General features: G+C 44.6%; 8 protein-coding genes across 8 annotated transcripts; 3 read left to right on the top strand and 5 right to left on the bottom strand.

The window, feature by feature from the left end:
- The first annotated feature begins 17147 nt into the window (after positions 1 to 17147).
- Positions 17148 to 18370, top strand: LOC128712320 (uncharacterized). Its single transcript, XM_053807215.1, has 2 exons — positions 17148 to 17877; positions 18090 to 18370. Exons 1-2 carry the CDS (start codon positions 17148 to 17150, stop codon positions 18368 to 18370), a joined length of 1011 nt encoding a protein of 336 aa, XP_053663190.1.
- Positions 18371 to 19396: 1026 nt separating this feature from the next.
- LOC128715178 (uncharacterized) lies at positions 19397 to 20209 on the bottom strand. The gene is made up of 4 exons (XM_053810060.1): positions 20152 to 20209; positions 20032 to 20077; positions 19592 to 19958; positions 19397 to 19525 (listed from the first exon to the last, which is right to left on the bottom strand). The coding sequence occupies exons 1-4, from the start codon at positions 20207 to 20209 to the stop codon at positions 19397 to 19399; spliced, it is 600 nt and encodes a 199-aa protein (XP_053666035.1).
- A 1124-nt stretch (positions 20210 to 21333) lies between these two features.
- Positions 21334 to 24112, bottom strand: LOC128714182 (protein lingerer). The gene is made up of 5 exons (XM_053809058.1): positions 24061 to 24112; positions 23663 to 23702; positions 23510 to 23527; positions 21557 to 23387; positions 21334 to 21489 (listed from the first exon to the last, which is right to left on the bottom strand). Exons 1-5 carry the CDS (start codon positions 24110 to 24112, stop codon positions 21334 to 21336), a joined length of 2097 nt encoding a protein of 698 aa, XP_053665033.1.
- Positions 24113 to 25196: 1084 nt separating this feature from the next.
- LOC128712276 (uncharacterized) lies at positions 25197 to 27927 on the bottom strand. Its single transcript, XM_053807170.1, has 6 exons — positions 27882 to 27927; positions 27531 to 27792; positions 26720 to 26818; positions 25808 to 26072; positions 25649 to 25718; positions 25197 to 25315 (listed from the first exon to the last, which is right to left on the bottom strand). Exons 1-6 carry the CDS (start codon positions 27925 to 27927, stop codon positions 25197 to 25199), a joined length of 861 nt encoding a protein of 286 aa, XP_053663145.1.
- Positions 27928 to 32345: 4418 nt separating this feature from the next.
- LOC128714957 (uncharacterized) lies at positions 32346 to 33134 on the bottom strand. Its single transcript, XM_053809838.1, has 4 exons — positions 33016 to 33134; positions 32874 to 32963; positions 32602 to 32772; positions 32346 to 32523 (listed from the first exon to the last, which is right to left on the bottom strand). Exons 1-4 carry the CDS (start codon positions 33132 to 33134, stop codon positions 32346 to 32348), a joined length of 558 nt encoding a protein of 185 aa, XP_053665813.1.
- A 1471-nt stretch (positions 33135 to 34605) lies between these two features.
- LOC128715119 (lamin Dm0-like) lies at positions 34606 to 36309 on the top strand. The gene has a single exon (XM_053810000.1). It carries the CDS (start codon positions 34606 to 34608, stop codon positions 36307 to 36309), a length of 1704 nt encoding a protein of 567 aa, XP_053665975.1.
- A 1860-nt stretch (positions 36310 to 38169) lies between these two features.
- Positions 38170 to 40545, bottom strand: LOC128711387 (peroxisomal acyl-coenzyme A oxidase 3). Its single transcript, XM_053806257.1, has 5 exons — positions 40411 to 40545; positions 39415 to 40338; positions 38862 to 39336; positions 38622 to 38799; positions 38170 to 38542 (listed from the first exon to the last, which is right to left on the bottom strand). The coding sequence occupies exons 1-5, from the start codon at positions 40543 to 40545 to the stop codon at positions 38170 to 38172; spliced, it is 2085 nt and encodes a 694-aa protein (XP_053662232.1).
- Positions 40546 to 48365: 7820 nt separating this feature from the next.
- On the top strand, positions 48366 to 48791 carry LOC128712319 (uncharacterized). The gene is made up of 2 exons (XM_053807214.1): positions 48366 to 48392; positions 48459 to 48791. The coding sequence occupies exons 1-2, from the start codon at positions 48366 to 48368 to the stop codon at positions 48789 to 48791; spliced, it is 360 nt and encodes a 119-aa protein (XP_053663189.1).
- The last annotated feature ends 21197 nt before the right edge of the window (positions 48792 to 69988 follow it).

Raw genomic sequence — 69988 nt, 5'->3', positions numbered from 1 at the left:
TTAACGTGTCGCCCAACCATCATGCGGACGTGGAACAATGTGCAATTTCAATCTTTCCAAAAGCGGGACAACGGTTTCGAAACCCTTCTTTTGCAACAACAACAACAACAAGCGCCGGATGTCAGGAGGTAAACAAAAATTATGCACAAATGCTCTCCATCGCGTGACGTTTATGCGGTTCCTTGAGTTCGCTTGATCGGTCAGGAAGGATTGGGAAGGAGAGCTTGGAAGGCGCAAGAAAAATGCACTACTAACCTTGTGTCGTTCGCGAAACTGCACAACAAGATTTTCCACGTAGCATCATCAGCACTACCTTGGGTAGCTCCATGCCCTCCCCACGAACCCCACGAAAATGTGTTCTGGGGTTGGATTTCGAATGTCACGGTGCCAGTGGGAGGACACTTTTTTTTAAGGGAAACTGCAACATCATCATAATAACGCAGACACGCGGGACGGGTGCTTCCGGTTGTGTCATCATCAGCATAACGTTCCGTCGGATTATTGGGTCTCGCTGGGAAAATGTCTCACCAAGTAATGACAGCCGCCTGTCGACGCGCGCTCTCTAGCGCTCCCTTCTTTCCCAAACGGTGGGGCACGAACGTGTCAACCCCAAACCGTCCGTACGACAGTGATCGAGGGAAATTAAATTGCGCTAATCACACCGAAACGATGGCGATAATGCATCGCTCCGGTAAAGAATAACGCATATGAATCCTTTCACCGCGACCGTGCGCACACACACACACTCGGGATACTCGGGAAGGTAACGAATCCTTCCGCTCGGTTTCTCGTTAGCGATCATTTTCCTAATCCATTTAGTGCTTCTTTCTCACCACACACATCTCGCCTCCAAGGCAGGGAAAACATGACGATACAATAATTGTCACTGGCATCCTAACACCATCATCAGCCGGTGCGTATAATTATCGTTATCATCGTTATTCTTCCACCGTATTTTTTGTTTAAATACCGCTCCCCTGGGGCATAATATTCGTAATCAACGCCATTGAACTTCAACCACGGCCATGTCTCCCTGTTCTGCATCTGCATGCCAGGATGCTTTTAATTTAAATTTAAAATGTTGCACGCCATCCACAAACACGCACAAACACGCATTTGAGGCTGGGCCGGGTGTATGCGTGCAGCAGGGCAGCTGATGTGAACTTTGCCATTTCCCGATTTACGCTTCTCGTTGGAATGCTAATTGATCATTCATCATATGCAACCACCATCGTCGTGATTTTCTATTCATCCAATGGTGATTGCTTTCCAGGGAAGACATTGCGCTAAGTGTTTGGTGTTGGAAAGATGGAAAATGGGAAAAAGTGTCAAAACTAATTCATTACTATTTGATATCTATCCTTTTACGGAATCCATTTCTTTTCGATTCCTTCATTGATTTGAATGTGTAGTAAGTATAGGTGGCAAAACTGCATTGCATTGGATGGAAGCATCTACCATCGTCATTCCTCGCCGAAAACAATACCAAAAATGATTAAAACTACTCTCGCAATTCAATTACTTTTTGACTCTCTTTTCTCTCTTTCTTTCTCTCACTTTATATCATTTTTCTATTTCTCGTAGTATGTTTTCATTTCCACATTTTCCGCTTTGTTTACAGTTGCAACCTTGAACTGGCACATGCTGTCAGTTGAGCTCATTTATTGAATGCTGTCAGTTTCTAAGGGAGTTTTCCACTGATCAACCCAAACGATGATTAACAGGAAACTGTGATTTTCAGTTTTGTTTTGTGAATTTAAATACAGCATCCTTATTTTACAAGCAGCAAATCTGCTGGCATAATTTTAACTGACCGTTACTGAAATTATTTACTTTCATCATTTATTATTTAAATTGATTTAAAAATGCGATTTACAACAAACGTTCATTAGTTTTTAGAAGATGTAAACTTAATTGAGGAAAACTGCGGCTACAATATTAAAATTGATTCATTAGTACATGTAACTATGTGAAAATTTTTAATGTGGAAATTAGAAAAACGGATTAACGTAATATATTTATTTAAAACTTATGATGAATTCTTATTGAGGGATGACATCCTTTAATTTTTTTTTTCTGTGGTTAAAACATAACTGATTTCGTAGAAAAATAATATATTGATAAATACATTTTAAAACATCTGAAAATGTATGTACTAATTAATTAATATTTAACGGTAAACTTGATATGTGTCCCTCGATATCCCATTTTGATATTAAAATCATTAGTTTTTTATTTTACAGTTGATTATACAAGTTTTTTTATTACAAACTACACATTTGTCATAAAACATCCTTGTATTTTTTTACGACTAATACACACGACCGTAAATCCAAAACATTTCCTTCGTGAATGATGTTCCACGGCACGATGCTTCATTTAGTTCGTTTTGCCACGGCAACTGCTGCCAGGAATTTGCCCGATTGTAGACCGCTTGCCCGAAACAAGTACAGCATTATTTCGTGCTGAATGCCAACACCATTCACCGGAAACTACACGGAAAACTAACGAACCGTGCGAACACATCACAGTCACAATCAGTGGCACCTGCTGTAACATTTGCCACCGCCATGAGCCACCGCCCGACCGTACCGACCGCGTACAGCGTACTAGACGAGACAACACTTCAGCACGCAACCACAACGACCGCACATTCCCAATGATCATCACCATCATCATCAGGCGTCCCCATGCGAACTACCAGCTCTGGTGGTTCCAAGGACGAAAGGTGGAAAAATGAACCGGTGGAAGAAAAGGCGAAAGGTATGGCCTTTCACCTTGCAACTTTCCGTCCTTTCCGGGTGCAGGAACGTATCGATGTCAGTTCATTTTGGTTTGCGTTCAGGAAAAAGCAATTTTCCATCCTTCCTGAGTTCCGTCCGAGTGCCCAGTTTGGGGAATGTTCGATGTCCGTCTCTGGAGGGGCGCTAAACCCAACCCATCCGTTCTGCACGTTCCTCGAAATGAGCTCATTTTCAGTAGCTCACCAGCTCATCAGCTCCGTGTTTCTTCCGTGCTTTACCGTGGTCCGTCGACGCACCGGATACTGAGGAAGGAAATAAAAGTGGAAATTTTCTCCAAATCAATGCGCACTGCCTCGAGCACTTCCTTCACAGTAAGCATTTCCCGCCCAACACTCGGAATCATTTCCACGCTTCAACGCGCTACGCTCGAAGGATGTCAAATGTTTGCCGTTCTGCTTCTTTTTTTCTCTCTGCTACCAGCAAACGCTAACAGTGCAAACAGCAATTCCGTAAATTCCTGTCGTAGCGTCGGTGAAGTCGGTGAGCAAAAGCAATGAAATGCCCCAATGGGAACGTAAGTATCGCGTGCGGGGTGTTGTTTTGTTAGCGTGATGAAGAAAAAAAAACTCTTATCGAACGCGATCCGATAAACGACACTGTAAAGATTGGAGGAAAAACAAACCGAAGCGGCGAAGGAGTGTCACGCGTTGCAATGAAGGATGCTTCTTGTGACTGTGGCTGTTTAGAAGCCCCACCCCAATCCCAGAACTGGCAACCATTTCGGTTTCACACTAAGCAATTTAAACCCCGAGGCAGCAATAGCTTCCCCAGCGGAGGAAACGCTTCTAATCGAAGAATATATTCTCGGTAATCGAAGATCATTAGTTTAGTGGTGCGGAAACGCAACCATTTGACAGTGGATACACCGAGTGTTCCGGCGATAATTGGACCGTGGAAAAATTGTCACCACAAATGACGCTGTACACGTTCGTCGTTGGTCACATTACGAACGAGATTTTTCACTGGAATTAACACGACACCAAACACTATTTTCCACGTCGTTCGGGTTTCTTGGACAAAAAACTCATCGAATTTCCCATTTTCTCTTTGCTCTAACGTATTAAGTAATGTCATCATCAACGTCAACTGCGCTAAGTTGATTGTAGATTTTAATTCGAACTTGTTGTGGAAAAATAAATTGTTTTATTCCAAAACCATTGCTCCTTTAAAAAATTGTCCCAAATACTGCAAAACAAATCGAGAAAAAAATAAACATAATTAACAAAATTTTACCAGTATGTGATTGTTCAAGTTAACAAACCATAAACTAATCTTAAACTGAAGATAAAATTTATGCATAATTCCTAAAACTAGAAACAAACAGGTTTAAAATCACGAAATTAACGAAATGAACTGCTGAACTACTCGCAGTATTGGCAAACGAGATTTACGTTTAGAAAGAAAAGGAGAAGGCCAAACTGCGGAAAATAAATACAAAGAAAACAAAATACGCATAAGACAAAAACTTTGCAGTACAAAAATAAAAAATGAAAGTATGTACAGAAAAGTACAAAAGTATATACAAACAATAAACACACCGAATAAATTACATGCCGGTGAAATCGCAATTTACTTAATATAAAAAAGTAAAGATGAGATGAATAACAAATAAGAAAGGAATATAAAATGTTGACAAAATCAGAGATCAAATCCAAAAATTACTATAGCAAATAAAAGAGCAAATAAAAAATTTAAAATAGGCTGCAAAGTCTACACAGCAGTACAGTCATAACGATGAGTTTGATGCTGCCATGGAACTTACACGTATAACACTAGGAACAACATAAGAAAAAGCAAAAGGAAAAAGGAAATAAGAAAGGGTGATAACAAAGAAGTATAATAAGAAGACGAAAAGAAGAGAAAGAATAAAAATAAGCAGATAAAAGAATAAAACGAAAAAGAAAAAGAAGAAAATTAGTATCTTCCTGAAATTTGATTTAATGGACTAAACTAACTAAAGAATTAAACTTGATTTAATCCCATCCTTGTGCTGTATTAAAAATCCTTTCATTTTCTTATTAAATTTAATTCATGTTACATAATTCTTAACGATATTGCCTCTACTGTCACCGGATTATCAGCTCATAATTCTAAGGGTACTTCTGCAGTGTCCTTTTCACTGACCGTGACAGATGGTATCATTAAACAGTCCATTGGATAGCGGCCATAAAGGGAACCTCAAGAAGACATACCTACCATTATCTTCTCACCACTTCGTTGTATCATTTCATTCACCCGCGCCTAAGATAGAAATGGTGTGGATTGGCGAGCAATGCATCCTCAATACCCATGTGCAACATCACAACAGCGCTATGTTGTGTTCGATTTTCCAACCGTTTATCGATTGCCAACAGTATCGTCCAAGGCTAAATGTTGTGTTAGGACAATAGGGGGAAAAACAAGTAGAAAAAACCCATTTCTAATCAACATCCTGCTATTGTTTCTCTGTATAATTTCTCTCCCTGTTGTCACTATTCATTGGAGGGTGAGATTTGTCCTGGGGTTTAAGGCCAGCCAACCTGCTCGACAAATCGTGCACACCCTTAACGTACGGTGTGACGTAAGGATAATTTATTGAACCAATCGAATTAAAACCCAACTCTCGGCTCTGTCATCCATCGTAAGGTACACCCAATCAAACGTTCCTCCCTTCCGAACGCAAGGGCCTTCATCACTGGATCTCTTTTTGATAAAGATATCAAAATCAGAACTGACCCTCCTTGTTTATTCAACCATTCCTTCCGTGCACTGTCCACCTAAAACGGAGCGGTCGAAAGTGTCCCAAAATATACCAAAACGCCAAACTTCAGGTGCCCTTTCAACACCCGATACGATGATAATAATAACATCACCCCACCAAAACGCACCAACCGCCGTAACACGGGGCGGACACTTCATTTCGGTCCAATTAGTTTTACCTTCAAGCTCGCTCGCTCGAACCTAACCTAGAACGGTCGTGAGTTGCATGACCTCGGGGATGAATTTACCCCGATTGAATGCCCGCAGGACGCACTTTGGAAGGATGAAGGCTAACACATACACAAGGGCCGAGCGCGTTCCTTCCGTACGCCCAAAAGCGTACATCGTCGAGCGGCGCAGAAAGCTGCTCAGTGCAGACGAGAGTCCCATTTTACCACTCAAATTTGTCCCTGCGGCCCTGCGGTGGAGTGACGTGGATGAGGCGAGAAAAGGATATATTTATCTGGCGTATATGTCGCCAACCCTGTCCCCGTCCGATTTGGCGTTCCAAACGCACCAAAGAAATGATGTTTATTCGGGACCACTTCAGGCCACACTGGTCCAGTTGCACTGTTGCCCTTGTTTGGATTACGGTCACGACAAACGGCCAAATGACCGATAAGGACGTGCGTTATATTGTCAACTCGCTTTCTCCCTCACGGAGCACCAGTGCCTTGCGAACATTGGTGCCCGCTTGCATGTTGGACTAGGGCAACTTATAAGGGCTGCTCATTAGAACCCGACTAACGTCTTTCGGCTTCCGGTGCTGGGTGGAGAGGATCTGGACATGACACATTTTCATTGCGACTGCCCCAGCACCGTACGGACATTTGGCCGCTGCTATCTTTGCTGATTCATTATAGCTATTTGTCTAGCATTTATTTTTGGAGTGTCTTCAATATTGCTTCTCGCCTCGGCCTCGAAATGAATAAATGGAGAAGCAATTCCGAATGGAACCGAGGCGCTAGTCGGATGGAAGGGATTTAGTGGATAAGCCATACCAGTAGGAAAATGCAGATCGAATCACACACAGCCACACAAAGGAACAGCCGTTTACGATAGTCTATATGTTTAATTTATCGTACATGCACATCATTTCACCCTCCGCTTCGGGTCCGGGTTTCTTCAGTGACCGTCGGGAAGATGCGATCCTTTTGCGAAGGTCGCAAACAACTCATCCTGAACCGGTGGCAATTCTGTTACGGCTCACTTCCTCCCAGGGAAGCCTCAGCCGTTTATCTCGTGTGACAACGCACTATTATTAGTAGTGTTAATGACTCCTGAAATTTGCTTCAAGGGTGCATCCTTGGAATGGAAATGTCTTGCAAATGTGGGAATGAATGTAGCTTTTGTGTGGCCGATTGCATACCTTCCGGGGTTTATCGTTGTGCATGCAGCTTTGAAATCGGAGTTGGGACACATACAGGTTGACATACCGTGGTAAAGGTGAAACATTAATTTTATTACATTCGCTATTTGTCGGTATGATAAATGGTGGGTGGCCCTTTGCGTATTGGTTACATAGCAAATGAGTTTTAGCCAAATGTTAACCCTACGTAATCTAAATCACAAACATACACTTATCACCTTGTGAGCGATGATTCACACTGCTATGAATAAATCATGGTTTCTCAGGTGCAGTGTCAAAATCCATAAAAAAACCTTTGCATACAAAAAAAATGGTAAAATGTTGAATGAAAAAATAATAATTTAAAAAGGAACGAACCAAACACATTAATCATCAACGCAGTAAATGAAGCGAATCATTTTCGCGCCATCACCCTTATTTCCTTGGTGATGCCAACGTGTGGTTGCTATGTGTACTTTTTCAATCAATGGGGCCTGCTACTATGATTTACGACATGAGCAGAACCGTGAACCGCACAAATGGTGGCCGGGTGATCTGAATGTCTGCCGTACAACAATACTCTAGCAAACGAACGGGCGCGCTCTATCTATGCTGCTGCTGCTGCTTCATGCATGCGTGTATGCACTCAGACAGGAAGTGCATCACGTGAGGATGAGGAAGCTCCGTATAAATTTGTCATTTTTCCGCATTTTGAATATCTTTTCATACATACATTTCCCTCGGGATGCCGGAAAATGGCGCGGAACCAGCAGCACTAGCACTTAGCCACCATCTTTTTAGGGAGCGAGTAAACATCTGACCACAAACGACCATCTATTGGAGATGTGCTACGGGGTTGCATCTAGGGCTGGAGCTATCAGCACTGCAAAAAGGGGATAATGCTCCCCCTGTCGCTGGGCTATCAGTCATCCGAGCGTACCGAGCAAAAAAAGAAAACGCTTGCCGGAAAATGGGAAAAATCTGTCCACCGTCAACCGGATATCAGACTGCGGAGCGCGAAAGAGGAAGTACCCGGTCGTTCATTATGCAGAAACCTCGGGTCTGTGGGGGTAACCGGTCGTAGACTGGTATCGTTAATTTGATGTTGATTTATGATTCGATTCGAAGGACCGTTAATGCTCGCGATGGGTGAAGCGGACAAGGGGACTTTAAGCGACCAGCCCGGTTGATGCAGCACCGCTTTACGGAACTATTCCAGGAGTTGCAAGTGAGAAAACTCGTGTCAATGCACTCCTTGCACTTCTGTGGCAAAGGATTTCAGTAAAAGGATTTATAATTTTCATTCCGTTCTTTCTAGTGCGGTTCATTATCTTTCACCCCCGATGGTGGCCATAATCGTAATGGGCATCGTAATATCCACAAAGCACTGTTCTGCTGCTGTGAAAGACGCCCGCGTCGAGGTTACTGACAGGAATTTGAAATAAAGACAAAACAGCAAACCCAGCATTTAACGGACCGGAGTTTTAATTTCCATTCCCTTAAACCTACGGTCCTGAATGGATTGTGTCCATTGTGTATGCTACAAAAGATTAAGCATAACTTTGGTGCTGTTTTGCAAAGATTGCTTTTGGCGGGGTGGAACGATTGTTGGTTCCGAAAAAAAGTGAACAGATTGGCGCGAGCTTGCACTGCGGCACTAGGAATAACTCATCGTCTAACAGCAGACCATCAGCCTTTCAAACGGGACACCTTCCTCCGCGGTTCAACGTGCTAAAGGTCTCGCATTAAGAGATGTACTTTTTAATTCCGTTTCTTCTCCTGCCCGGCGATACAGCACAGCCGACAGCATTTAACTTCCGTCTGCAAGAGACAGGTTAACGCACACACACACACACAAAAGAGATCCCAAAAGCAAGAAATTTGAATAAAAATGAGAACTCTTTTCTACAACTTATGAATATGCCATCGCCACCTTCAACCACGCTGCTTAAGACTGAAAGAAAAGCTGGCAAAAGGTTGCACAACTATAGGCGCCACTTTACCAGTGCGGTGGTGTATGCATCCTTTCCAAAAAAGGGATACCCCCAACACACGGGATGCTGATGGTCCGAGTACGAACAATGAGATTGTTCGTTAGGAATGTCTTTCAACATAAAAAAAAATCCCTCACCACACCTTCCATTTTACGTTAATACGCTTCGTTTCTACGTTTGCTGTTGCGGGGCCCGCATTCCCCAAGGGTTTTGACTTCGATTGCAAAATGGGTAGCCGATTGCAAAAAACGGGCGCATTGCTCGCACGGGAAATTTTCCCTCCCGTGTTTTTTCCTTGATCAATTTTCCAACCACTTTTCTGCCGTATGCAGCACCGTGGCGGCGGTCTGGTAAGCAGCGAGCAAAGTCATAATTTCAAGAGCCCAAAATAATACGCCTCGTATGGGAAGGATTTCAAAAAGGCGGTAAAGATGGTTTTGCATATGATCGGTGTAAAATAGCGAATGAGGGTGCTTCGTAACGCTCTCTACAGATGAATGCATGAAAGACAAAGAATCGCAGAGCCTTAGAAATCTATTTTAAATATTTTCTTTTTACATCTACTCTACTCATCATCTTTCTTACTTCTACTCAGTTTAATTTTTAGAAAATCAGTAACACAAAAGGAGGAAAACTTATTTTATTATGAAATGTACCCGCAGGAGCACAAGAAAATGCCATTTAATGATTTCTAAAGAGGAAAGCTACCTCAAGAATGAGTGAATATTTGTAAACAAAAGTGATGTAGAATACACCTAAAATTAGTATAAAAACAAGTAAAATATGCGAAAATTTGTGAAATTGCGTATTAAAAATGAGTTCATTCTTCAGAACTAAATCATCATCAACTGTTGATATATTGATTTTAAATTATTATCAGATACTTCTGAGATCTTGAGCTTCAACTACATTAAAGCTAGTGAGACTTATTAGGAAATTGCGTACTCATACATGACTTCATTCGTCGGAACTTTATCATCATTAGCTATCGGTATATTGATTTGAATTTTACATTAGGTATTCCTGTTACCTCGAGCTTCAACTTCCTTGAGAATTTGAGAGAAGCCTTTAGAAAATTCCTATTGTAGATGAGATATTTAATTGAAGCTGATTCTTCAGTACCTCTTAGTATATTCATATGAAATTTGGACCACATATTCCTGACACCTGAAGGTACAAGACAATGTAAAAGTACTTTAATTTCTTTTGAATTTTGTTGACTATATAAAATATGGCAATAAAACCCTTAAGCACAGTCAAATCTCCAGGATTCCTAACCACAATTATGTTAGCCAGCCGAGAGTTTCAACAGCAATGCAACGCCCGCATTGCAATCCGACTCAATAAACGGAAGAAGCAGTACTGTCCCACCACCCAAAACCTTGCATTCCACATGTTGTTCCATGTCATTATTCGTTCAAAATTGAGACGTCACCAAACGGCTGGTATGTTTTTTTGCGTACACGATCGCACTGAAACGGGTTGTCGCTTACCTAGCTACAGTACGTGTAATATCCACTAGCGGACCGGGGGAGGGGTTCAGCCAACCATCGTCTGCTCGTTACAGGGAAAACATATGAATTTTCATAATGTCGGGAATGTCGGTTTGCTGCCGCTTGTGCGACGTGGAGAATTTTGCTGAGGTAGCTTACGTATGATTGAACACGCACATTTGTTGTCCCGGGCACAGATGCCTGCCTGTGTACGGTCCTAGTGTCCTGTACGGCTGTCCTCAACGTCCCTCCCGCGTACGTAACCGTTGGCGTGACGTTATGGCAAAAATGGATAGTCAAACAGGGGAGGACACGAAGGACACCAACAGAGAAAAAAATAAAACATATCGACCATACCGACCCCGATGGATGCCTAACGAGGAAATGAAACCCTGAACGTGACTCTATTCGAATGTCGGGGCTTTTTTGCAACACTGCAACGGATAGCAATGTACCCTGCCCGATTCCTCCCGAAGCGCGAACACAGTGGGAGGGGAAATATATAAATAATATTACGCTTCCGCACGGCGACGATAACCGCTTCCTAGGGGCGGCATAAAAAAAAACGTTCTGTCAACATTTTAATTCAATTCTTCCACCAACCAGCCAGCCAGATTGCGAAGGAATTTTTCGGGTGCTCCTGTGGACTTGGCAATCGTTTTAAATCTCACTGCTCTTTGCGGTCCCGCCGGATTACTGTGCGATTAGAAGTCGCTCCCAGGGCGGAGATTTTCGTACTCCCTTTTTGAAAGCTCCGAGGAAATTGCTTTTTAATGGTGCCGAATTAAATTATGTCACTGTGCGGGGCCGGAACCGGGGCATGATCGACGGGAGTATGTCAAGCAAGCCAAACATGCGACCCATTGATTTGTTGACCAGGACTTCTGGGTTTCGGGTTTGTGTTTGACAAGCTGAAATGAAAATAGTACGTGTGGAAAGCGGTAAAATCGAATTTAAGAATAAAAATTCGTCTGTGGCAAAATCAATTTCACACCGCTACACAAATACTGTCACTTCCTTCGGTGGTTGGGTTATTGAATTGAAGAAAAAAGTACGAAGAAATCGAAGTTTCACCGCTTCCCGTTCCCGGTTTGTGCCTAACTAAACTTGTCACAGTTCATTGGAAACCTTCGTCGCGTACCGGAAAGGAAAAATTAAACGCTCGTTACGAGACTGGCACGACCGAAACAGGGTGATAATGATTGGAAATCGTTTGGTTGGGTGTCGATTTTCTTACTGATACAGTCGTGTGGGTTTTACACGCGTCATTTACTGTGTTTGACAACACCGAAGATTAATTATACCACTCGTAAATGATTGCCCTTGTTCGGCGCAGAGCTCTAGGCGAACAAAACTGGTTTAAAAATCGTTTCTATTTATAAAATCATTATTTGCTTAATATTGTGTATCTATTTCATTTGTTTGAAATATATTGTGAAAAAAATATTTGAAACATAATAAACCCGCACATCTTTTAAAACCATGTTCGAAAAATATTCGAAAACGCCAACAAGTATGCAATCCGCATTACAACCACAGAGTTTCCCCTCGAAACAGTTGCTGATGCGTTTATTAGCTTTTTTGAACATTGTTTTTATTATTCCGAAAAACCATTACAGTGAAAAACAAATCAATTCTTCTATCGTTCATCAACATCCTACAATACTACCCTTATCAGGCATCCCTCGTACACACCACTGCATACAAATAGCGCACATTAGCATCGCTCTCGGTCGCATCGATTTTTCCCCACTTTCACAGCCAACTATTTCCCGGCACGGACCCGGTTCCGGATTCCCAATTAAGCCATCCACCAGCGCAATGTGGCAACTGTTTAATGGGCTTCAAACAATCCCGCGGGAGTGTTAAGGGTAAGATAAAATATGACCAACGACGTACTTGATGTTGCGTTACAATTTCATTCTCCCTATCAAAGTGGACACCTTCGTCTTTGAGTTGATAAAGATGTTGCATTACTGCTACTCACAAACCTTACTGCCAATTGGGTGTCTGGTGCAGAGTTGTTTCTCCTATCTTTGGATTAGTTGTATGTTTCAGTCATTTTTTCTTGCGTTTTTTTAATACAATCTCGCTTTCGGCACCCCCTTGTTGCAATCGAATGCTTTCCCGATGGTGTGGAAAATGTCTGTTATGTCTGGTTTCGCAATCGAAACTGCTTTTTTCTCCCTAAGGGTTAAGAAACGGAAGGGAAACTCGACAGTTGGTACAGTCGTAAAAAAGGTGGTTCTATCCTCTTAAGGACGATTATTTCGATTCCTGCCATCCACCCACCCACTCCCACCCCCCAACCCCCCAAAATGCAGATGGTGACGGTGATAATCCTACTTTTCTTTATATCTGTTTTACGTTCCAGGGGTTTTCCTGGGATTTCCTGGTGTTTTTTCACTTACACCTCAGTCGCATCGGTGACTGGAGCCAGTAACAGGTTTCCAGTCATTATGCAAATGATTGCAGTCACTCCTTTTTATGTGTGCAGCCAGGCCTACCCCCGTGCCCCGGAATACCTTTTGTGTAACATGCTTCCGATAGCTTCGTGTGTCAAATCTTCATAAAGTCAAAACCACTTTAATCCAAACCGGCTGGTTGTTGTAAGATGTAAAAAGTGCACACGGGCCCCACCAAGCATCAAGAGCGCCTTTTTGGGGTGTAAAGCAAGTGTTCGTACGCAAAGTGTATGAATAAATAATTTCCCAGATTAAAAATCATAATCTATGAAAAGCACTTGCAACTTGCTTCGCATCGATGTGGCAAGGACCTTGATTTTCCCTCTAGCGATGGTTCTATTTACGTTCGATCGGGATAGAGTCACGGGGCCCATTTATGGTTCTGAGCCCCACGTACACCACGCAGCCAGCAAAATGTAAACGAAATGCAGAGAACGAACAAGCAACTATCCACATTCCCCCTGAGAAGCATTCGAAGGCGTCAGAGCGTAAATCCACAGCGTCGTGGCCAGTGTGTAGCGAAGGGACTGCGTGGAAATCTGCCCACTCCTCCATATCGCCCCTTTCCGTTCCGTGCCTTCACGTCGTTTAAATCCCTTGTTTCCCAATTGCTCTATTTTCTCCCAAAAAACCCGACACCTTCCCGTGAAGATGGCGGGAACGGATACTTTACAACCTAATGATAAAAACCATTTTCCATGAATTATGTTCCGGGTGTGAATTTGAAGTGCGCAGCAATGCGAATGCATACACAAAATACCCCACAAACACTTACACTGAATCGCATTGGTGGAAAGGGGTTCTACAATAGCACGACGCAATGGGCAATTTTCTCCGTACCCAAGCCGGATAACGCTCCATTCTCCTGGGTTTTGTTTTCCTGCGTTGCTTCCCGGTATTAATCGTGAAAGGGAAAGTGGATAAAAAAAGAAAACCGGAATGGAAAATCTGACCAAAAACCCCGTCCATTGCTAGGATTTTAATAACGTTTCCACTAGCGCTCGGCTATTGCGAGAGGGTGGACTGCTACGTCTGTAAATGGCATCAGGATACGTTTGTTTTGTGAGCACCCCCCCAAGCGATGGACTTCGGTGATGTACTGTCGCACTGTGGCTTTTGTGGTTTGGACATTTCGAGATGGAAACTCCGGAAAATGGGCCTGTGCGTCTATCGCTCCCGGAGCAGTAAGCGCCAGAAAGCAATTCTTATCCATCGTTTATTGTGTTTTGTTGACGCACAAGGAACTTATCTGGCCGACCGACGATGGGTTGCGAAGAACTGAATGGGGCGGGGGGGTAGGGGGGTTCTTTTACGGGGTGGAAGTTTATGTTTGCCGTCCTATCACTTTTGGGTGACCATTTCTTACCATTTCGGGCTTGATTTACTTCGAAATAGAGACGCTTCATTAACGTCGCCCTGAGAGAACCTTTTCAAACTATTAACAAGAACAACCCTCGAAATGAAGGTGATAATTCTTACGCTTAATGTGTTGAGATGTGCATAACTTCCTGTCTAGAATTATTAGAAAGACTCTATCCTTATCCCTTCGATATTTAGAAATAATCCAAGAAGTGTCCAAAGCTGTTGAAGAAATCTCTCTAGTAAAAATCTTATTATTTGCCATTTACTTACAAACTCACACAAGTGTTTAACCTTCAAGGCTACCGCAAACCTTATATAATGCCACTCCCATCCCACCTAGCGCACGATTGGCAAAAATATGGAACACCGTACTGCTGCTAATCTGAAGATCACTGCCTTTAATTAACCAAATTAAAGCACCATTATGATTGAAACCTCCGCCAGCGAAACGGGCTGTCAACTTAAAAAATGAAACCGGTCAAGGTTCACGAAAGGGCGTCGACGAACTCTCACGCGATCGCTGGCCCGGTCGGTGCAGAAATTTTGCCAAAATCTCGCAGTCTAAATGCGAATGAATGATTTTTGGCTGGAACTTTCAAAGCTTGACCACATTCTCACCCCCGGAACGGTAGGGAAAATAGTAAAGCACAAACAAACCGACCCAGCGCAAATTATCCGTTCTGGTTGGATTGCTGCTACACCCTGGACGCCGGTCTACCGGATGTTGTCGGTTTAGTGACTTATTATCCGATTTTTTTGTTTTCTTTGCCAGCTTTATGGGAGAGGGAAATATAAAATGGAAAACGAAATCTTCCCGTGCTTCGTGTCGTTTTTTTGTTTTGTTTGCTTGTGCCCTACCACGAGCGAACAAAGCTGACAATGTGCTGAGCACCTTACGGTAATGACTTCGCAATCGGGCGTTGTTATGATGGATGGGAACAGATCTTTACGTGGATCTGCCACGGTTGAAGCGATTCCATCCGAGCTTATTTGGCACTCGGGGAGCAGGTTTTGCGCCGTGAGTGTGTGTGGTGTTTTTGTTGGTGATTCCGCGTAGGATTGTGATCGCTACACCGGATGTAAGTATAAAGTTAATATTAATGACCAATGAATTAGGTGGTGGTGTAACTCAACTCCACTGATTCATTTCGTTCAAGGTCGTCGTGTGAGATGAGTCTGAAGCTAGGGGGTAGATGAAAGAGTAAACGGGTTAAGATATTCGTGGCCAAAGTTTGAAGCTTTACAACTCTATCATTATCATCGTTACTACACGTAATAGTAATACCTACAAAGACGTATACTAACGAAGCGTCCATCGAGTGGACGAATTATCTTCCAATCTTCGTACAGACTTATTAGACCCACTCACGAAACCATCGGGCATGAGAAAATCAGCATCATTTTCCGAAGCATCTTCCACCTGCGCCGCAACGCGACCCGGTGACGACTTTCGATTGCGCTCGTGGAGTCGTTTGTTAACGGCCGCTACACCGCCGGTTACGCGAAACAATGACAATTGACCATAAATTCCATCACCCCTGACCTTGGCCATCGCTATCGCTATCCGTAAAGGCCGGTGGCCGAACCGCTGACGTGTTTGTGATGCCAAACCGTCAATGCCGCCGGTGTTAGGCTAGACGTTTGAAAGCAATTGAATGTCACCCGTCCGTTCTGGGCGATCGTTGCGATGGTGTGAGACTCCCGCCATCCACCAAAACCGAAAAGCGGTGATTTATTCTCACGTGTTGGCTTGCTTGTCGAGCGAGAATTTCACGCAATTTCCTTCCCGTTCGTGTAGCGCTAGACACAACCACAACCGACCAGGCGGGGGGAGGCTCATCGTTGCGTTGACATCTTAGAATTCGATTGATTTTATCTTTACTCGCGACGCAAAGCGTTCTTTGCCACGGTGCCTCAGTCACTCAGGTGTATCGAATCGAACGGCTACTGCGACTTATTCTCGATGCCTGCCTGCCTGCAAGCCACTTATGCAAACCGTTTTTCGGTTCGTAAATTTACGATGTGTTAAACGCTCGGTGTTTTTGAACAACGGGTGGAAAATTCGTTCACGGGCAAGAAGCCTCTCGTCTGAGCGTCTCTCTGTGGTGCGGGTGCGCTGGGTGGCTGGGAAAGTGACGGCCACTTAGTGTGATTTATGAATACCAATTTGTGTCATTAATAAGATTGCCTGCAAAGTGAGCAACCAAGTGCACAGCCTCCACCCAACATTATCCGAGGCAATGTTTGTGATTTTGTTTGAAAAGCGATAGTGTAGTAGATAAGTAGCTGTAGTAGTAATCATTAGATCTCGAGCTACTCCAACAGGTAGAATCGAAGAGGAGGTATATTATTAATTATTAAACAAACAAATTGATGAATACGTAGACTTTGGTTGTATACAAACGCGATATTTAGATATTCTTAATAAATAAATCCAATAAAATCGTCATTTTTTCTCTTTAAAGTCATGTCCGATCTGCTTCAAATCTAACAGACAATTGAATTAAGAAAATTTTTCAATTGTTTCATTTTATCTTTGAGATGTATAACCGTTTATTTCGGTTCGATAGCACAAAAACAGTAACTGTAGCGAATTTTCTTGGAAAAAGACGCTCAAAATCTCCTTCCCACTCGTTTGTTTATCCCCGTTCTATGCTTTAATTCATCCCCCCACGCCATTCATCAACAATACGCAACAACGGCAGTAACGAACGGCAACAAAAAAGCCACCTATTCGTGGTCAGAGAATGACCGCGGATGTTCTTTGCACGCGAAACTCAACATCAGCCGCAGTCGTGGTTCGTCGCTTACGGCGCGTAGATATCATTAGTTCTGTTGCTCACTGTACGCTACCGTTGCTAAGAAAGTCGCATCGATACTGATCATTCGTGCCGCGGTGATTGAACGCTGGTGGTTAAATTAAAATGACACACTGCAGGAAGATGCACTGCATATGCATCTGTTTCGTGGTTTTGGCGACCGTTGCCCAAAGCCTTGCCGTTACACCCACGGGGAAGGTGGACTTTACTGAGGCGGATGATTTGAACGATGAAACCAACAGTGGGTTCGTGAGTGTGTACAAAAACTTCCCAAAGATCCAGGTGACGGTGGACACGCAAAAGCTTAAGCGCGTTCCCCAGCCGGAAACGAAAAGTGATGAATCGAGCTCGGGTAGCTCGGGAAGCTCCGGTTCGGAATCGGTCGAACGGCCGTCGGTCGGTGTGCGAACGGATATAACGATCGAAATATCGGAAGAGTCGGCTAACGATACGCGAACCGGTGAGCGTGATGGGAAGAAGGATCGTACCGGACCGGGCAGACCAGATGGAACCGGACCTGATGCGGGTAAAAAGGATCGCAATGGCAATGGGAAGACAGCCGATGAGGACGATGATAATGCGAGCATACCGGTTTTCAAGGGTACGGCTGGGGTTTCGACCAAAAAACCCAAACCGAGCCCATCGCGCGGTACACCGCACGGACCGAGACCCGGGGTAACGCTCAGCCAGCGGCCTACTGCGACGAGCTTTTACGGACCTGGAGGTGATGATCGTAACCGTATCAGTGGAGAATATGATGGGTGGAATTCGCATTATCCATCGCGTGACACGGTGACAGCCGTGTGGACCACCGAGAGACCATACCTTCGCCGGGTGGACTATGACTATTCAGGTAATTGGACATCAATATTTGTGCTCTGAAACTTCCTTTAACTCCTAAAAATTGCTCCAACAATCCTGTAAAAGATTCCATTCCACGAATAGTCGTACACGCTATCAGCTCCCATCGTAAAGCTGTCAGTCGTGATAGCGACCTCACGAAACGTGCTTCGTTTCACGTTTGCTTATGTGTTTCTGATTTTCCCTACTCCCTCTTCATCGCAGGGCAACATCGTTCACCTCCGTACTACAAGGGTTACGTTCCCTACAATGTGGGCCACCATCACCCACAGTCGGCGGAACATCACCACACGGGTGACTGGAAACCGTGCTACTGCAGCATCTATCAGCCGTGGGCCGCACGTGCCCCAACCAATCCCGTCCTGCCCTCGACGGGCACGCTGCATCCCACCGCACATCCACCCCCACGCAACACCGTCGACAACAAAGTAGACATTCCAGCCGTCCACTCGCACCAGCAGCACTATCGTTCGATCCGCTCGTAGCCCGCCTGCTTTCGGCGTCTGCGGGGAGATCATCCATCGTTCCACCACCCACCCCCACCTCCACCCGGATCGCTCCAACTAGTCCGTAAGCAGCGAACGATGCATTTCCCGGTCCCTAAACTGAGGGAAAGCAACGCCAAACACCAGTTTTATTTTGTATATGATCAATAAAAGTTGACACACTTTTTTACTACCCATAATTTCCCCTGGGGGTTTTTTTTTTCTACCGCACATACACACACACTACCCTTTTCCCTTTTTCGGGAAGACATCCTCCCTTTTGGCATGATCATCACGAAAACCTGCCGATCCCGTGGCATTATGTCACCTGCATCTTCCCGTATCACTTTCCTGCTCGTTGGTGCAAGTTCCATCACACCAACACACGATCAAGCGTAGGGAAGGGTTTTCTAAGCCGTTGCCCCAACACACACTCACACACACACACACGTACGAATAGTGTACGATTGCCCGACCTCCAATAAATTGATAAGACGCATCACAGCGCGGTTCGAACGACGCAGATGCAAATCACTCCACGTTCGATCTCCAACGCGGGAAGCAACGGTTTGTGCCGGAGTTCGTCAAGAGTAGTTTCGAAAACTTCGTCCACCATGCGACGATCGTTGTGTTTGCTGCTTCTAGCGGTGTGCGTGCTTTGTTGGTCTAACAATTCTGCAAGTGCCGGTAATGTTTAAAAAAAAACGCACTGTTTGTAACAGGCATTTTGGAGCCATAACGATCCTCTCCGTTTACTCCGCAGCACCCGCATCGACCGATATGGATCAGATGGAGGAGATGGAAGTGCTCGGACTTGTTGGATGCAATCACGCAGTCACGGTAACGGCATTACCACTGCCCGGATTCACTGTTAGCCCTGAGCCGCGTCATCAGATCGATTCGAAAAGCTCAACAGCGTCGGACGAAAGCGTCAGTGCATCGAGGGAAAGGCCCAGCGTGCGTGAGATGCGGACCGAAAATCGGTGAATAAAGTGCACGTTTTATTGCGTAATTGTTTGGCTTACACTACGCTACTACTAGCCGGTCGGAAAGATGATCTGGTGATGTTGGAGGACCACCGCCCAAGACAGGGCCAACGTACTCCGTTGAATCTGTGAGTCGCAATTCCGGAGGGATGAAACTGCTTCGAGCAAACTAAAGAAGGAGAAGCGCGTAAGGTTAAGATCAGCTTTGCAATAATCCGTTTCACGATGCACCTACCATGAAAACGTTCGGCAGTTCCAGTTCGTTTGTGTCGGCTACGGTAAACACAAGACGATCATTGTTCGGTGGGGTTCTAACCGGAGCAGAAGTTGTTGAAGAAGATTGTGTCGTGGAGATGATCGAGGCTTGCGTCGTTGTCGTTGTAGCGATGGTGTTGGCATGAGGTTCTTCCGTTGTTTGCCACCACCAGATGCTAGGCGTTTCAGGAACTGGATCGTGCTGCGGTAAACCACTGACCGGTGTTACTTCCGTTGTCGACGATGGCCATGGTGGAATCCAGAGCATCTTTGAAACTTTCTCGTTGACTCCGTTCAAGAACTCTCGTTTCTTTTCGTAAACGGTTTGTTTGATTGTTGCCACTTTGCTTTTTAGAGTAAAAGTGTTCTATTAGCTTTGAATGGATGGAAGAGTGATTTAATGCCGTCTGCTAGACCTACCCAAGCAAGCTATCACCATCTTTTTTTCCCCAATCAAGAAGTGGTGCTGTAATGATTCGAAAAAAAAAGAGTCAAACATTAATATCAGCTGATAGAACCACTCCTATGAAGACAACTTACATCCTGTAACAAAACCGAGTAAAACGGTTACCACCACAACCAACAGCGAACGTCTCATTATCGTCACAACTTCAAGGAATATTTGTAGCCACCGAATACCACTCCGTACCGTATTGTGTTCAATCTACGACTGATCTTCGCTTCTAGCATGATTTGTACTGCCTGTGACCTAGTTATCACGTTGGCAAAGTAAAAGTAAACAATCGCTGCCAGTAATCAGGATTGTATGCATTTTTACAACAAGTCAAGGTTTTAAGAGGCAACGCTTATCAACTGCGCTGGATGGTGGCTGAATACAACTCGTACGTTACTCGAGTAAAGGCTGCCTAAGTTCAGGATCATGGATGGATAGAGCAAGGATGAAATGGAGAGTGCATTGACTGACTGAATTGATAAAAAAACTGGAGTGAGCCTGGAGCGGACACAGTAGTTTAATTCGAAGAATGAAGATCTTACTGTGTCATGACGATGCTGTCACGCCATTCCTTTGTCTGTCATGGTTTAGCTCTCTATATTTGTAAAATTCTGACTACTCCTTCGGTATCTGATACATTGCTGTTGAGCAGCTACGAATTATGTTTCAGATCTCATGCCCAGGAAGCTTTGACATGAGATCATGAGATGAGAGAGGAAGTACTCGATCGAACTTCATTCGGGACTCTTTACTCAAAAACGAGAATCTCTGGAGTATCTGGTTACAGTTGTTTTTACCGTCTTTTCACTCAAAGATATCCCTGTTTTTAGAAGCCCCCGATCTAATCGTACAGAAATATCACAAGTAATAGTGACTAACCCGAATACCCATGCGCCTGGCGGTCTTCTGTAGGCGATCCTATGTCTAGCAGATTTAAAATAGTTTATTAAAAACAATCTGATTCGATATCCCTTATCAATAGATTGTCGCTGATGTCCAGGAATACATTGATCTCTGCACCTCACATCAAATCCATCATTGTATAAATCCTTTGTCACGTCTCGTTCTTCTCAACTTTATGTTACCATTTTGTTAAGTGAATCCGTCCGCCATTATAGATGAGTTCGAGCTTTATTGACCAAATGTCTTATAAACTACATAAGTTAATGCTTAAAGAACACTAATCAACGTAAACATCCCGTACCGTGAACAATGGGAGCTCCTTGAATCGAAACCAGCGAAACGATCGAGTTTCCCGGCGATTTCCTCTACGTGGTGTGCAGACTGTACGTGCTGACCTTTCCATCATCCTCGACGGTCGTGGTGGCCGCCTTGTAACCGGTCGTTTTGCCGTTTACATTATGCTTCTCGCTCTCCGCCGTCGAGAGCATGCTGGACGTTTTCGGCTTACCGTCTTCTCCATACTGCGGAAAAGCAAAATAAGACTATGAGCTACTCTTTATCGACCATAGAGAACACTGTGCTACTTACGCGCTGTTCGGAAGCCCACTTGGAACTGCTGGACCAAGATTTGGAACGCTGGAAGCCACCGGGCATCGTGCCCAAACCTTCCGATTCACCACCGAATCGCGTATCCGCATCGAATGTTCCACTGCCGGACACAGCACCATTGTGCACGTTCTGCGCCTGCATCCGGGCCAGCGATTCCGACTCGCTCATAATGTCCCGAAGATCAGTATCCGCCCCGTACCCACCTGCTCCGCCTACCGCCCCGAACCGACGGCCGAATTCATCGTGCGTGATGGGAAAGTGGATAAAGCTTCCACCACTTCCAGCCTTGTAGCGATTGTTGTGCACAGAGCTGTGGGCAGCGGTATCAGTGGCGTACTGCGAACCGTATGACGAAGCGCCGGCTGGAGCGTAGTAGCCTGGTCCGCCAGCACTTGCGCGATGTTCCTGTTGGGAGGATGCGTACCGACTGGATGAGGACGAAGCACTACCTGCGGGAGCTGGCTGGACTACGAGTGGAACGTTGAGCGAATTTTGGGAATGTCGTTGCTGCTGGTGTTGCGATTCAGAGGCGCTTTCATACTTCGACGTGGAGCCGGCCCCCACCACGGGAACGGCTGCGACGTACGTTGGCGAGGACTGATATGTTTGACGACGCTGAGAGTCAGCTGCTTGGGCTGTACTGTACCGGGTGGAAGAACCGATATTGGGTACGTATGAACCCGTACGAACGTAGGTACTTTGTTGCTCTGCACGACGCTGCGAGGAAGACGATGAGGAGCTCGGAACCGTTGGAGCAATTACTCTCTGGGGGCGCTCACTCGATGCACCATCAACTATGTCCTCATAGTCCTGCTCTTGGTTTACTTTTTCCTGAAAGTCGAAAGACGATCGAACTGGGTAGAGATCTGATTGGCGCTGTACAGTTTGCACCGATTCGGCACGTTGTTGCGTTCTCTGTTCATCGACACGCTCGGAGTGTACCGGTTGAACGACGTTCAAGTTCACCACTCGTCCGGAAGAATCGTACGACGTTGAAGAAGCGCTCTCCTCGGTTCGTGATCGTGACGGTGCGTAGTACTGCACGGAGGAAGTGATCGGTTTCGAGTACATGACGTACGTTTTCGACGGATACTGTCTATACTGATGGTCCTGCTGAGCGATGTATCGTCCGGAATAGTCACTGTTAGCTGTCGGATAGGTGACCGGTTGTACTAGCTGCTGTTCGTTCGAGGCCGCAGAGAAACTGGAGCGTGCATTAAAGCTATTGCTAGATGATCCTCCTGCAGGAACCGAGGTGTAGACTACATTGGCAACCACCGGTCGACTGACTACCGTTCGTTCGTTACTCGATCGCTCGTAACTGCTTTGGGAAGCGTGGGTTTTAGGTGCCGAAACGGTATAAACCAGTGGCTGTGCGAGATGCGCCTGGGTCCGTTCATGGTCGGCACTGTACAGTGCCGCTGCAGCAGGTTGTGCTGATCCCGAGCTATGCCGAGAGGAGGATGAGCTAGAATAGCTAGATCTTACACCTGACGTCGATGCAACAGCTGGATAGACAACCGCACCGTGTACATTTTGTACCGACGATTCAGACATTCGCGATGAAGTAGACGAATATTTCTGTGACGATCCAACGGCACCTGCTGCTGTTCCGGTGGATGTGAAGCCCACAATGCCCTGCCCAACCGTTTCTACATCACTTGCACCATCAGCAATGTACCTGTTGTAGCAGAGCTTATCACATGGTCCAGTAGTACCGCCACTGGCCACCAGAGCCGCAGGCTGTTGCAAACGCTCCGCTGCCGCTTTTCGGGCAGCATTCACCGAAGACTCATGCTGGGAGTAGTGTCTAGTTTGATCAGTATTAGCAAGAAAAGAGATACGATTAGCAAGGGAACGCGGAAATAAACGCTTATAACGCTTTATTGTTGTCTTTGGTTTGGTAAGCTCCAAAGTTTACCAAATACTTACATTCCAGTTACGGCCGCACTTTAGGGAGATAAGAGACAACCAAATGGAACGAAGCCAACCATGCAGGAGCAGAACAGAATGAACAATAAAATATTAAATCTTGGCTGGTCCTCTGCTAAAAGGACGTAACATTCGCAATAACGATACACTTACTTGTTATGCACTGAGATATCCTCGCTCCAAGATGCGATGCCTGTGTGGAAATATTTTTTTAGCAAAATAAAAAAAAAAACGCATCATTAATAGAGTTGATTGATTTCACGGATGTGGAATCGAATTCCAAGAACTTTACTCTATCACTACACAGATTCTAGAACCTGCCATACCAGGAGGTAGGCTGTGGTTCGTAGCTCACTACCATTGAGATAAGACTATAAATATACTATGACGTTCGGCACCATGTTTTCACGGTAGCAACATTCGTCGAGCGCTAACCAACACACGGCACATGAGAAAAAAAATACTGTTTTCCAACAAAAATTTACAACTTTTGTGACACATTTTGAGTAAAGAAGATCATTTCCACGATTTTCTCAGTTTGAACCGTTTACCTGCATAGCTATATCCAAGTAGCAGGGTAATCCACACTACACTCTTCCACATGTTGCTTTGATTTACAAAATGTCTTCTCCTAGCTTACTATTACACTCTTCTCAATATATATAAAGCAAGAACAGGTCTGGCACGATTCCACGCTCCCTACTGTGGAGCTTTAAATTTGAGTTTGAAATTATAGTTATTCCTTCTGTTTGCTCCACTCGGTTGAGCTATTCGACGAGAACTGAAACTTTTATAGAACTGGTGCGTGATGTTATAGGGCACGATGGAGTTCCGAACGGCACGATCTAGTTGCTTCGCATGTTTGCACTCGGTAGCTTCGGCAGGATGACCTCCGCTCCTATCGATTGACATCCGTTATCAGGCTGCCGTAGGACGTGGGCCGCTAGCAGGCAGGCAGGGTATGATGATACAGAGCAGCATTATAATTCCACCACGATCCGGTGCTTTGTAGCCTTACGGTTTCATTGGTAGTGGAATTTCGAGGAAGCTGCGATCGTATTCCTTCCATTATCAGCTCGCCGGGCGGAAGTAGCTCCTAGCAGGAGGCACACACAACCCGATGTCAGTAAACGCAAAGTCGGTCTAGGTCAAGCATTACCATTAATACGATCCGGTACCAAGGTCGGGAGATGAATGGGACAACGCCCTGGCCTGATGGACACTTGCCGTACAACGGGTAATCGGTAGAACGAAACAAAGAAATGGCACCTTTACTTCAGCTTGCTGATATCGCTTCTGCTTTATTCTCAAAACCACCGTACAGCGGTGAATGTATTAAATTATTAAAAAGGTTCCAAAATGTATTAAAAATAAGATTGTTAGCCGTAAGTACGCCTTGTTCGCAACACACGTTTATTGTCCGATGGACTATCGCTACGAGCTTCCTCGCTACTCCTCGCGCACAGCCACAGCACCATTCGCTATACGCTCCGTCCGATCCTGAGAAGGTTGCTTCATCTGTTTGTGATTTTTTTTTTTGCGCACCCCTGCAGGAAGCAGCACACTCAGAGGGTAGTCGTCGATTGTTTACTCTACATCTTCTCCCTGTCCCGTTTCGCAATGTATAGGTGTTTCGTTAGCACGTTGGGCATGTCGCATGTCGGTTGGGTGATGCGCATGACGCAGTTTAGGAGTGGACACGATGGGTCGTCACTTTGCCATTATCGTTCACCGTCGTCACTGCTTCACGGTGCGTCTGGCCATTGATGTTGGAGGAGGACGAGAAGCTGGACACACCGACGAATCCTGCAAGTAGAGACGGACGGATCATAGCATCAGAATGTGTGGGAATGCGCAACCAATCGTTGACTGTTTGGGAATTCCGATCCTCATGAATATAGCGTTATCTATTTCTTGGAAACAAAAAATGCGCATTACTTTCCACGAAGTAAACAAACCAAACTGCAGTGAAATGTTGTTTTTGATCAGCATCAAAACTTGGCTGGGACTATAACCTCTAACCTAGACCACCTGACTTTAGTTACTCAGCACCTAGACAGTCACTCCTGCGTGACGGGGTTTGGTCCGGACTTCTTACATCAGCATACAAAAAGTCCAACTCATTCTGTTTTGCCTTACCTGGTTTGCCATTTTGGAAGCTAGTCGACTGTTCCGATCCTCCGAAGCGAGTGTCCACATTGGGTACAGCCTACAGAAACAGAGATACACCAAAAAGATCCTCATTATATTTGGATACCTTCAAGAACATATTTCCAAAACATCAAACTCCATACACACCGGATTGTTTGGGTAGACCGAAGCCGTCTGGTGGAATCCACCCGGTCCGAACGATGCAGAAGAGCTGGCCACATTCGGTGCACCAAAGTTCCCGGCCGGATAACGAGTGTTCACGTAGTTGCTACCACCGGCAAAGCCGGGTCCGTACACCGGGAAAGCACCAGCACCGGCACCTGCAAACCCGCCAGCCCCAAAGGCACCATTAAAGGCGGCCTGCTGCTGCTGGAACAGAGCCTGCTGCAGAGCAAACTGCTGTTGGTACAAGCTGGAGCGGGAGGAGATGATGGAGAATGGAGATGGGAATAGTTGTTAGCAAAGCTTCCAAAACTAATACGAAGCAAACACCTATCAAAGAGCTAACACGTCACACGTTCTACATAACATTAGTGTGAGTAACACTTGGAAAGATTTCTTTGAATGTGGTTAACCATTGAAACGGGATTGCAAGGGACTATATCGCTAGTGTATATGGAATTGAATCACACAATGGTAGTTACAATGGATTTGAACTGTCCATTAGTCAGGAAAGGTTTTTATATCACTCGATCCAGTATGGATTCGCATTGGAGTTTAGGATGAAACGAATTGTTTTGATAGGTGATGGAGATTCTCAAGAAAAACGATAAATCTGTCCTCAGTTGATTGATATGTATGAAGATGCCAATCTCACGAAACGATGCCATTTCTCACTTTCCTCACTCACGCCCAGGATCGATCGTGTCGATCATACTCGTTCAAATACACCGGGAAGGAAGGGAAAAGGTTAACTCAAGGTGAACAGGGTTCCCAAAATTGATGAGTTGTGCATGCACATGCTGCTCGGTGGTCGGTGCGCAATCTGCTGCTCCCGTATGGACAAACACAAACAAACAACCGCACAGCCACACGGACGTCCGCGTTGCTTCCAATTACTTGTTCTGTTGATGCGTTGGTCTTCCCCAGACGGGGTTCAGCAATGATGCTGACGCTGACGCCATCGCTCCCGGTCCAGAATAGGATTGTGTCATCGTGCTATGGGAGACGGAGAGCCGCACGCGTTCGTATATGCGATGTTTTGTTTTTTACCATTACCGGGCCGTTTAAACACAAATGGAAGCGATTTTTGGGATAAGGTTCAAAAAACAAAAACCATCACTTAAGCGTCGACAGCAAACGAAGCAAAGCTGTAATAAAAGCTGCTGCTACTGATACGCATTACGTTTCGTTGCGATCGTTTCATCGGCAGGGTCAATTAGCGAAGCTTTATAGCTGGTAGTGGTTTTGCGCAAATAAGCGAAACAATCAAACCCACTGTAAAAGCGTTCCAGTCTGCCCGGTTCGGTTCTAGTGCTTCGGTGCCAAAAAGGGTTGTGGGAATTTACTAGCTCAACAGCGACAATAAAACATCAATATTCCTACAGGCAACAATCGGATGTAGGAAACAACTCCATCATCCATTCAACCAGCTTATCGTGTGCAAGATATTCCTACTTTGTGCTTTGCCATTCAACGATCTTTCAAATATGGTGGCCGGATTCTTAACGCAGGTGCAAGCAAGTGCAAAAGATAAGCAGGTGCAAATGTTAATAGGAATGCATATCTGAGAGATCTAACGATAGACTTCCGGGGGATACATATCGGAAAACCCTAACGACAGCTTACAGACCTGACCAATCACCCAACCATCACCTATAAACCTCATACAGTATCTAAAGCGTAAACAATCGTGAACATTTGGTATTACTTGGCAAAGTTCGCCTGAATGCCCTGGAAGAAGTTGTTGAAGTCAACCGTCGGGTTCGGGTATCCGCCGAATCCGGGCCCGAAGGTACCGGTGCCGGTACCGACCGCCACACCAGCCCCGTTCGGCGTAGTAAAGTGTGTCGTGTAGCCGCCGTTATAACCTGTGTTACCATGGGGGAACTTGTCAGCATAATCGGTTCCGACGGAGACTTGATTATAGAGACCTGTCGCTTTTCCGTCCCGATAGTTCGAGCTGGAGTATCCTGGAATGGTTGGAAACGTGGTGTTGCTATTGTTAGTATCGGAAAAATTCTTCATTTGCTTCAATCACATTATGGTGCCGTCTTCTTACCTGCAGCAGCGCCAGCTACTAACGTACACAGTATGAGAAACTTCATTTTGCTTAATTACCTACAAGAATGGACGAATGAGAGGGAACCAAAAAACGAGCGAAATATATTCGCATGTTAAAATCATTAGCTGCGTGAATTTTAAATATCCCAAAAAAAAAAAACAACAACAAAAAAGGACAAGACTGCTTTCATTAGACGTCATCGGTAACAGACCGAAGATCCGGTTACCAAGAAGACTGACCATCATCGAGTGTGTGACCTACGATAGTGCCACAAAACTACTTTCTCCGTCCAAACGTTGACTCCAACTTTACCGCGGGAGTTCCCCCAAAAATGGACAGAACCGATCAAACCCACAATGCACAACAGCACCTTTATCTTCCACACACCATGAAACCAACCTTCGTTGCCTATCGTTGCCACCGGGATTCATCGCACTGAAAGCTTTCGATAGCACTGCACGGATAGTAAACCGTTTTTTGAAAGGTGTCTTAGCTCCGATTACGTATGATATCACCCGGATCAAAAAAACAAACACCCGAATGGTCAACAGCTGAGCAGAAACTGAGCAGAAAGCATTAAAAATAACCTCATGCGCCGAATCGTTTCGCCCGAGCGAACCGGTTAAGGAGAAGGGGAAGAATTAGTCATACGTTGCAAAATAATCAAAAAAAACACGAGTAAAGGAAGTCTAAGCCGCTCAAGGTGCCGAAAATAGGTGGCAGACCGTACGGTCTGACCGCAACCAATAACAGATAAGCGCAAAATGTCAAATAGTTCGTAAATTGTTGGTAATGTAATTTGAATATATCAAACACTTCAACCCAAATAAAGGTCTCAGGCGTTCATGAAGATAGGCATAAAGATTATAGATCATGAAAAAAATGACACAGACAATATAACTACTTTAACCACATAAATAACATTATTTGGATCCTGGTCGCTGGTGACTCACAATCTTGAAGATGCTTTAGTTTTGTTCACTAATTTACATTTCATTCAGATTCATGTCCATTGTTAACCAAATTGCACCAACGAGAGATGGTTGTACACAGTGTCCTATTTACATTGTCCGTTAACACATTAAAACATAGTCACGTTCGTCGCTTCAACTCTTTCAAGTTAGTAACAATAACAAACCAACCAAGCTAATAATTCCTTCCCCACAGACGTTACTGTGTCCAAGAATTTACTCAGCCACACAGATTTCATCCGTCCGCAGTGAAACAGAGACACGTCGCGCCCAGGCCAGGGTATCACAGGCAAACCAGTTTCTGGATAGCATCGTCGTGGTACTTCCCCACCGTTAAAGAAGAAACTCAGGCAGGCTCGGGTGTGTGTTAAGGGCGGTTGCCGAAAAAATGAAACCGGTTCAACAATGTACGGCACTGCTGGAGGAAGTTCTACATCCAACGTGAGGTGTATTTGAATATGAGGTCGCCACGATTCGACTACCGTGTGGAGGTATTAGGAGGTTTGGTAAATATGCCGGCATGAACACACCACGACGCACAACAATCTATCCGATCGTGTCGTTTTCATGGTCAAGACCAGCGGCAGATTCAGCTGGGCCAACACACTAATTGACACCAGCCACAAGGTTTTTCACGTCCACCCATCCGATCAGTCTTCCCGTGCAACATGCGAAAACCTTCGTCGAAACAGTACTGATAAGCGGTGAGCATACAGCATAACAGTTCACTTTAATGAAGTTTGTAACTTCTCGTGCAACAACACTGTTCGACTGATCTGATCGACCATTCCGTTCGCGAATTGAGCGATTATCAAATGCGCTCCTGTGTCGCTTCTGCATGACTGCACTCGCTACGTTGAGGTCAATCGCACCGATTACATCCAGTCCGTGTGTCAACGTATCAGTGTTCTCTCACAGCCATTGCGATAACGTTTCCTTCCATCTACTATCGCTCAATCACATACATCCACTTACACTGCAGCGCACGAATTTAGTACCGATCCAATAAATGCTCTGTTCGAAAAATACCGCACAAATACACACACACACAACACTCAATCAGAAGATTACGCGTACCACGATCTGTTCGGACGTCAAGTGCGAGAATGGAACGCAACCGCGACCGGTGATGTTGTTTTATACGAACGGTGATCGCGAAGAGCGCAAAAGGGGGCGATCGCGAGCACCGGCGGAAGATTCAGCCGGCGCTCGCAGAAACGAGGTAGATAAACGTACACAACGCAACGCTAAACAAAACGCATTTATGAGCAACGATCTCGCACACACGAGAAACAAAAAAGCAAAGCGCTGTATCAGAAACCGGTTCCGGATGGGCCGTCTTCTCATCATTCTGCATAATGCGTCCCTCATATCTGCAAACCGAAATGCGCCGGTACGGTGTTCGGTTTCGGCTGTTATAATTAATGTAAAACCAACCAAAAAAACTAAAAATATTGCTTACAATAGGCAAGATATCGAGCAGTGGAGTAGACCAAAGAAAGTTGATCTTTTTCAGGGGAAATTTTTTATAAAAACTGATCCTTACTTTATAGTGCCGTCACAACACCCAGCTGGTGACATTGAAAATTCTTATACGTACTACGCACAGACGCCCAGCATGATCGAGGCGCTCGTTGGTGCTGTCTGGCGGTCTTTAAGGGCGAAGGACATACCCGGTTTGTTTTTTGAAAAACAACAACAAAACAGTCATTCACCTTCCGACAGGGTGTTTCGGGTGGGTTAGCCGTCGTGCGTGGCATTGAGTTCTTCCTACCGGCTTTTAGACGGCACTCTTTCCAATAAAGTGAGTGTATCAGTACCTTAAGCAAATTAGTGTCAATCTGTTTCAATTCGTGTGGTTCGTGTCCAGTAAAGTATAGTACGAAGTGTATTATACAAATATTGCATTGATCCCGGATGTAGCCAATTCCCTCTTGATCATCGCTTTCACGATTCTTCAATCGTACGGTTCTCCTGATTTCACATTGGGATTTCCCCCGACCAGCCAAACAATGGCTAATTTTGTGGAGACGCGGAAAAGATGAGAATCTTAGATGGGTTGTTTTTTTTGTTTAGTTTAAATTCATGAAAGCAACTCAAGCAACAGAAATCATGGTTATGGGACCACCTTTATGATGGAATTATGATGTAGCCCAAGAACAGTGTGATAGGTGATCAAATCATTTGAAGGGGTCAATCAATTATTACGTAACGCATTTTTTTTCATTAATTTCTCCATTTCTGTCTACATTTCTGTCATTTGCCACTGAAATAGAGTTAATAAAACATTGGTATTCGATAGGAAAAAATACGATTAAGGAAGCTTGATAAGCAATGTGTAACTTGACACGATAAAATTCAACTATTATTAGCTGGTATACTGACTTCAAACACGATAATACAACCGATGATGATGATGCTCGTTCTAATTCATGAAAATTGATCATTGTTCCGAGAATGCGACCAAGCACTGAATGGTACTAAGCGATTGAAAACTGAAGTTCAATGGAAATATCAAATTCTGATTGTTTTTTCTCAAATTACAATTTTTACCAAAGTGTGACAGATGGGGATAAATGGATACCACATTACGAGACGTGGCCGAGCAATCACGTCAGATCAAACGCGATGAAGATTCGGAGATTGTTTAGTGCTCTACAAGCGCAGTTCTTCGTTCAAGGGTCGACATGTGATAGTGGATGTAAACTAGATCCAACGCTACACACCTAAATCCAACAAATCAACATCTTAGTGACCATCAGAACGTATCCAGACCGAAAACTTTGACGATGTAACATCTACAAGTAGATAGATTCCAGTAGATAGTAGACCGTCGATTCTCTGGGACCTGATTACCCGGCGGGCTGATTATCCATGAGCTAAAACATGACGGCTAGTAGAATAGTTTTGTTTTTGAACCGTTTCACCCCGTTTAACTGGTTGGCCTTGAGAAACTTGAGTTTTCTATAAACAGTTTATCTTGTTAACTTCCTTCCTGAAGAATGTTCCATATTGTAAATAAAGAATGACTTTTAATATTAAAAGCATATGAATTCTTTTAACGTTAAATTGACATCTTCATGTTCAATTACTGCTCGTAAGAACCTGATGTTCCTGTTATCCGTAGAAATCGATTAACCAGTTTACAGCCGCTCCGCGTTTCCCCGTATAATCGACCATATAATTTATATGAAAATTTATAAAATTAATTACGTTTTCATAATTGTTCCATAAGCGCGGATCTGTAAAGAATCTAACGAAAATTTAAACCATCCCTTCTCCTCATGTAACAAATCGTAACGGTGGTACTAACCTCCTCCCCAGCGTTACGCAAGAACAGCGTTACGTAATAAATGACTGTGCCCTTATTACTGTTTTATCACACTGAACATCATCACAGAGGGTAATATTTTTCATGAAGACATTATTTATTTGCCATTTTCTCAACAATCGTGCACATGCCAACTGCAGCGGGAGGGGAGGGGCGATTTTAGCCGAGCTTTTTGAAAAACTTGCTCCAGCGCCTGCTCAGCAATAGTGTTTTGGCGTTTCCTGTTTTACGGCTTGTTCCCGAACTGCTTTCGGCGGTCACAGAACCATGCGTTGATCCAGCAGCTGCAGCAGAACCGGCGTCCGTGTTGCCGTTCGTCGAAACCGATCCACTATGGCTACGGATTAGATAAAAACACATTTTATATAATATAAAAAGCACTAAAGCTTCTTTCAACAGCTGATATATCGCACACCTTATAGCGATCGGTCTGTTGTGTACTGACGTGGCGATAGATGTCGAATGGGACACGGAAACTCCCGGCAGTGCTACGCCACCGCCCGTTCCCGGTGGAACAGCACCCGGTATAAGGGAAGGAATGATCGTGCCAAGAATTGGCAGGACGGCTGGCAACACAAGCGACGCTCTGCGATGTTTACCGCAATAAAAAAACCAAAAAAAATCACACACTATAAATCTTTTCAAGCACCGTTTACTACAGTATTTTTTCCCACAGCCACCACTTACCCAGGAAACGTTTTCGGTTCCTCGCGGCTTGCTGCCACTCCCGTCACCACCAGCACACAGCCTATTAATCTTTCGTAACGCATATTGTCGCTATTGAAAGACGGATAAAACTTGCACAAAGCTACCAAGATCCGATGTTCACCGGATGATACACTGACGGCACTTCAAATCACCGCCAAAGCTCGTAATGAAATCAACGATCTGCAACCAAACGCGTCCGAGGTATGCGTCGATCCGAACGAACAACAAGCGGTCATCCATTATCCAGCACCATCCAGGGGTTTAATAAAACTTTTTAACTAACCCAACCCCGCTTTGGCCACTGTATCGTGCAGGGGTGATATTTAAACCGTTTCGGAGGAATACACCGACACGTGGCGGAGGGTTTTGGGACGGCTCAAGGTTAATTAGGTACGTCGCCAAACGTCGGCCACGATCGGCGATGGGAAAATGATCATCAATTGCGTCTGTAAAAGGATTCGCTTATAATTTTGCAACGGTGCAATGATGGTCGATCGTGGTTGTGATTGCGCCCGCCTAGTTGCAACTGATGCAATCGTTCCGTGCATATGCGTTGTTGGTGAACTACTGAATAGGTTCGTGTTGTTCATAAGTAAAAGTAGAATATGAAATATGTGTTGCATGGAATAAGGAATAATGATCGCACCCATGTGGGATTCGATTCAACCAAAACAAGTCAGCAATGCTATTTAAATTATTTTTAAAACTCGCCATGGAAGAATGAAGTCAGAGATGAAGAAATAAGATACAGGTAGTTCCCGAGACCCGCGGTTCCTATTATAATTGCTAATTGTGAAAATTGCTTGAAAATACCTTCCTTTTTCATATAAAACATTGTTTTTTTTATTTCTGTTAACGTTTTCTTTCGAAAAGTTGCCTAAATTGCCGTATAAATAAATTACAAAGAAGGAAGCCGACTCTGAAACTTTGCAGTATAAACGATATTGCACCAGGATTCGAGTTACGCGAATCTTGTTATAGCGGTCCGCAATAGTAGCGCATCTCAGGAACTGCCTGTATTTGATTGGATACGGAGTGATCCGAAGAAGGATCTAATTGTAGTATCTAATCCGGATCCCGATGCCCAACACTAGTTCGAACCCGAACTAAACTAATTTTAGCACAACGAACGCACAGTGGTCGTTCAAGACGATGCTGTCCTAAAAACATCCTTTTTTGTATCGAAAAGAAAACAATCACCGTTGCGAGTTAGAATTGTTATTGGATGTAATTAAATTAATCATTAAATTAATCACTGCATTAAATGCAACAAAACGCTAAAAGAAAGGCAATAGAACAAGCTTCTATTCCGTTGACGATCACAGACGCTCTGGAAATGTTCTAAATAGCACAGGAATCCGCCATTGCACTAAATCTGCTGTAAAGCAAAGAGCGCCATGGTGAACCGTTGTGAAAGAGATACAGACACTAGTCGTCATTGTTCACATAAATTCAGTTCCCGCCGAAGTACCGTGGTGTACCATTTATTCATCGCGCATTCTTCTAAGTCGCAGCCATAAGGGTGTTTAAACGAAAAAAACAATTGTGCAAAAGTGTTTAAAACCTCCATGCGCAGCTAAGTAAGTGTCTATATTCCGTAAAACTTCCGTACGCTATATACGGTGGCCCGTTGAGGTTAATCGCATTGTACGCCTGTGTTCGCCGTTTCCAGGAAGAGAATTTATTGTTTCGTCCAACGGCCAGCTGAAAAATGTCACAAAAAACGAAGAAGCCATCGGCAAAACCGTCCTCCACGACGGCCAACACGCCCAGTGGTGCCCAGTCCGTGTCGTCATCCGCATCGACCGTGTCAAGCGCATCGGAATCGATGGAGACGGCCCTCAGCCCGACGCGCCACAGTCGGCTGCATGAAAAAAACAGTCTCATGAATCTGAACGATCGGTTGGCCTGCTACATCGATCGAGTACGGTTTTTGGAGCAGGAAAACTCCCGTCTATCGCTTGAGCTGTCCACTCTACAGGATACCGCTGCCCGGGAAGTGTCCGGGCTGAAGGCCATATATGAACACGAGCTGGCGGACGCACGCAAACTGCTAGATGAAACGGCACGCGAGAAGGCGAAGATGGAAATAGAGTCAAAGCGCACCTTGGAGGAAAATGACCAATTGCGTACCAAGCTGAACCGGCGCACAAAGGAGGTCAGCGAGCTGGAAAGGGAGGCGCGTGCAAATGAGGCCCGGTGCATCGAGTTGACCGCCAACTTCAACAGTGTCTGTTCGGAGCGGAAGAAGCTGCAGGATGAGCTCCGGGAAGCGGAAAAAGAGACGGACAAGCTGCGCCGCTCGTTCGAAGCGATACGGAAGGATTTCGAGCACGAAACGCTGATCCGGGTCGATTTGGAAAACAATATCCAAAGTTTGCGCGAGGAGCTCACGTTCAAGGAGCAAGTACACAGCCAGGAACTGAGCGAGAGTAAACTACGCCGGCAGAGTGAGATCAGCGAAATCGATGGCTTTCTCATGGAGCAGTACGAGACGAAGCTGCAGCAGACGCTCCAGGAGTTGCGCGATCAGTACGAGCAACAGCTGCGCCTGAATCGGGACGAAATGGGCAACCTGTTTGAGGGACGCATCCAAGCGCTAGAGGAGCGATTGGTAAGCGAACGTGCCCGGTATGACGAGGAAAAAGCCAAGTTCCAAAAGCAACACGATCAGATGCGCACCGAGATGGACGTTCAGTTGAAGGATTATCAGGATCTGATGGATATCAAGATTTCGCTCGACATGGAAATATCGGCGTACGATAAGCTTCTGTCGACGGAAGAGACGCGTCTCAACATTACGCCGAACGTGACCAGCTCCAGCTCGGCTGCCGGTGCCGCTGCGTTCACCTCCAGCTCACGGCTGTTCCGTACGCCTTCGCTTAAACGCAAGCGCAACAATCTGGACGAATCGTTGGATTATTCCGTGGTGGCTTCGGCCAAAGGTGACATCGAGGTGACGGAGTGTGATCCCGACGGTCGGTTCGTGCGCATCGCAAACAAATCGAAACAGGAGTACAAGCTGGACGGTTGGCAGCTGGTTCGTCGGCCGGCGGATGCTTCCGAGATATGCTATCGGTTCCCGAAGTCGGCCAAAATCGAGGGCAACGGTATAGTAACGGTGTGGGCAACCGTGGCGAACCGGAAACCGGATCCACCGACCGATCTGGTAATGAAGAGCGCCTTGTGGACGGTAACGGATACGATGGTGACCGTGCTGCTGAACGAAGAAGGCGATGAGATGGCGACGGTCGAACGGCACCGCATGATGAAGCCACCGAAGGACAAATACTTCCACGAGGAGAGTGGCTGCCGGCTAGCGGTGTATTCGACATCCGGCGTGAACAGGTCACCATCAGCATCGTCGATCGGGCGGATTCCAAACAAAAACGATGAACAGTGTGCCGTAATGTAAAGCGTTTAGGTTCCTTGATTTATTTTTCACGCTTTTTCCAAATCTCATTGTAGTGTTTTGTTCTATAAACATTGTCAAGTATCATATCCGTACGCGCACACCGCCTCCATTCGTTAGGTCATTTTGAAGGTAAAAATGTAAAAACCCCGCGAACGAGACACACGCAACACAACGGAGTGGTATTTTTTTGTTATGATAAAATATAAACCTTAATATGGATCAATAAATGCATGCAGTTCTGATCAATTGTTCGCATTTAAAGACATTTTTTGTTGAACGAATTTTTCTCATAGAACAATCTATATTAACAACAGTACTCAAGGATGAGATGCGTTCAAGAAACGCGTCTTATATGCATGTATTCATGTTTGTTTCCATCTAGGTTTGTGGTTCGTGTATATAAGAATGTGTATATATTTCGCATGTAGATAAACATTTCCTACGCACTGTGGCACCCTTTCTCCTACAGCAACCTACCCTATCCCGGTTTTAACCTTGCCGGGCCCCATCAAACACATATATGACACTCTGTTTTCATTTGCCAGTGCACGAAACGGTTTTTACATACATCGACGGAAAATGATGGTGCACATACAGCAGGGAGAGGTTTCGTTTGTTTATTATATGCAGGAGAAACATCACTTGCACACTATTATTATCGCGATCTCTGCATTACGTACACCGAAGAGGTGGGGTTTCAATTATATAAAATACCACGCAACAACAGGATCGTCCGAAACGACAGTGGGGTAGGTAAGAACAAATCAGGCGTAGACGGGGCAGGATGCCTAAGAACAGTTCCAAATTTTCACCAACATTGTGTACCACCCCTCACAGGTTAACATGAACTGTTGCGCCACTAAACGGGATTTACAACGATCGTAAATACACATTCACTATAAAAATCATTGTATTTTGTTTCAATAGACAATTGTGTTACACATTCTCTAGCTAGGCTGATTTTGACTATTCGCGAGATGTAGATATAGGAATATAGATAAGACACATTTTCTTTTTCACGAATTGATTTGTCCTGCTGGTGAGGTTCTGGGGGACCTCCATTTTTTTCGGGTAGCAGTTGTAATTAACGATCAAGAGATTACATCGAACTAATTTAACACACAGGACTACAAACAAGAACAAGTGGAGTACAGGAATTAAAAAAAAGGTTTCCAGATTTATCGGTTTGACCGCGACTTTCTAACAGTAAGATAGAGAGAGAAACACTTTACTGAGTACTGGGGCGGGGGAACGTTCACTAACAACTAGCATACGCAATCGATCAACCGTCGATCGAAGTACCAACATCAATTACGAACGAAACGAACATATATGCGTGCTTCTCTAACGAACATCTTATACGCCAAACCCACAATAATACTGCACGGGGGTGCGTTCCTTTTGCGTGATGCTATGCTCCTCACCATACAGCATAAAAAAAACACGATTAACAGGCAACATCTACGTGCAGGAGTTTACACTTTTCGTTTTATACCTTCCGGTCGCGCGTTTACACGATATATACGACGGTGGTTCGCCTGCATTTGAGGAACGTCACGTCCGGATTGCACTTATACTGTGTGTGGTGTGTGTGTTTTCTTTTTCCATTATGCAATAGGACGATATTGGCTCGTCCTGATCGAGCGGTATAGAAAAAAACACAGCTAAAACATATACTCTAAAACATACACACAACAACAACAAAAAAACCCGTAAAATATTTCGCTTTCCGAAGCGGCATCGATGAACAAGCCATCGTTCAGCCTCAAAACCCTGTCTGATTCCAGTTCCGTTTTCCACACGCGTATCCCTATCCCTTCTGCTCGACTTGTTGTGTTTTTGTTTTGTTTTACAAACGCTCTACAGTTTACTCTTCAGCTTAGACGGTATCACGTCCTTCCACCAGGACGCTCGTTCCAGCGCACCCGGATTGGTCATAAACACCGACTGAATATTCTCGTACAATCGCCCGTCGGATTTGGCGATTACCGAGTTTAGTACCCAGTCAGGTGGAGCCAGTGCATCGGCAATGGCTACGGCGGAATCGTTCAGGGCGCCACACATTCGCAGCAGCGTATCGCGTACTGCGTCCGCAAACTGTGAACCCTTGGCGAATGAACCAGCGTAGAAGGTGGTCATGTGTCGATCGAGACACCACATACCGTAGATCAAATACACCCGGAAGAGCACCGGACGCAGTTCCTCCTTTACGTCACCACGAGCACATCGGGATCTACAAAAAAGGAACGGAATAATTATTACAGTTCCAACGCGTTAGACATTTCCCAACCAAAGGGTAACGTTTCTCTCACCTGAAACTCTCCAATGCGTAATACTCCGCGTACGCACGGCTTAAATCTCGCGCCCGATAGACCTGACAGTTGTTACGTGCCGTAAACGTATCCAAACCGACCTTGTTGGCTTCCTCCATCTTTGCTACACTTTCCTTAAGCAACCAACACATGAGCCATTCGTAGCACTGACTGACGACTGTATAAAGGCAATAAAGATTAGAAAATATCTCCCACAAAACACAGCGCGATAGAACTTACAGTCCGAGCTTTCGATGTGAACTCCCTTACGCAGCAGAGCTTCAAAATCACTGGCCAATATTGCGTTCCTGCGTGTGATAAAGCTGGCCGTTCCCACCGGACTCTCCACCTGCGCGTTCTTCCACTGCCTGATGAGCCAATTGGAAGCCTGCTGGCCCAGCACATTATTGTCACCTTCGTAAGTACAGCTAGGATCGTGATTGTTACGCAGCTCGCCCAAATTGGCCGCCCGCAGGTAACCGTGACCGCCGCAAGCTTCGCGCGATTCTTGAATCGCATCACGTGCCGTCCACGTAACGAGCGGTTTCGACGATGACACCAGCGCGTGTATCTCCGACACGATCTGGGTCAGCAGCTCGAATCCGTTCGATTCGGCTTGAGATTTCTGCACCGTCTCGAGATAGATCTCGGTCATGGCAAACACCGACACCTTAAGTACGCAGGCCGCAGCCAGATAGGGAAATATGCGCCATTGCTGCAACAATACCAAAAAACGTGTTACCAAAGTGTGTTCTAAACTGAACTTCCGATGACACGACTCCGCCCAACTTACATGCAACTGATACTCGATGATCGATTGCTCCGGTCCATTCCGGTCCGTTCCGAACTGTTTCCTCAGCGCGGCATACCTCACCGCAATGACGGCCGCATGCGATAGCGTGTTGGACGACTCCTGCATGATGCCCAACCGTCCCGCGGAGAAAGATTCTAGCACCGCGCCAAGAATTTTGCCCGGCTCGCTGAACGTGCTCTCGTACACACCCTCCGGCGTCACATCACCGGTGCGGTTCAGCAAATTCTCACGCGGTATACGATAGTTGTTGAACATCACGAAACCATTGTCGATCCCATTTAGGCCGATCTTTTCGCCAATATCGCCCACCGTCACGCCCGGGTAGGGCAGTAACGTTTTCGGATCGCGTATCGGCACGAGAAAGCCTTGCAGTCCATGATTTTCCCCATCGGCGGTGTAGAGAATAGCGAACAGTAGCGCTATCGAGGCCGTTTTGCCCAGATTGCCGATCCAGCATTTGGCCGCCTCAAAATCGGGCGTGTGTATAATGAACTCTTGTGTGGTCGGATCGTACGTTGCGGTTGTGCGACATCGTTTCGTGTTGCTACCGTGCGATACCTCCGTGATCGCTAAGCATGTAATGATCTCCCGGTTCCACGCCTTATTGTACACGTCCTGGTGACGCTCGGTACCCATCGCAAGCAGCGAGTTCGTGAACAGCCCAACGCCGAGTGCAATTTTTACGGACAGGCTTGGACATACGGCGTGGAGCGCTTCGTTGATGCTCATCAGATAACGCACACGATATTTGTAGGGTTTCGAATAGATCTCTGGTGGTGCGAGTTCCAGATCGGCGATACGATTCACCTGCCTTGCGGCGCGTTCTTTCTGCTGATCGACCGACAATGTAGCCGTAACCGGTGAGAACAGCGGTTCCGATTCCAATCGGCGCCATATGTCGTACTGCAAAAAAGGGAGTAGGAGATTAGTGGGGATTTTTTTTCGAAAGATTGATCGCGATCAGTACTAACTTACTTTTATTTTCACGAGCTCTTTATCCTCTAGCACTAGCCGAAATTCTTTCCAGTTAAACTGAGCCTTCGATCGATAAGCACACAGTGGTCCACGTGGTACATCCGGTATTACTGAACATTCCTCTTGTATTGGCATTGTGTCTATGATGTGTGTGTTGGAATTAAGCAGACGACAATGTTATGCACGCGTGAGATTCTGGAAAAATAAAGAAGAAAAAAAAACGGAATAAGACATTATTAATTATTTGCATAACCATTGTCAAAAATGTAAATGTACTCGAGCACGTAAACCACGCGACGGAACAGAGTAGAAGAAACCAGGAAGATATCAGTAATAAACCATCCCAAGCACGCTGCTTGGAGTACGTCATGTTTTGGACGACCATATGATAGAATCACTCAACAACCGGGCACAAGCACTCGAGACAATTCGTCATCAAACGTTGTTTTGAGAATGTACGAGGCATTGGACATGTTTTAAATAGAAGGGCGGAAGAAAACACCTGTTGAAGATGTGTTTTTAGCATCGCGACGTACGTCCCACACACGGGTCAAAATTATTAAAAACCCAATAGAAGCGTCGTGTATCCGTAGAACGTATAGACCGACTCTTAACTTCTTCTTCTTGGTGTAACGATGATCTTTTACTAGGCCATTGCCTGCCGTTTCTGGCTTACTAGATTTATTTTACCACGTGATGGTCAGTCCTTGCGCTACGGATCCGGACGGGATTTTGGACCGGTCCTGTCGTGTGAAGACCGGCGCCACTATCAACACACCATCTTTTGGATGATGTATTAAAGCTAGGTTAAAACCCCACTTCGTTTCACACATTCCACGCCAATTGGTCGCTTTGTTAGCACATTAGGAACTATTAGTACCGTGGCACACCGTCCGTTTAGTGGAAACCTCCGGTGGTTTCAAAGACAATACCAAAAGCGAATGAAAAGTGTGTTGCAATTAGCTGCTGCAAATGTGCAGTGTCGAGGGCGAAGTCTTCACCTACCGAACGATACCTGACGATGGACGCGTGCCACAATACTTTGGATACATGTGCGAAGAAGATACCTTATCTTGCTTATGATCGCGCCATACATTGTGCTTTGCGCTTGATCGCACATACAAGCGCTCGATCATAAAACAAACCGTGAATCACTGTGCAAATTGATTGCACAACTGTAGCCTCAAGCTTAATGCGTATGATTAAACCGCTTATCTGCTTGCTGTAAGAATGATAAGCAACAGCGCTAGGTGTCAATTAGATTGGTTATAGAGAGGTTTCATAATAAGTCTTTAGTGAGCGATACCTCACTTACAGGAGATTATCTGAAGCGCACGGCAGCAAATCAGTGTGTCAGAATCAGAGTCGTAATAAAAAAGTTAAAAAAAACTCGCAAAGGTATCATACGTCGAACTTGCGACGTATGCCACACCTTTTTCTTATCACGTCTTATCTACTGTTTGGGCGAATATTAGACTATGTACAGAGGACCATATCAGACAGGAACTGTGGGCCCAGATGTGAATTTTTTGTAACTCAACTCATGCTTTTAATTCGTTAGTTTACAACATTGTGACCCATTTAACGTTAAAAAATAACAACATTACAGTCAAACGTAGACGCGAGTATGTTATTCTACCAAACGCAGACGTTCTGTTAAGTGAAGATTTATGCTCAGTAGATCGAAATCTGGGAACATATTGTTAAGCGACTGACTAGGAGCTTCACAAGCTCCTACTCTTAGCAGACTTTATCAAGACACGAAATGCAGCTAGTATCGTATTTGGGTCCTCCATGGCCATGAGTCTTGAACGATACGGGCCGAGGACGTCAACACTTCCTACGGACTAACTTTGGCGATATTTTTTAAGGTCCGTGAACAAGGAGAATGAACCAAGTGCCAACTGAACTGTTTGGTGTTTGGTGTGGTGTTTGGTATAAGATGGATGGGACGCTTAATAAGGATGCCTCCCGGAGACTTCCAGGATGTTGGAGATGCCTGGAAACGAACTCCTGAACTGTTTGGTGTATCAGATACATCCTGACGGTGGCCAAGGCTGCAAGGATGAGATGTTTGGGACACTTAATAAGGATGCCTCCCGGCGACTTCCAGGACATCGGAGTAGCCTGAGAACGGATTGGTGATCTCTGAATGACGTCCTCAACTGTGAGAAGGCCAAGAACAAAAAGTAGCTCCAAAAATAAGCTATTTTAAGGATTTTTAAAAGAACAACCACACAATGCTGAGCCTTTAAAACCCACACATTTAAAAAAAAAAACACTTTTAAATAACCACAAGTGCTGGATATGGGGTATTATCATGAGAAAGTGTTCAACTTCAAGAGTTGAATGCACAGTAGAGCACAAAGCACTGTAGAAACACCCGCGTTTGCTTTACCCTGAGGCGTTTCGTCATTTTGGTATACATGAGATAAGTATCGGGAAAAAATATCTGGTGAAGGTGGAGTAGGAATATCTGGTGACAATTTCAAACCAATTGTCTCACAGATCTCCAAGAAATTCTAAGCCCCGCTAACGTTAATGAGTAACGCGTTGCTAACGTTATTGACACGTTCGGTCATTAAAGATATGAAATTTACGGATTCTTTGCTTCATAACTCCGTAGTTTGTCGTTATATTGATAAGAAAATTCTGCCAAATGTTCCTGAAACCCCCAACCAATGCTTTTTATTTATTATACCGATTGTACATAATCATACAGTTGATTTAATGGTAAAGAATATTGACGTTACAGTTTCATTGGATTTTTTGAGTTGTAGTCTCACAAAAAAAAACTCAGTTTCGTAGGGCAGGGCAATGAATGTTAATGCTTATTTGACAAAGTGTGGATGGGGCTATGTTATCGCAGACCACTTCAACAGAAGTCAGAGCTTGTGCGTTAGTTCAGCCGTCAGCAAAGGTCTCCACAAACCAAGGCTTTCAAATGTTTGCTCAACGATTAAAAATCCTTCCACTCTCGAAAGAATGATACTGAAATGCTTCCAATTCTGCTGAAATATGTTCACTGTGTATCTTTTTTCTGTATTCTGAGCTCCCATCATCGATTTAAGGGTATTTTTTTAATGATTTTGTTGTCTCCAGTCCCTTCCGTGTCTCACTGGATGGAACAAGTCAATGTGTCACAGTGTAATAGAGTCTCGCGTGTAATAGATACTGGGTGCGATTGCAAAGTGTGCACACACCATAGCCAAAGGTACAACCAGGGTAACACATACTGTACTCAAGATAACCTACGGCCACAAAGCGAAACTAGTTGCAATGCGGGTAGTCAAAAAGGTAGACTCCTCCCGCGTGTATCTTTTTGCTGCCACCATTGGTTTCATTTTTCACCCGCCGAACACGAACGGTACGAGCTTGTTTGATGGACATTTGGCCAGTGTAGCGTATGTATTACATGCAACGGAGGTGACTCTGCCCCGGCTGTGATACATGGAACTTTAAACCACTGAAAACATCGAACGTTCGTAGCATGAGCATGTTGTTGTCGATTACGTTCGGTCGTTTGGAAATTGTAATCTATTATTTAGAATTCTTTGCTTAATAAACCTGTTCCCTTGCATAAACTTTTATTGGACGCCCCCACAAGCCGACAAGAATTGTGCGGAATAGTTAACTTAAACAGTAATTATATTTATATCAAGGTCCGTTCAGTAAGTCAGGAATAATTGAAGCACGTTATCATTATTAATGCAAATACACCCAGTCCCGAAGTGAACATGACGGCCGTACGATTAGATGCAATTTAATGGAAATTAAATCGCTTTATACAAACTGGCTACGGCAAAAATTCATGCATAATTCCCTACTTTGTAGTATGTCTAGATTATAATGCTCTGAACAGGAAAAAAGGTTAATAACATTTGATTAGTTCTATAAATAAAAGCTATTCGAGTCACGTTTTACGTTACTGCTTTGCTTTCGTTTTCGTCGACCAGAAGACATTTAGATAAGCATTTAATGCACCAATAATTCACATTTTCAGCTCAACGGCTTATCGATCGCATGATGGAGATAGGGGTGGTAGATAAAAATAGCCAAAGGGCCCTAAATTTAGCCAGCCTTAAGGCTAGCGTACTACACACACAACATTTACATTGACCGACTAAATTCCAACTAATTGAACCCAATCAATTGGCCACAATCTTGCATCCTGCCCCCCTTTCTATGGGGACACAAAAATCACCCCGATCTCATATAAAGCAAGATCATCCGATCGTGTTTTTATGGTAAACGCTTCAATTCAAAAGCAATGTATGAATCATTTTCCAATGCAGCAACGAGCAAAACAAACACACATCCCAGTGGTCGGTTAGTGCAGGTGTTGACACGTGCAACGTTCAGTACGTTACATTTTAATCAACTAAACAATCAATAGCTTTAAAACGACACCCGCGCCACGCCACACAAATAAGCGGCGTTTTTCTAGGGGGAATGAGTACCCCGTGTTTAAACGATGTTGTTTTCCATTTTCACAACCATTTGTTCGAAATGCGGCAATTTTTCGTGGGGATATTACTTCCATCTTCGCAGCAGTCCGTGGCTGAAACTAAGGGAGTGCTATTTACAACCCGATAATGTACTTCTAAAATGAAAAATCTAAGTAAAGCTGGATCGTTTTTAGGGGGGAAAGATTGTAGAGCGCGTTTGTGTTCGTTGATCCAACATCCAACATATGAGGAAAGGTCGTTGTTTGTACACCCAACCACTTGTAGCGCCATCGCGGCCAGCGCGTTCACGTGTTTGGTGTGCACATTTTTGTGCGTGCGTGTGTGCGTGCATCCTCTTCTGCGACCTTTTTTTATCGGATCGGATGATTTTCACGTACGCAGTCCGCAGCCCGCTTTCGGTGCGGAATGGGAAGACAAGCGGTGCCCGGCGGAACATTCGTGGTGGTGTGCAGAATGTGTAATCAGTCACATATTACGCCCGAACTGTCCGTATAGCTTTCTCTTTTCCTTTTCTTAGCTAAGATAGGAAAATTACTTCACGTGCTTCACGGTCGATCGTAACCTTTCTTTACGATTAGCTCTTCGTAGCATATTTCACAATGTTGCCATCGTACGGTCGTTTATATTTTGCTTAGTTTTCCCCCGGCTTTTGGTTGTTCTCTTCGAATTTAGCATCTTGGAATAAATCTGCAACATGATCTGCTTACCTGAACCCCCTTAATGAGAGTATTCTTTTCGCAGTCTTATGTTTCAATATGCTTATATGTTGCCGTTGCCGTTTGGGGTTTAATTTTGACCCATCTTTCTGTTCTGGTTTTCGTTTGCGGCTTCTCTTCTCTCTATCTCGCTCTCGCTCAACCAACACGACACACGTGAGTCATCTGATGAGAAACGATATGCACACAGCAGAAAAAAACAAAACCCGGCAACATAGCAACATCACGGCCTACCGTGTGTATGGGTGCGATTTTGTTTTATCGTTTCTCCACTGGGTGGCTATGCTGCCGGGTCACACCATACATTTGGTGTGAGAATAGTAGACAGTGCCAAAAAAACTCTTCTCCCCCACTCAAAAGCATGGAGCGCAACATGTGGCGGGTGGGTGTTTATACCGGACGAAGAAGAACAAGACGGTGGACCCGGGAGAAGTTTTCTTCCCCGCAAATGCTGTCTTGTTTTTTTCGCTGGTAAGTAGAACTCACATGTGACCGGGGGTTTTACTCACCAGACTGCGCTCTGTTTCCGCTTAGCGGAAGGAAGAATTTTATTTCCACACTTAATTGCCGGTTAAACCCGTGTTGTACACTTCCTGTTACTTCTATTATTGGGGCGTTTTGGGGAAGCTTATGAAGTGGTTAGCTCGTGCTAGATGAAAAACAACTGATGGGACGGCAACAACAGGCAGCACACACTTTACGTTTTCCACCCAATGATTTTTCCTTGCCTGTTACAACGGATTCAACACACGGGGTGCACTGGGTTTAAGCACACACATACACGCTAGGCACACTTGCACTGATATCAAACTGTCTTTAAAACAGTCTTTTTAACAGTTTAAAGTCGGCGGAACAAAGTTTGCACGCGTGTTTATTTATATCGGGTCGTTTGGATAATGATCCGAAAACGCACCAGCACGGGAAAGATATCCCACGGAACAATTTTTAACCCCGCAACTAACAGTTTCGCTGCGTTTCACGCCGGCTGACTCCACATACAGAATGGCTCTTGGTAAGATATCATACCTATCCCTTTCGCACATTGTACTGCTTCTTGTACCTTCTCGCTCTTCTGAGACTTCGACTATTCCCGGTGTGATGAACACATTTCCAATTATTCAGGATTATTCTAGATTAACCTAGGCTATCGGTTTAAAATAGTAAATAAATAAAATATAATCGATCAAGCAACGTTTATTTATACTGTCTATTCAAAAATACTCATAAAACTCTTCGCAACAGCATTCTACCGGCGTTCTTTGCGGCAACGGAGCAGGATGTGTATGGATTTTTTCATAGTGTTTTGTATTATTAAAAGTGGTTAAAATAGGAAAGAGTTGCTAAATATTGCTACTACAAGCACGTCTTAACTAACCACCACTTTCCCATTTTCCCCTAGAGCAAAGAGCAGGCCATTCCAACAACGCAAAACCTATTCGCGTATGGCAGCCAAGCAGACACCTAGAAGAGCAGTAAAAAAGTGCAGTAAAAAAGTGCAGTGAAAAGTATGTATGTAAGTAAACAATTTTAATTGTGTTCTTATGATAAATAAAAAAAATCAATTGATGCACTGTGAAAATGTTTATAACATAATATAAAAAATGTTACAGATCCGATATTTTCATTCGAATCTGAAAACAGCCGTGGTGGAAGAGCAAACCGCAGCGCTGGACAATTCTGCTGTCCGGCCAATTATTGGGCCCATAAACAGCCCATCTTTCGCTCCATGCCAACTTCGGAACTGCTCCTTGGGATTGACCGAAGCTCGCAGAGCGGTAAACAGCGGCTTCCGAACGCTGACAGCCGCTTTGACAGGTGCCATTCCGGCACATATTTTGACAGTCGGTTAATCCCATAGTTCGTGCACTATGGAGGAATAGATTGCGTTTGCTGATCGTTATTTTATCCATAAAGTTGGATTTGAATTCCAAATTAACATTCAAATCAGTAATCCACACTAAAACTGAGTGGTGAGTTGTATCTTAAATAAATGGTGCACAATTATCAACACAAACACAACGATTCTATCGCGCTGAGAAATGAAAATTTTGTTCAAGAAAAATGTTGCATGCGACAGGCATAACACTTGACACATAGCTTATAAACGCACTCTCCGGAATCTGTTATACTGTAAATTTTATTATTTTAGCTGTTGAATCACGTACAATTAATAAACTTTACGGAATTTACAGCTTAAAGATTAGTTACAAATAATTTGTTTTAAGATTTCTCTTGGATTTTTTCTTGGTTAGCTTTCCGAACAAATAAGATTATTTTTAGGAAATATTACTGTAATTAGTTTACATTATTTTTCTGTAGTGGACATAACTGAAATTGAACGTGACAATAAGCTGAAAGTTTATTCAATAATTTTTATTCACACATTCTCTGCTCGAATTTTTCTCTCAATGTGTTTACGGAAATACGACTGAACGAGCAGTACATGCGTTTTATGCGTTTTTCCTCCCCTAAAATCATGCCACGCCCCTCTTTTAACTACCCCCTCCACGATTTTCGTTGTAGCAAAACGCAACCCAGTCATCACATTTCTGAACATATGCGTACGGGGGTCCAAACATTTTTTCTAGTGGGGAGCAGACAACCCCTTGGAAACCACGAACACTATTGCAAATGCCCTATTCCAGGCACAAGGCGACTTAAATTTTACGATGCGTCAGTCGCTTTTACGCGCTTCGAAGCGTCGGTTTGTTTTGGAGCTTATGTTGCATTATTTTCTCTTGTGCATTGCGCTTGTGCCATCCTTGCAACGATGAGCGATAGCCCACCGGACGATATTGTAAGTACACATTTATGCGTTTTGCACACCACGGTTGGATTTATGAGGCTGAATGTTTGTATTTAGGAGTCGCGCTATCTTTACGTGCTAGATGAAGCGGAACGTCTGCGCGTACACATCGCTTGGATGCACTCATACCAGCAATACTGGGGACAGTTCGATTCTATGACGGTGTACTTACGGCAACAATCTTGGGAGTTCATGCGGATCAACATCCAGTACGTTACGGACACTTGGGCACATTTAACCACGCTGATCAACAGCAATGATCCACCGGAGCTGAGGGCGCTGTTGCACGGCCTGGAACAGTTTCGATCCAAATGGGACACGGCCAAAACATTCCTGGAGAGTGTCATCCAAAGATCGGAGCGTTTGTATACGTCGGGATTAGTTGTTTGAATGATCAATAAATGGCATTCTTGAATTTTTGTTTACATTGTTTGACATTCATTGCAATGTTGTTGAAATAACGCAAACCTTCTAGTATAACGGAAGGGGAAACCTTCGGTCGGGGGGAGCGATTATAACAGACGCCATTTCGTTTGTGCCATTTGTTTTCATTTTGTCGTAGATTGCAGTCAACCAGTCACAGTCGCTTCCCATTTCCATTGTGTGCATAGCAACAGAGATAGGCATAGGGAAGGCACGTCTGCTTTTCAGTTCAGTTTAATATCATTCAAGGAACTGTTCAATTACCACTCAAGAAACTGTTCAATTAGTAATTGGTTGGACTATCGTTTGTTATGTGGAAATTTGTGTTGCGTTTTTTACGCGCTTTTTAACTCACCACATCTCCGTCAACTCTACACAACTCTACAAACGACGATCTTTCCCCCTCTCTCTTTCATGTGCATTGCGCCCCCACAGGTAAACATCGTTCTCGCTCTGCTCTCAGCGCTTTCTCGCTCTCTTCCTTTGGTCGCTCCGCATAATTTCATTTCGATGCCGCGATCCACACTACGGTTGGCTTACATCATCACTATAAAAATAAGTGTTCTATTGCATGCACTTTGTTGTTGTTCCAGGCCAATTCATACCTATTGTGGTGGGACATTTTATCTTTTTAAAAGCAAGTTAAATCAATCTCATAAAAAGAAAAACAGGCGATTACAAATTTAAATAAATCGGATCGCTAGAATCAGAGAAATAATTACAAACACTCGAGTTACGCGAATCCCAAAATTTTGACAATTCGTGTAATTTGGTATGTATGGTAACGTAAAAATATCAATTATTAATGTGCTTCGTAACGTGCAAAGAACAAATTGATCATTACTAAATACTAAACATAAACGATATTATAAAGGGAATTCGAATTACGCGCGTAACTCGGGAAAAGAGGAATATATATTAAATCATTGATCATTACAAATTGATTAAACTACGTCATTCGCAATTTTGAATTAAGCCACTGAGAATTCACACATGGAATTAAAAGCCATTAAAAAATTGCTCAAAACTACATTTACATTACGTGAAATGTTTAGTAGTTGTTTGCCTGCCTTATAATTTAGAAAGAAGGGGCGTACCGGTGGCATGATGGTAGCGGCGCCGGTCTTCACACGAACGGACCGGATCAAAATCCCATCCGGGCCAATCCCCCGTAGCAAGGACTGACTATCCGGTTACGTGGTAAAATAAGTCGATACGGCCAGGCCGTTCTAACGAAAAAATGTGTGCTTAACATTAACCATGGAAGTTCAAGAGTTTTTTTTAATGTAAGTTTATAATGAAATTTATCACATTTCGATTTTTTTAGTAAATTTCAGGAAACATAGTTTGTCCTTTTAGTTATGTTAAGCACTGTGGCACTAATAACAAGGTCTTAAAGCTATGTTAAATGTTTGTATGTTTGTATGTTTAAAAACTGGAAATAAAATGTGTAACAGTGTTTGCAGAAATCTACAAAACTCCTTAAAAAGAATAAGCGAAAGCGAAATAAGCGGAAAATTCCAAAATATCATGTTTAACCATCTCTTATGTTGTTGCCTCTATTTCAAAGTCCATTCAAAGAGTGTATTTTTTTTTGTTTGAAAAAAAAATGGACTGAAAATCATTGCGGGACGGTTCGCGAACAGTCTAGCCAACCAACACAAACCAACACCAGCTCCCTAACACATGGATGAAGCACCGGGTGAACCGGATAAACAGGCCAAGGACAAAGCGCCGGTCGTACTGTCGCCTCATACTATACGCGTGTGCTCCATCAGACGGGCGAAACGAGCAACCGGAACGTTTGGGCAGAAAAGGGTGCGTGCAAAGATGCCACAAAGCATGGATCGTGGCTGCGTTTTGAGAATCCGCTACGTTTTGAATTCACTGATCGTCGCTACGAGAGACCATCAGAGTCACTAAAATGAGAAGGTGTGTTAGTTATCTTGCTACATGCTGTATGTGTGTGTGTGTGTCGATGACCGGCGGTCCCTTGGACGCTCTTTGTTAAATGTTAGAAGGGCCTCAAAGATTGCAACAAGGGAGTCTGCGAATGAGTTCCGCCACCCCAACCACCCACCCCCCGCCGCCCACTTCCTCTTATCATTTTTTTCACAGACCACCTCTTCCTCACCTCCTTCAGGTAATCAATGGTATTCCCACCCCCTGCTCCATCCATTCCTTCCTTTTCTTTTTTTTCTAAAATTCCACCCCCACACCAACCCTTTCCGGGTAGTTACTAGTCACCCACCCCTTCCGCTTGAAGTGCGACAGTTTGGGTGCCCCATTCAGTGTCGCTCTTCGTCACACTTCATTAGGGGGGCCCCAAAGTCCCTCCACCGTGCCGTACCGTAGATTGCCCTGTGCCTGTGTCAGTTGTAGTACGTCTCGATCGATTGCGCCCGGCGAGTTGCACCGATTGCCGGACGCAACAGTTGCAAATCGTCGGGCAAATAGGCAAGATGTTGAACAGTTACGAACGCGAAATGGTAAGTGGGGTTTGGCAATTACATTTTCGTTTTTTTTAATGGAGTACCAACAACACCGTTTTGTTGCATTACAGCTTAAGGTCATGTTTGCCATCGTCGAAAATATGGATTTGGACATGGTCGCGGTACGAGAAGTTGCATCGTCTGGCATGATCACCCAGGACACGTGGTGCGGGTTAAGCATGACTCTCCACGGCATCGATACTGCGCTAGCGATTTTCGGACCGGACGTGAGCAAGAACTTCGGCATGCTGAAGGCGTTACGCAAGAGGTATAAACAAATTATGGACATCATGCGAGCAATTATGGACACCGCCGACGATGCTGACTAGGTGGAAATTGGAAATATTGTAAAGTGAAGTGTTACCCCCGTAAAGCACTCAAATCGATCGTTCCTGTGAAGATCTGAAGCTCCAAATCGAACCAGCGCTGATGGATGAGAACGATCGCGAAATACTCTCTCCCTTCAGTGCGGATTATGCCACTATCAACGTTTAACTTCGTTGCAGCGTTGGGAATGACAGCAATGCTTAGCCCAAAGAAAGTTTGTGTCATACATGTGTTGGCTGTTTTTGCAATGTAAAACTCAATGTCAGGCTAATAAACAAAAACACCACCTTATTGGAATATTTACTCAAACACATTGTGCAACGTTTATTTCTTTAGTTTTATTTGTGCCGATTGGCTATAAATTAACTTACATATCACAGCTTTTTCCGGATTGTGCGGATGTGACGATCGTCTTGATCGTTTCCGTTTCGCCCCAAGCTATTCGCGGGTGGTGGTGGTTGGGGGTTGCAGTAATGACTCACCGTTTCAACAGGGGAGAGCCAACTGACCATCGTTGCTTTTGTCGGAGCTGTGATACACAGACACAGAGCGGCAGATGCTTTGTGTGCGGAGTCTTTTGGATGTGTGTATGTACGCTTGGTCGCTTGCGTTTCGCCCCAAGCTATTGTCGGTTGTTCCTGACACGCTGAATTCGTCGCGGATTAATAAAACATGTTCAACTTCCACCACATTCATAAAACATTTATGACTTCCCAGAAGCTTGACCCGTCATGTATGTACGTCAGTGGCGGATTTACACTCGCTGGGACCCTAGATGGCATAATGAATAGTCTAATGTAAAATGCTTGAAGTATTAATTATTATTACCGCTGATATAATATGACTTCTGTCACGTTTAAAAATTCTAAAACAAATAGCCCCGTACAGGTGGATGGACAATGGAGGAGCTGCTACAATGAAGATTTCTTCGAGCAGGCTCTCCAGGCTCCGGTTGGTTGGCTACGTTGTGAGAATGACACCGAACAACCCGACCCATAAAGTCATTTTAGATTTTAGCTTTCTTTCTATTTTTGCAGCTATTTGTTATTTTGGGACCTCCGGGATGTGGCTCAACGCACATTTCTTTATTTTAAGAAATCACAAAAAAAAACACAACCGAAACCTTGCGCTGCTGTTCGCTCTCCATGTGGCTCTGTCGAATTGACGTCTCTTCTTCAAACGTCACTGATGTCGAGGTGTCTACACAGTGTAGCGATTAAGGTTTCTAAGGTTTAAGATGGTGGCACCTAAGAAGATATATTTCGCCATAAGATCTTCCACATGGACAGAGGAGGCGTGACAGTCCCAAATTGCGATGGAGTGATGTAGTGTTGGGTAATTGAGATTCAGATTCATGAATCAGAATGAATCTTTGAACTGCATGAATGCATCTGAATCTCTATTCCAAAGATTCATGAATCTCTGAAGATTCATAGATCTTTGAGGATCTTTGAGGGTGGAATCTCAAGGATTCATAGATCTCTTAGGATTCATTAATTCTTAGAGAGTCGACTCCTGATTTGAATGACTCCTCTTCAAAGATTCATATGAATCTCTGAGGATTCATGAATCTTTGAGGATCTTTGAGGGTGGAATCTCAAGGATTCATAGATCTCTTAGGATTCATTAATTCTTAGAGAGTCGACTCCTGATTTGAATGACTCCTCTTCAAAGATTCATATGAATGAATCTTCGCAAAAGATTCATCAAGCACAACACTAGAGTGATGACGTTGATGCGTCCGCCAGAAAGGCCTGGATATTGAAAAAACAGACGACGGCGCTCGATCGTAAGCCGTTTAAAGGACCGCTGCAACAGTCCAAGACCTCGGAGCGATAAGCGAAGCGCCTGATAAGTAAGTACGTTAGATCTTCCTAGGTTTTTAATATCAGTCGTTCATGATCTTTCGGTTTGTGATCTGTCCTTTATTAGCTACAGTGACAAGGTGGTGTGAGCGGGTAAAGAGCAAGTCTTGGCGATCAAACGAAACATTTCCCAAACTCTCTTTCACTTCTTGCTTTGTAGACGTGCCCAGGGCAGGTTCCACTTGTTTGTCAGACGTAGTGGATTTTGGGAAGTTTGTTGGCCTAAGTGTACGCGAAGCCTATGATATCAGCAACCAGGTGGAATAGATAGTGGGCCCAAGGTCACGATTAGCGTGTTTTGATTGTGTGAATTGTTACATAAGCTCAACGAGTCAGCGGTTGAAACAAAGCGACACACGTGCATTGAGCAAAATCGATGCTTCTGATGGAATCGGCCTGTTTTATGGGGCTTGTGGACCCTTGTGATCCCATCGCTTCCCGTTGAACCCGTGACTGATATGCGTTGAAGGTGAACGTTATTGGTCGATCGTCTTGGCTGCAGTCGGCACATGCGCTCTTCAAAAGGGAAAGGAATTTTGATTGCACGCGGAGTTTGACGGGGAAGTGTTACCCCGGCGTGGTGACACATGCGCCCTTGCAAGCAAGCACCATCGGTAGGTGGTGCTTGCGAGCGTTTATAGTTTGATAGTTTTATAGGCAAATGAAAGGGCATGAAGAGGTTAATTGATTTGCATTACCATAAAGTTTGCAGTTCAATTGTTTGCTTATTCGGTTTCTTTGTGCTCCATAAGTCAGTGTGGCTGCTTAATCGCTAATGCACAGCAGAGGTTTGCAAAGACCGGAAGTCGGTGACTGTTGGTCTATTCCTGGGTAATTCCTGGGTTCTATGGAAATCTATGCCCGAGCATCAAAACTATGGATCAGAGTTGGAATAAGTTCGTCAGCCGCATAGATTGTTTTGGGTCTGACCAAGTTGTCGAGGCACGAAGCACCTTAAATTGAAATTAAGGCCTAGCAATAAGCACCTCGTTGTGTCTGACAATTCATTTCCGTTTGGCAATCTAAGTGTACTAATTGTGAACCGGACCCAGTCCTAGATGTTGTTCTGCAGGCTTGCGCCCTCTGGCTACAAATTTCGTCGGCAACTACCAAGCTAGGTTTGCCGGAGTCAAATCCACCCTCTACCAAATGTTTACTCGTCGGTAGGTCGGCCGAGAGTACCAAATCCCTACGCAACACTTGGTCATCGATTTCAAGACGGCCTACGATGCCGTAGAATCGAAAGGAGCTATGGAATACCGTGTCGTCCTGATCCAGCTCTTAGAGGCCACCATGGACGGTGGGTGAAGTGCAAGGTGAAAGTATCTGTAGCAGCAAATAAAAAAACGTTTTGTCATCCGCGCGATACTATGCGACCTGCTGGCATCTGTCACAGGGTTATTCTGACAGCTCTGTCAAAAAGATCTGGACTGGCAAAAAAGAACGAAAGTTTACTCGTGTTTGGACCGATCGGCAAGCAACAGCACGTGTGACCTTTGGGCGTTAAAAAAGTGTAAGGGATTTTTCACAAATAAAGACAATAGTAGTACATCTCAATACATATCTAATATGTTATCGCAATCGTTCGAATCTCGCGGGTCTCTCCTGTCTACTACGGTGTCAAAGCGCGGGGCTCGACAACGACATCCATGGCACGATCTTCTACCGGTTTCTCCAATTTTTTGGTTTCGCGGATAACATTGCCATCATTGACGGCAGTGAAGCAGCAAGAATCGGATTGAGATTCAATGCGATCCACCCGTGATAGGGCCCATTTGCGACGTGCAGGCAACCTCGAAGTGGTAGAGAAGTTCTGCTATCTTGGGACGGTCGTTACTTCGTACAATGACTTTAGCTGCGATATCCGGAGATGAATTATGCAGGGAGACTCGTGCATACCACGGGCTGAGATCCAGAAGACTTGGAGACCGCACAAATTGTAAGATACATAGATTCACCCGGTGGTCCTCCCAATGGACACGGGTCTTAGACCATCCGAGCGGAGGATGCTCACGCTCTTGGCGTATCTGGTCGATGCATCCTCTGGGCCATCTTTGGCGTTGTTTTCGAGCATGGAGTTTGGAGAATGAACCATGAGCTTGATGGTTAAGGCTGACAGAATACGAAGGTTGGGGCATGCTATGAGGATGATACCCTACCAGGAAGGTGTTCGACAGCAACCGCATAGGCATAACGAATTCGTTGGCTGGTGCAGGTGAAGCAAAACCTATCGCAAATCGGGAGTCTTCCGACCGAGCATCCCAAAGAATGATTGTTGACCGAACCATGCCACGACAACGTACTCCATAGTGATCAGGTCAACGAGTCAGCGACTCTGCATTAATGTGAATGAACATTAAAGTATGACATTTGAAAAATAAAACATATTTACACCTGAAGCAGATAAAATACGGCTTCCACCATTCCTTATTCCACCTTACTCATATATAAACGAAGGAACGAGCGAAACGGCCAACGATCAGATGATCGTGATTGGTTAAATTTGTTATGCGTACAGTGAAGTGGACTTTGGAACGAGTGAAAAGCAACGATCGTCAAGCTTAAAATGGCGTCCACTACAACGTTACATTCCACGATCGCACACTGCTCGGGAGAGCTTCGTATGGTGTGAATGCTTCAGTGAATACCCCACTTGGAACGCGTTCGGCAAACGTTCCATTATTTATCGCTGAGTAAGCACTGGTTAGGCGGAAAGGGCGTGTGAAAAAACCGTGTTAAAAGCCCTCAACGAATCGCCTCCGTCGCTTGAAAGTGTTATCGTTATCTTATCCATTTTCTAGTTTTCTATTCCAATTGCATAGCAGGAACTGTGCATGTGGGATTCAATACTCTTCTAAATATTGCACAAAATGGCTGCACATTCACAGGCATTTTCCTTGCTGTGCTTTTTGAATTTTCGCGACTAGAAGGAGATTTTCTTGATCGATTCTACAACGCGTTTATCTGGTTGCTAAATTTGCTTATGGAGTAGGATAATCTAAAAGCTAGCTGACCTATTTGGCAGACCAATCAGCCAAGTGGCCATTTACTGTCAGTCTGTTTTTGCCCAGAAGTTATTGTACTTGATTCTCTGTGTGAATTTTAGCCCTAAGTGTTGTTAATAGTGTACTTGAAGTGTTGCTAACCAAGTTGGCCGGCGGAAAACGTTATCTTTAACCATTCCAACATAAATGTAGCACCAGAACGCTTCGTTCAGCTGCTTCTAGGACATTCCCTACTGGTCCCGACTGAAAAGGTTTCCAATTCCATTTTGATAAATTATTTCTCAGTTGTTTGGCTGATTGCTTAAACCTACAGGGTCTTAGGTCTTAGGATCACTCAGAACTTGATCTTCATCTTAAGACTCTGGTGCAGTCACGTTTGTTGCTGGGTAACCGGGGCAGGACTACTGTTTAATCGTTAAAACCAGTACTTTGAAGCACAAATACAGTTGCTAAAGTAAACTTTAATAGAAATTGTCTTATGTATTTACGATTCTTCCAGCTACTGGCCCACAGGCTCAACAGTTGGGATACTCCTGTCCTAGACAACAGACCCTTTATGGCCACCAAAAATAAGGTCCAAATGCAGGCTAATCCATCACGATGTACTCGCTTCCTGGAGAAAGTTAAGACTTAGCTCGGGGTCTGTCATTCAATGTGTGCTGAGATCCGACACTATGACTTAGTATGCACTCTTGATTTTCTTTAGCGGCACAACAACCTCAAGAGATCCTAGGCCTACCATTTCTGGCATTCTTTGACTTCATTTTATTCAATGCTGTGCTCTCTTCAATGCTCTCGTTGTGCAACCGGCAACCGGTTCGACGTGCGCCATCCTCAGAACCGAGACGTTGAAGAGTTTAAACACTTCAAAGTTAAATAAAGCGACCGCGCAAGCGAGATAACGCCAGTCGTCGTTTGGAACCAGAACGTGCTGATGCGTGTCGAATGAGATCATGGTACGTCCCCCACTAGTGCATGGGTTCGCCCACCGGTCTGGGTGGGGAATGCTGATGAATCTGTTAATCAGACTGTGGTCGAATACTTCTTCCAAATTGAGGTTTTCGTTTTGTCGAAGAAAGGATATCACATCCAGCAGGTTTGGATTAATATAATCTGTCCTGTGCTGCGATTAAAATGGACTTTTTTTACTGGTTCAATTTTTTACTCTACAGATGTTCAGTGAAACAACTAAAATGTTGTACTTAAAGTTGCAAATTAGCCAAACAATCTATTACTGATTAGTTTTCAATAAAAAAAAAATACTTGTGAAACCCAAAACAACCATAAAGAATATGTGTTTGAGGCTATATGGACTAGAATTAGGTGTGTGAGTGTTTTTTTAGTTCTTTAAATTACTTTCTTACTTCTTTACTTACTTACTTTTTTTAATTTCTATCATATTTCGTTGAAGCATCTAAATTTGCTCCTTCTAAACACCTCCAACAGAGTTTTAATTATTTGCATGCTGACTATTTGTAACACTATTGGTGCACTTACCCTATACGAGACAAAACTGGTGATGTAGACACTCGATCCAACACAAAACGGTGAAATATGTTGCGCACAAAACAGCTAAAAGTTGCCGAACCCTGATGTGTGCACCGTACACCAAACCAATCCTCTATTTCTCTGCGTACATCCACTGTTATACCACTGTTGCAGACAGGTCGATTGCTCCGGCGAATCCAATCGTACCAAGTAAACGTACTTTCGCTTCTTTGGCAAGTATGGATCGTACGCCGTTCACGACCTGCGCTGATGACGCCAGACTGTATTCGGTCTCTGCCCGTTTGGCCGTGTAGTACCGTCACGGAAATGCGTATGCGTGCGGCCGAATTTGATTCACGCTAAGGCAAAAGTGTATAAATTCATGCACGGTTAACGTGTGTGTATGTGTTTAATGCGTGCGAAGTGCGTGTATGGGTGGTGAGGAAAAACAAAACTCTAATGTCGTTTCCTTGGTGACACAGTAAACTGGTGAGGCATTGTGCGATTCGGGCTGCATTGCATATTTCTCAATGTGCAAAGTGTTGGTGGTGTCTGCACGCATATCAGCATTGTATTTTCCCCATTTTGTTGTTATTGTCGACGACTTAACGCGAATGTTTCTATCCCTGTACCGAACGTTGCCAAATTTCGTTACCCTTGGCAGGGGTACGCAGAAGTAGACGAGAGAGAGAGACAGCGAATATGGTACCGCGTCCGTGACCGTGAGGTACATGCAAACTTTGGCACTGTAAAATCATGCACAGCGCGACCCCAACATCGACAGGGGCGGGCGCGTATGGTGGCGTTCTATTTTTAGGGCCTAATTTTTAATGTTTCGCGCAAAAAAAAAACCAACACACACCCGTGTACTAGACGTAGCAGCAAAAACAAAATCATTCCCGCAGTTATGTTGCGCGTGCCCTGTGTGCATGAGTGTGCGTGACTGCGTGCGGTAATGTGTGTGCGTGCGCGATCATGGTGGGCCGGTGAAAAGGGCCGCAAACGTACGTACTCTTTGTGTTCCGAACCCTACGAGGCGATGCGCGTACCGATGCTGATGGTGTGCGTGTCATTTTATCGTGGATTTTCGCGTTTCCCAAGTGACATGACAGTGGCCAGAGATGGCATCCATTCGATGTTGGCAGATGAACGAATTACGAGAAGCAACCTTAGCAACCGTGTAGATTCGGTACGCGTCGAAAGCAGTTGCCTTAGTAGGGCGGTGTTTTATGGTAATTCTGTGGGAGCTTTTGGGCTAGAGGTTGTACGAAAAGAAATGTGCGTCCGGGTTTGCTTTCATCTATAATGCGCTAGTGCTCGGTGTTGGTGCCGTTACGGAAACAGAAACATTGTTTACAAACAAAACAACGAAAATATTACTTACACTGGTGGTTGTTGAGCCAATGTACCTCATTGAGCAATTCCCCGGAAGAATAACAACTTCCAATGCGTCCTACAAACTGCGGAAAAGCTTCCACGCACTTCAACGTATAGCAACTGTTCAGGTGAGTGTTAACACATTTTAAGTATTGAATAAAGTTCCCTTTTCGTTTACGCACACCACATACAAGAGATGCTGTGTAATTTTTAAAACATTCCCGAATGTCGCTGCAGTTTGCCGTCTCCACCGTCATCAGTTGAACCCCTGCACGTATGAGGTATAAACGGTTTGGTGCGCTTCAGTCCGTGCGTGCGTATGCGTGCGTTCTTCTCGTTTTGTCCATTTCATGACTCACGGTAATCGGTGAGGTTTTTTTTAATGGCAAACAAAACATTCATTGATAACGCGGAGTTACCGTATCACACGGCATTATTCAATGCGAAATACAACAGCAAGTAATTGTTATCCTTCGTGAGAGGCACCTGTGTCAAGATGAGAGGGAGGATTGTATTGTGCAGCTTCTTTTGTGGGTTTTGTTCTAATACATCGTAGAATGTCCTTCAGTAAATTCCAACTCACCTGCTTCTACTTCGACAGCAGCTTTGTGTCCTTAACTTTTCCTGTGAAAAGTCTATCCGTGTTTGATGATGCTTCCTTTATCTTGGCTAGGAAAGCTAAGAAAGCGCCATGGAAGAATGTCAAGAGTGTTATTGCTTTCTAAGTTTGCCTTGCCGCTTGAATCTGCTTTAGGTCAGACGAATGTTTAATTAGGCAAACAAATACAACGCTGAAGATGATCTCCCATCTTCAGCTGCTTGGCTGCTGCTTTTCGCTTTTTTTTTTGTACAGCCTGCTTCGATTCGTACCACGAGCGCAGTCACCGAAGTAAATGCATTGCTTGGATTGATTTTAGTGGACCGCTTTCGCCCGCTGTTTTTGAGGGAGAAGATGGGCGACCGAATCGAAATTGAAGGGCCCCGCAAGCAGGGCGAAAAAATGGTGCAGGAGTGTGTTCAAATCCGCTCACCAAGCGTTGTTCCACCGTCATCGTCGGTTTTGTCGTCGCCCGGTGGAATTGGGTGTGTGCGCGCAGGTGTGGAGTATGTAGCCCAAGTAGGAAAAGGCAGTAAAAATAAATCATTCATTTTCCACACATACACACACACACACACACACTCACTCTGGTTGTTGGCCACCCGTTCCGCTAAAAAGCAACCCCGTGTCTTTCTGTTGCTGTTGTTGTTGTTGTTTGCTTTAAAACGCAATCGAACGGACCGCGAGACATCTTTGGCTACCTTTTTCGCTATTGCTATCTCTCTCTCTCATTGTCTCTCCCTTTCAATCCTTTTTCTCGTTTCTTCGCTGTAGCTTTTCATGCCCTGCTGCGATTAAACGTTCTCGCACTCATTTCATCTCCACTTCGGAATACCTCGCTGCCCCCCCCCCCCATCCAACCTCCCCCCCCCCCCCTCTCCTCGTCCACCCCTAGTCTGTTGTCATCCCTTTTGCCACCCTTTTGCTCGACCGTGTCTTGGCAATGGCCAATTTTTTCGTGTGCGTTTCATGCCTCGTCTTACCCGACTCCCCACCCCGGGGGACCTTTCTTTACATTCGCCTTCTTGCTTCTTCTACAGCAACTACCAGCTTGTTGTTCTGCCCGTTGAGTTGCCATCGTTGGGCTTCCGCTGGTAAAAGCGTTATCCACACGGCGACCAGAATCGGCACGGCAAAAGGCGCCCGCACTATTGCTGCCCTTGTCCACTCATTCCCCCCTCCTGCCCCCCCTCCCTCCCCCACATTCCTTTCGTTTTGTTGTTTTAGCGCGTCGCAGAACAACTTTACCGTGTGTGCGCAACACCGTCACCCATCGTTACCTCCCGTTCTTCGTTGTCGTGTCGGATTCAACCCCTTTTCGCTGGTACAGGGGGTGGGTTTGGTGATGGTGATTTTTTTAATCGGTTTGTGTCCGGAAATTTTTATATTTCGGTTTGGGGCTTTCCTTCATTCAGCCACATGCAAAAGACGATCGTGGTCTGAGAGCAGCTAAAGTGGTGGTAGCGTAACGAAAAACTTGATACTCCATTAACTAGCTGAGCTATAGTTTGGCTGGAATAGGGCACAAAGCGGTGGGTTTTTTTTATAGCGAATTCACAGTAATTACAATCCTTCGAGGTATACTTCTTGAAGAAATTGTCTAAAATCCGTGCATCCCGAATTTCCGCGTAAGTCAAATCCTGGAGTAAAATCGTTTATACTTCAAAGTTACAGCAAATCAAGCGACTTTTTGAAGGAATATATTTTAAAATAAATATAAAAAAAATATGCTTTATACGACAAACTAAGATATTTTCGAGCAATTCAATTCATCGTTTTCAACTCAGTTGTCAAATTTACAAAAACCGCGTATCTGGGCGACTTCCTGTATGGCTTCATAAAGTGCTGATCTACAAGGCACTTAATTTATCGAATATCTTTCGCACCTAGCAATTAGTTAATCGACCACAGATCGCTCTATTTGCGTTTTGTCGATTGAACCCGGAACAGTGACAGTGAGTCACCAGGGGGGCCTTAAAGGCAAAGAACCGAACTCTGATAAGATAAGATGTGCAGAAATCACTCTATACCAGCGTTTAATCAACTTTTGATGGCTTTCATATCAAGAAACCGGTGCAACGAACTTCCAACGAAACGCTTATCCACGATTTGGCAACCGGATAAAGATGTACTCCAAGAATCAGAGCACCTTGTTTGGTTAGTGGGGCTGGTGGAGTTGACTTTAAACTACATATTAATCCCAACTAGAAGGTATGAAATAAGGAACTTTGGCCATTGTACAACACTTCCAATGCGTTCTGAGGTTCCTGTTGTTAACTCAGTTCACTATCTTCCGTAGGCGCTAGCCAATGTGATAAGTAAAGGTCACTTTTCTAACCGATATTGAGTGCACAATGGGTCAAAAATGCATCTTCCGAAATTCGATGCCACGAAGATTACAGTTAAATATAGTTGGACATAGAAATTGAACGTTAGTTGTCGAATATTTCGTCCATGTAGACGAATAATTGGTGAACTCGCTGTAAGTTATACCAAATTTTGAAACGAAAAAGCAAACATGTCCAAGGTGGGATAGGTTGTAGGGCACAAGGGAAGTTACTCATCGTTTGCCATTTCGGATCAATACCCGCTAATCCCGGTGGCAGTTTCGGGGGTTTTGTTGTGAAGGTACGAACCGGTAAGGTTCGTTAGGGGTGTTTGTCCAATCGTACCACTACCCCCGCCCATGTACTACCGGGCGACTTCTTTGCGTGTGACCCGGGCCCAAACATCCACCCGCAGCTAGCACGCGGATGACGTTTCGTAACGGACCGAGGCACAACGGAAGCAAAGAAAAACCAGGGGGTATTGTTTTGTGTGGTCATTATTGTGCCAACTTGCCCCGTTGTTGCATGGGCCGCGACCGTGCGGTAGAGTGTGCAAGCAAAATAGGGCATGAATGAGTCAACGGGAGATAGAGGCCTCTCCCCGAAGGGGCCCGGTGGAGCGGCCAACAAGAAGGTGTTGGTGTTGGAGATCTGGCTTTTGTCTTTTCTACCTCGGCCGATGGTCGCGAGATAGGCCCACTTTTACCATCGCCGGTTTCCCGGCGTCTCGGACACGTTGTGACTCGTTGTTTAGCCTGAAATATGCGCGATTTGCGCGTGGACGCGTGAACGAATGGCAATGGTTTCCTCCTTCCACCAGCAAACACTTTAAACAAAACCGATTGGGATGGATGGTGGACGGCGTTGGCAAAGGGTCTGCAAAGATGAAGAATATAAACGAGGAGTCTTCCATCGGAAGACTTCGACTGTTTGGGGAATGCGTTTGAAATTTTGTGTAAATTAAATGATGTTTTTCTGGAACACTTTCAAACTTTGATGTCTCTTACGGATTTTTTAGAAAAAGTGGCATGTAAAACTGTTGGACTAACGCAATTATTTACCTCCTTAACAGAGGCTTTAGATAAAGGTTTTTACATCCAACCAATGTTTCCATCTTCCCTTCGCAAGGGTGACGTGGACCAAACGCCGCTCGCGGTGGAACTTGTGGAAGGTTTGCCGCGTGTGTTGGTGGTGTGTTTGAGCGTACAGTGGGCAGCAAAGTGAGAGGGTACGGACGGCACAAAAGAAAAACGTTGTACAAAATCCGATGGTTTATGCGAGCATTGGCACATCGGTCGTTACGTTCGCCCCGTTTTCATGCGGGAGGGCAAACCCGTTGTTTGTTTGATGCGATGTGTCGACTCGATTCGGCCAACACACACACACACACTTGTGCACACACACAGAAGCATTGAAGCGGTGTGTGGTTGGGTCGTTCGATCGTTTGGTTCGTCAGTTTCGCCCACCCTTTCTCCCTGGGCCTCCCAGTCCCAGTCATCGCGACCGTCATGCGATGCGTCTAAAGATGGTGATGATGAGCAACGAACAGCGTGGTTTTGGTGGAGCAGTTGCTTGTTGTAAGCGGACCAAACAGCGGGCAAAGCCAGTAAGAAATTTGCATGAAGTGCATAGCCGTGGTGGTGTGAATTGAACGGAACAGCTGCAACGCTCTCGGCACTTGGAACGGTCAGAGCATTGTTTATTGGAGCAGCGTGCAGCAGCAAGATGTAATTTAACGGTTCTCAACTTCTTAATGGAAAGGTGTAAGGAACAGGTGAGAAAAAATCACGTCCCGTGGGTATATTTTGCTGCCTGCTTTAGCTTCATTTTCATGTTTCAATGTCTGAACGCGACTGCTTCTTGGGAAAACTCTCTTCTGGAGTTAACAGCAGGGTGAAAATGGCACAGCTGAACACTCGACCCGAGGTTTTGGGACCCAAACGGAAGGAGATATGTGTTCTTGTTTAGGAAAACTGGTGGCAAATGTCAATCAATCGAGGCTTTGCGTGCTCTTCCCCTCACACCCTCGACGATGGCGATCGAGCACGAAGATACTCCAGGCGGTCGTGGGTTGAGGGATGATTCATACACAGTGGATTTTATGTCACGTTTTCGCGCCCCCTTCCACCTTCTTTTTCACACCCAGCCAGTTTTCCGGGAAAACATGATTAAATCCCGTGCCCCTTAGCCAAAGCAAACCCAAGCAGACCATCACTTTCTCGCTCAATGTCAACTGTCTCGCTTGCACCGTTTGGCCATTCGGTTTGGCTCTCTAATTTTAAAAAGGCATAGTTTGATTGGCACATACTCCCGGTCCTGGCGCGATCCCCTCCTTGAGATGGTCTCCCACACACTTCGTTTTCCATCTGCATATCTGTGGCAAATAATTATCTCTCTCCCGTTTTTACCTGCCTGCTTGTTCCTCGTTTCTATTCGTCCGACGATATCCGCGGTGTGGCTGTGTGTGTATTGCGCCACCGATTGCTTCTGCTATCGCGGGGGACCATGAGACATACCGTACATGCACAACGCTCAACGTGGAAAAATCACTTTTATATGGGGCTATAAATTAAACTTCCTCATTCCTTCGGTTTGGGGGATGTGTGGCGTGAAGGTGGGAAAACTTTTCTGGTTCGAAAAATGAAAGTCTCCTTTCCACTTCCCCTCCATCCCCCTCCATCATCTCACCGGACGAGAGGTCTGCTTCGATCGATCTGCTGGTGGGTAGAACTGGAACAAGTTGCTTCGCCAGTCATTTGGTTGTGGAATAGTGTTCAGCAAATTGCTGCCATGGAAACGAAGGAGTGACTAGTTGGGGTTTCCGTATATTGGGTAAGCTTTACATTTTCATTAAATTACGAAATCGGGTAAATGTTCTCCGGTTGTTTATCTTTCATAGCAAATTATTGACGGCATCCGGAATTCTGATAAGAAATAATTATTGCTCGATTATAAATCAAGGTTGAACAATTCTTAACAGATTTGCTTATCTGCTCTTAACTTTGTATCATCCGCGTTCGTGATGTGCAATTATTTCTCTCTTCTTTTAAGCAAAGTTCCACACAATTCTTCTTTATCAGCACAACAACCTTAAGAAGGTCTACGCCTGCCATTTCTGGCTGTCTTTGATTTTATTAACCCGTAAAACAGGATAGGCAGTCCGGATGAGATTTTTGACCGGTCCTGTCGTGTGAAGACAGGCGCCGCTACCAATACACCACCGGGTCACCCCATGCTCCACACGCTATCTTTCTGTTTTATTTCCCCAAGGAATTCAATTGAGAGATGCTACTGTGTGGTTGTTGATATCGGCTGAATTCTAATATTCCAACCAGGGACGTTCCATCATGAGAATAGAGCGATTTTTAAAGCATTTCTTCAGACTTTAAGGCACTTTTAGTATCATTTTCAAAACTATAGGAAAAGCGGAAAGGTTAAAAAGTGGAACGAGCAGAAGTGTTGGACGTAGGGACTAGGAGAACCCAACAATTCTACTAGTGGCAAAGAATGTCTGTTATTTGTTGATCGTTGTAGTGTCACGCTCGCGGAGCTTAAATTTAAATAGTAAGGCTCTAATTATTTATTTAAATTACTTTATTGTAAAGTAGTCTATCACCATAAGTTAGTGAATATTTATTAAAGAAACAGTTTGATATCTTTTCTTTTAGTTTTTACACTAACGGATGTTGTTATTAAAAGCATGCTTAAGAGCTTAGTTCATTTCTGATTGGTCGGTTATGTGCAGCCGCTACAAGTATTCATAATTCCTAATGGGGGATTGCTTTTAGCCGCAACAGCTGGGTTGAAAATAATCGACAGAATGTTTGGGATGGGACCTTTCTGGCATCAAAGCTTGGTCTGATATTACTCTCCTGTTCGTTCTCTCTCTTTCTCTCTCTCTCTCTTTCTCTGTCTGCATCACTTATACACTCTCACTACCAGTGAGAATTCCGGTTGCATTAGTCGAAAAATGCATGTAAAACAGGCGGGTGGGCAATAACTTTTCTATGCTGCACACACGCCAGTGCCAGCGTTCGTTTGTCCGAGAAATGGAATTCCTGCCCCGTTCATGCTCTGTCCTGTTTGCTGTTTCTTCGCCGAAAGGCTTCTGTTGGTTGGTAAAAAGAAAGCAGTCAAACGAACGCAAACCCGGGGAGAGAGAGAGAGACCATGTTGAATGTCCTTTGTGCTGACTGTTCTTGGCGGTTGTTTTGTTTGTCTTCCTTTTTGGGCTCTGAACGCCGAGCTCGGAGCCCCCCCGGCTCTTGATGGTGAGCCTTGGTCCAAAAGGACAACAGCATTCGACTGAGCTTGTTTTCGGCTGGTACTCTTCGGGGAGGATTTTTTTTTCTCCCTGGCTGTGTTGCTTCGTTTGCTTCCATTCCAGTGCTCGTGGCGAAGGCTCCCGAAAATTGCTAAGTAATAAATTTAATTTATGTCCGTCACGTCCGGATCGGTTCACCCAACACCCTCCTCCCCCACCCTGCCAGCTCGTCCCCGGGATCACGTTGCACGCGAATTGGAGGCCATGTTGGAATTTTCCGACCAAACAGGGCACCCATACCACGGGACGTTTGGTCGTTCGTTTTGGCGTGGGAAATGGCCGACCCAAAAAACAGGGATGTGTTTTGTGTGCACGCGCGGTTGTATTTGTTGTACCCTGCCGGGTCCGTTTGGGAGCATGTTATGCTATCTATCTACGCCAACTCCAATGGGTGGCATCTCTTTCTTCCAGAGTGTTGCCGGAATGTGTTGTGGCTCCAGTGCCAATGGACGATGACATTGCTTTTATTACCGTCCCCGGGGGTCGTTAGTCCCAAGAACTGGACGGGCATGTCGTCTGGGTCGCATGGTGGGATTCTCAACACCGTTGAGTAAAGATGATTGTTTTAGCCGATTACAATAACATTTCAATGGAAGGAGTGTAAATATCGGTAACTATTCTTGTACGCAACTTATGTAGGTAGTAAAGAATTTTTGTATATTGCGGTGGATATTTGGAGATATGGGATTTTTAGCAATTGGAGTTCAAATTGTGTCCTGAACTCGTCCTCATAGCCCAAAATTCTCGCTGTTCCCATTTGATTCTGCCTTTTTTTTGTTAAGCTTTGGCGGACGTGATTCCGATTCTGTAGTCACCAGCTCTGTGTAGAATTGTGTTGTGGTGTGTATCATGCATCCTGCCGAATGTTTGTTCTACGTTACAGTAGTGGGCTCACATTCCATTATGCTTGCTGCTGGTGGTTACTATTGGAATTTTGATGGTGTTTTTTTTTAGGTAAGCTGAGGAACATCATAGTCTCACGGTCACGGTGCTGCAAACGCATGCGGTCCAATGGTTGTGCTTTATCATGCAGCCGGACGACCACTGGCAGGGGCTGTGTCATTTCTGGTGTGTTGGCAGTGTGGCCATATTCGTGCTGTTCCGAACTGTTAGAGACTATCAATGGGGCAGATCATACTGTAAGTTAGAAAGCTAAAGGTTTAAGCCTGTATCTGTCAAATAATCCAGGTACCGGGCTGTATCATACTGTAAATATTCGTAAAGGACATGGCATTTTGACATAAAGAATGACACAAGGGATCATTTTTGTAAACTGCAATTTGAGATTAAAGTTTAGAAATTTTATTTAATTTCAATTCATTTGAAACGATATATAAATCTGTTTATTAAAATAATCCTTTTTCAGTTGTTTTTGTTAAAAAAAATGTTTTACATTTTACACACACGGTAAACATGGCCTAACCTGGCTCAGACTAGCTAGCAAAATTCTTAGTTTTGACATTTGTCGAGCTTGGGTTAGCTGCTTTCATTGGGAAACCAATCTAATCTTTCTTTCCTAGGCTTAACTTGGCTTGTTATTTGTATGACGAGCTGTAAGCGGATATGTCTGGAAACGTCAAAACGCAGACAAAAAAAAAACTGGCTTAGAGCATGATTCCGGCCAATATCATATCTAATTTACATTAGTAAGTAGCATTTTGTTAAATTAATTAGTGAAAGGAGATCATTAAACTACAATATTATTGCAATACTCCACCACAACTCGTCTAAACATTAAATAATCCTCAAATGACAAACAAAACTATTAGAGACTTTCAATACATTTTGAGTTACAGATTTAATTTATAGAAGTAAATTGCATTTTTCAAATTAATTAATCAAAAGAGATCATTTAAAGTTCGTATTTTCGAAGTATTCCACAGCATCAGAAGCTCGTTTAAACATTAATTATCATAAAAAATAGACAAGGAAAACTGTTAGACACTATCAATACGTTTTGAGCTACGGATCTAACTTTTATAAGTAAATTGAATTTTTGAATTAATTAGTAAAAGGAGATGATTAAACTTTAATATTTTTGAAAAATTCCACAGTAACGGAACGCTCGTCTAAAACCGAAATCTCCATCAATATTCCAAGACAAAGGAAAGTACATAGATAATGTAGTGCAAAAAAAAATGCAATATTGCATCACATATAAAATGCATACGTGCTGCAAATTGATGCACTGCAAACATTCGTTTACGTTCCCCATTAGGCACACGCACCGTACGCGTGACGCAACGAAATAAAAGCACAGCGCCGAAATTGGAACACATTCCTCACTGTGGATCCCGTGCGACGTTGGACGAATGGTTGACATTTTTCCTATCGATCGTGTATGAATTCATCCGTCCGTGGTGGAGTTTCATGGCGCTGCTCTAGCGTGTGTGTACGGAGGGTCGCTTGATTGTTTTATATCTCCCAAGCTGTTTTTCCCGCCCGCCATCGTCCCGTGGTGGACGTGCATTTTTGGCTGCAATGTGTATTGTTTTGATGGCGGGAAGAAGCAAATTGCTACGGTGGGGGGTTTTTTCGGAGCTGGATGAAGGTTGCATCCAAACGGACGCACTGGCCGACGCAATGACACGGGCAAAACGCGAACAGCCTTTCGGTACGGTATGCCGTCGTTATCTTTGTTCAGTTTTTCAGGCAGCCCAGCTATCACCAGCGGCACTTGGTAGTGTGTACAGAAGTCGTCCGGTTTGCATTCTCGGTCAAACGCATGGTTGACGTTGGTTGCATAAATACGTAATACATCATTTTGCCGCGATGCATTGTGGATAATATGGTGCGTGGTGTTTTTTGGGGAACCCCCAGGCTTTTGGGTGTCTTATTTTTGTTCCAACTTCGTGGTGTACTGAGCGAATATTGGTGAAGGTTTCTTGTGTGATGTACTTGCGATTATTTCTAAACATTAGACTGTGTTTTGCCAGTGTTGAGGACATCGCATTGTATTGTGATATATACATATTTCTTTACATTGTACACCATCGAACAAATCAATCTCAGGACACTCCCAGTACCGGGACCATTGCTGCCAATCAATAAACTCATCTTTCCCAGCTGCATAGAGACACTGCCCTATAGCCCTCGCAAAGGCCGTTCCTTTTCATGTGGTGTAAAATTGTCCTTCCGAACGGCAACGAATTGCCCGTCTCTCGGCCGTTCCACCGGCAAATCGAATGGAAATTTATTGACCAACCGTTCGGTGCATGATGGTCTGCTGCAGGGCTAGAAGCTGCAATGCATTGCACCGTTGTACACCTGGGAAACCGCGGGGCTCCATTTGCAAAAAGCGAATACATACGTGTCCTCCACCAGGCGTGCTGTATGAGCCTTGAGACGCAACCACCGAGCA

Source organism: Anopheles marshallii, chromosome 3 (genome assembly GCF_943734725.1).
Source record: "Anopheles marshallii chromosome 3, idAnoMarsDA_429_01, whole genome shotgun sequence".
NCBI lineage: Eukaryota > Metazoa > Arthropoda > Insecta > Diptera > Culicidae > Anopheles > Anopheles marshallii.
Note: the sequence above shows the minus strand (reverse complement) of the source record. Positions and strands in the feature narration are given on the sequence as shown.

What these genes read in the sequence shown, in the direction of transcription:
- LOC128712320 (XM_053807215.1), top strand. Translation starts at nt 17,148, where the DNA reads ATGCACTGCATATGCATCTGTTTCGTGGTTTTGGCGACCGTTGCCCAA. An exon ending in GGTGGACTATGACTATTCAG is followed by an intron (nt 17,878 to 18,089) that starts GTAATTGGACAT and finishes TCTTCATCGCAG; the next exon opens with GGCAACATCGTTCACCTCCG.
- LOC128715178 (XM_053810060.1), bottom strand. Translation starts at nt 20,209, where the DNA reads ATGAGACGTTCGCTGTTGGTTGTGGTGGTAACCGTTTTACTCGGTTTT. An exon ending in ACTCGGTTTTGTTACAGGAT is followed by an intron (nt 20,078 to 20,151) that starts GTAAGTTGTCTT and finishes GAATCATTACAG; the next exon opens with CACCACTTCTTGATTGGGGA. An exon ending in GATGGTGATAGCTTGCTTGG is followed by an intron (nt 19,959 to 20,031) that starts GTAGGTCTAGCA and finishes TACTCTAAAAAG; the next exon opens with CAAAGTGGCAACAATCAAAC.
- LOC128714182 (XM_053809058.1), bottom strand. Translation starts at nt 24,112, where the DNA reads ATGTGGAAGAGTGTAGTGTGGATTACCCTGCTACTTGGATATAGCTAT. An exon ending in ACTTGGATATAGCTATGCAG is followed by an intron (nt 23,703 to 24,060) that starts GTAAACGGTTCA and finishes ATTTCCACACAG; the next exon opens with GCATCGCATCTTGGAGCGAG. An exon ending in AGTGGGCTTCCGAACAGCGC is followed by an intron (nt 21,490 to 21,556) that starts GTAAGTAGCACA and finishes GCTTTTCCGCAG; the next exon opens with TATGGAGAAGACGGTAAGCC.
- LOC128712276 (XM_053807170.1), bottom strand. Translation starts at nt 27,927, where the DNA reads ATGAAGTTTCTCATACTGTGTACGTTAGTAGCTGGCGCTGCTGCAG. An exon ending in AGTAGCTGGCGCTGCTGCAG is followed by an intron (nt 27,793 to 27,881) that starts GTAAGAAGACGG and finishes CAACCATTCCAG; the next exon opens with GATACTCCAGCTCGAACTAT. An exon ending in CCAACGCATCAACAGAACAA is followed by an intron (nt 26,073 to 26,719) that starts GTAATTGGAAGC and finishes CTCCCGCTCCAG; the next exon opens with CTTGTACCAACAGCAGTTTG.
- LOC128714957 (XM_053809838.1), bottom strand. Translation starts at nt 33,134, where the DNA reads ATGGATGACCGCTTGTTGTTCGTTCGGATCGACGCATACCTCGGACGC. An exon ending in TGCCGTCAGTGTATCATCCG is followed by an intron (nt 32,964 to 33,015) that starts GTGAACATCGGA and finishes GTCTTTCAATAG; the next exon opens with CGACAATATGCGTTACGAAA. An exon ending in AACAGACCGATCGCTATAAG is followed by an intron (nt 32,524 to 32,601) that starts GTGTGCGATATA and finishes TCTAATCCGTAG; the next exon opens with CCATAGTGGATCGGTTTCGA.
- LOC128715119 (XM_053810000.1), top strand. Translation starts at nt 34,606, where the DNA reads ATGTCACAAAAAACGAAGAAGCCATCGGCAAAACCGTCCTCCACGACG.
- LOC128711387 (XM_053806257.1), bottom strand. Translation starts at nt 40,545, where the DNA reads ATGCCAATACAAGAGGAATGTTCAGTAATACCGGATGTACCACGTGGA. An exon ending in AAGAGCTCGTGAAAATAAAA is followed by an intron (nt 40,339 to 40,410) that starts GTAAGTTAGTAC and finishes CCTTTTTTGCAG; the next exon opens with TACGACATATGGCGCCGATT. An exon ending in TACGCATTGGAGAGTTTCAG is followed by an intron (nt 38,543 to 38,621) that starts GTGAGAGAAACG and finishes CCTTTTTTGTAG; the next exon opens with ATCCCGATGTGCTCGTGGTG.
- LOC128712319 (XM_053807214.1), top strand. Translation starts at nt 48,366, where the DNA reads ATGAGCGATAGCCCACCGGACGATATT. An exon ending in ATAGCCCACCGGACGATATT is followed by an intron (nt 48,393 to 48,458) that starts GTAAGTACACAT and finishes GTTTGTATTTAG; the next exon opens with GAGTCGCGCTATCTTTACGT.